The sequence below is a fragment of the Ambystoma mexicanum genome, chromosome 3q (genome assembly GCF_040938575.1).
Source record: "Ambystoma mexicanum isolate Mex_15411 chromosome 3q, UKY_AmexF1_1, whole genome shotgun sequence".
In the NCBI taxonomy this organism is placed as follows: domain Eukaryota; kingdom Metazoa; phylum Chordata; class Amphibia; order Caudata; family Ambystomatidae; genus Ambystoma; species Ambystoma mexicanum.
Genome location: NC_090926.1, coordinates 1,212,750,433 through 1,212,822,521, shown reverse-complemented (window position 1 = coordinate 1,212,822,521; position 72,089 = coordinate 1,212,750,433).

Sequence of the window (72,089 nt, the reverse complement as noted above, 5' to 3'; positions counted from 1 at the left end):
TCTGTTGCGCCCTCAGCATGTGACCCAGATCCCGTGCCATGTTTTGGACCTGGCGCTCAAGTTGGGAAACACGCTCAGGCTGATACGGGGTTCTGTGTTCTCCCCTGGGCTGATCCCGGGAAGGGTAGCTATCCGTTCTCTGGTAATACCCTGAGTTGGGAAGATTTGGGTACCCCTCCACCCTTGGCCTCCCCTCTCCCGGATTAGGTTGTCTGGGCTCAGGGAATTGGGGAAAGAAGGATGGATGGTTTTGGGGTTGGAAATTGGGTGGATACCTGGGAAAAAAGTTCTGCCCAGTGTTTGGGGAATTTCTGCCCTTCTGTGGGAAGTTAGGAGGGAAGTTCCCTAGGTCAGGTGCTTGGCTGGATCCCCACCCTTGGGCTGGAGGAGTCCACACATAACCCAGGATTGGTCTGTTTCCCTTGTAGCGGGGACTTACATAGTCAGAGGAGCGGGGGACCCCATTTGCGGGACTACCTCCTCGACTCTCTGTCTGTGACTGGCCCGAGGGCCTTCTGGGCTGTGAATTCTTTGGTGCAGGCAGGTTTTTAGGCCCCCCCATCTCCAAATCTAAAACGGGGGCAACCTTTACCTCTGCCACCTTGGCAACAGCAGGGGTGCTGTTGGTTATGTTTTTTTTTGGCTGATTCTTGTTTTCCACCGGTTTCTGCACCTCATAGATGCGGGTGGCTTGCTCAATGACCCAGTCTAAAGATCTTTTCTCGTGAAAATCTCTCACGAGCTGGGTCAATATGTATTTGGGGAGAGCATGGAAAAATGTGTTGATGAATACTCTGCTGTCCGTGCGCACCCTTCTGGTGGTCTGCGCAAAGGCACGCTTCGATTCTTGCACAAATTCTTGTGGGGCCTGATCCTCCCCACATTGCAAATTGTAGCCTGTCTTGCGAGCCTCTTGGGGATTTCTATGCACAGAAAAGTGTTTCAAGATGGCCGCCCTATATGTGGACCATCTTGAATGGTTTTGGTCCTCCAGCCCTGCAAAGAAACTGGAGTATTCTGGGGAGAATGTCCATTTGACGTACTGGATGCAGCTACTGCTGTCCTTCAAATGGAAGGTCTCCATCGTTTGCTCAAAGAGCTCCAAGTGTTCCCACACATAATACTTCGAGTCCTTGTGATAAGGCATGATGACACTCCTGATTGCCTTAATCTGTTTTAAGGGGTCCTTAAGCAAGGCCCTTTTTGCCTTATTGGCCTTTTTGGTTCGGGTAACCTGGTCCATTCATCCTCTGACTCAGAAGCACTGCTCCCAGAGGTGCCCGTCTGATCTTCCAGGTTTTCCCGGATTCTGCAAGCCTGGGAATGGCTGGCAGAATGTGGGGACCTGGTCTCCTGTGTCCTGGGCCACTCAGAGGAGTCTTCAGATCCCTCGTTGCTGCCAGGATTTGATGGGTACCCCCCCCACTGACCTAACTGGGTGGAGGTTTTCAGGATGCCCTTAGTGGGCCTACTCTCCTGGGGTTCCCCACTAAATTGCACTGTGCTTGGGTGCCCATACCCGGATGCCCGCCCATCCATTCCTGGGTGGTACTGGCCTATGTGCCCCATCCTTTTGGCTGGATAGTAATCTGCCATCCCTGTGGCCCTGTGCTCATGTGCGCCAGGGGACATGAGGGTGGCAGAGTCCAGGGACTGGGAGAGATGAAGGCCTCTGGTACTAGGGCTCCTGAGGTTATGCTCAGGTGTTTCCCTTTCCCAGCGAACTTCATCTCTATCAGCCCCTGCTCCTGGTTGCAATGCAAGAGCCTGGGCTTTCAGTTCCTCAACCAAGGCCTTACTAGACTCTATCAGTCTCTCCTGCATGGCTACCTGTTGCTGGAGCCTATCATTGTGCTGACAGAGAGCCTCATTCTCTCTCTGTGCATCCTGATTGGTTCTGGAGTACTGGGCCAGTCTTTGCTGCAGGAGGGTTACCTCCTGAGTCCCATCCCTACTGGCCTGCTCCTTTCTTGCCAGAGCATCTTCCACCCTCCTGGTGTGCTCTAACAAGTTCTGATGCTCTTTTTCGAGGTCACCCAGCCCCTGGAGGGCCAGGTGATTTCCTTCAATTTTTTCTTTTAATTGGCAGACTTCCTGGCCTAAGGTGTCCCTTTCCTGACTAAGAGCCTGCATCTGTGCAGCCAGGTCGTCCCTCTGCCTTTGAAAGGCACCAGATTTCTGGCGTTCTTGATCAAACTCTGCCTGGGTATTCAGGTCTTTCAAAATCAATTTATTGCTTTCCTCTTTCTCTCTGTCTAGTCGGATTTGCAGGGTGGCTACCTGCTCTGTGCATGCCCTGTTAAAGTTTAATTGTTGTTCCAGCTTTTTCTGGCTCTGCAGTAGGGAGTCCAAACCTTCTTGGTACTCCTTCTGCAAGGCCAGAAATCTGGTATCCTGGTCAGCCTTTTCCTGTTGCAGGATATCCATATCTTCCTTTATTTTACTAATGTACTGCCTACTATCATCTTCTGACTCCTGGCTCCTCTGCAGCCTCTGCTCAGAAGAGACCAGGTCAGATTGGGCCTTTTCTAATGCCATCTGTTGCCTATTTGCCAGATCTTGGCCTTCGGCACATTTGTCCTGCATGGCTCCCATATATAGATACAAATATGCCGCTATCCTGGCAATCTTATTGTGTTCATCTTTGGCCTTAGGAGCCATATATAGTTCACTCAGGGCCACGTGTAAGGGACCCTGATCTCTCCAGTATCTGACCCAGTTGTAGTGACCTCTTGTGTGATCGCCTGCAACATCGGGTGACGTCCGCCTTCGGAGGAGGTCCTCGGGAACGGCGCATCGACGCAGGACGCAGATGCGACATTTTGGTCCTGTTCAGACCATGCACCTCTCACAAACAGTTTATGTAAGAGATGCTCTCTAGCTATCTTCATATCTACCAAGGTCGTCATTCTGGAACTTGATTTCCTTCCTGACTTAAAGAAGTTTGTATTTTATTTAGCAAAACAGACCGTTTCCTTAGAGCGTTCCTTTGAGGAGTGCTTTACAGCGTAACACAGCGTGGTGATCTAACCGGATATGTATCCTGTCAGCTGGCACACTGTATTAATCTGCACAAGTGATAGATCTAATCCAGAGCCCCCGGCTACGAGCCCCCACTTTGTTAATGGCTCCAATCAAGCAGTCCCACTAAGTCAGTGCCTTGTCTGGGATTACTCAAATGAAGCACTTATTTATATATTTGTATGTCCAGTTCGTGTACTCTGGATGACCACCCTTATATAACACCCCTCTCTTAGATTCCCCCTGACCCCACTGAGCCAAGAAGTAAGTTTGTTTTGCAAATTTAAAAGGTTTATTTGAGAATTAAACAATATATATATATATCACACTTTTATATTAAATTAATAATTGATATCACACTTGTGAATATGAGCAGTAATCAGCAATAGGTAATCCTACAATAGCACAGTTCTGGTGACTTATGACTAGGAACAGGGGAATAAGGTATCAGATAATGCTTTATGGTTTCAAGGAGATGCAAAGATGAATAAAAGCAACACAGGAATAAACTTGATATGAATTCAGCAAAACATAATATAATCACTTTTCCCCCTTTGGCAATTCACCCCCCCCCTCTATGCAATGTAAGGAGGTGGAAGTAACACACACAGTCTTCAGGAATACAATCACAGTACAATCCAAATTCAGTTCCCCCCTAGCAAGCTTAGATCACAAGGCTGATTTTAAACACAGGCAAAGTACTTTAAAGGTGGTATGCAATGAAGTGAAAAATATACAAAAATGATTTTTATTCCCTCTATCACAGCCTTGCAAGCTGTCCATGACCCTCGTGGGCATGCTTGCAACCCCCTACCCCAAACCTTGCTCCAGCTTGTCAAGTTATTGGCAAAAATTCAAACAGCTCGTCCGGCTGTTGAATAGTTTGCAAATGATTTGGAGGCCTGCTGAAAAAGGATTCAGCTTGTGGATTCAGGCCTCTCTGGAGTTAATTTCTGGTCTCTGGAGATTGATGGATTTGAAGTCTGAAGTCTGGATGTGAAGTTGTCTGTCAAAATGCTCCGCAGAAAGTGAAAAAGAAAGTCCTATCTGGCTTCCAGTGGCTCTTTTTATGTGTTTTGAAAGTGGGTTTTCCATAGCCTGGTTGTCTCCAGCAGTTGGAAGGCTGGGCAGATTCATGGTTGGTGGTAGGTTGGACACAAACAACATATTCCAAGTTAAAAAAAACAACCAAATTTATCAACAAAAATGTCAGGATGAAGAAAAGCCTAACTTGCCCTACGCTAAGGTGGGATTTCCCTACCTAAATAAATCTAATGAAAGTCTGAGTTAAAGTGTCCAAACGCTATAATTGCCCTCACAACTATAGCTATACAATGTGTAGGAATGTCAGCAATCAGAAAGAAAACCGTGCTTAATACATAGTTCTGAGCTTCTTCCATCTCATAGCTTACTTTCAGCTCCCTTCCCAAGGTGCAAAACAATTCAACCCAATACAAGTCTCAGAATGTCTTTTTAGGATGAAATAGTCATATTCAATTCCCAGGGGTTTCCTTCCCCCAAGTTAGGATTCCCTTCCCCAAGTTCCAAGTCACATAATTCACAGAATCTTGAAAATAAATGTTCTTGGTTGAGACTCAGGATTCCCTTGCTCAGGTTCCAAAATATACAGTTCAGACAACCTTGAAGAAGAAGCTCCTGGTCAGAACTCAGGGTTCCCTTACTCAAGTTCCAAGTGACATAATTCATAGAAAAAGAAACACAAAATGTTCATGTCCCGCAGTTCAAGTGAAGGTTATTTTTAAATATTATTTCAGACAAAGTGTAACTTTCATACAAGTGGAAACATGGCACTGTAAATCAGGCTTCAGTATCCTTTGTTTGCCTGTTCTTTTAAATCCTTATTAAGTTTAGCATACTGTAGTCTGTTCAAATGTATATTCATTGCAACACTTTCATATTACATGATATGCCTGGATTTAAACTTCTTTTCCTCTATTTCTTTTTTAGGGTGACGTTTGATTTCTTAGAGAAAGTTGACCAGTCTTAGTCTTGATTTTAGGTACAGGCAATGACAATGGTGCAGCTTTTCCATTAATGATTTATTGCCTTTTTGCATGTTTAAGTGTGTTGTGTATAGTGATAACAATGGTAATGTAATGTGCTCTAGCACCTTGAAGCGTCTTCTATGTGCTAGATGGAATTACCAATAATTATCTCAGACCAAATCACTGGACAGACCAAAGGAAGATGGTAAAATACTGCTTTCATCTCAATGGAAGAAAGCCGGGCGATATGACGGCTATCAAAGCAGATGCTCAATATTCACACATCATTTTGCTTGTACAGAGTTTATATACTTTCACATACGTCATTTATGATGTCATCCTACGTGGCATTTCATAAAACCTATTGCCGGGAGGGATTGGAGTAGGGGCACATATCTACTTATACGATTGTATAAGGGTTAATATCTCATTGGCTGCCCTGAGCTACTTCTACATACGTCACATACTGATTATAGCAGAACATATGGCAGCGGACTAAAAATTGCACCATTGTGTATTAAAGGACGTTGTAGGACTTTTGATTGGTTGGCAACCCGTTTTCTCAAATAGTCCATTGCATTTCAGCGACCTGATCCTTAGCCAAGGTCTACCGCGTGTAGTTGACCTCGTAGTCTGCTCAATGTTCTGGGACATTGGAGGGAGTGTGAACACATCACTATCCTAACGCAAGCTCTAATTAATAGTCTTTGTTTTGAGTTCTTCATCATGTTTGTTGCCTGTAAACAGCCCTGAGATAATATGACTGATGTTTTGTATTTTTAATGGTTTAATAATCATCTCAAAGGGAACTAGGATGGGTACACCACGCAAGGATGACACAATGATAGAGAATGTAACAATGATAAATAATAAATAAATAAAAGGATCTCAGAAATGATGCAGTAGGACTCGTCCCCCATGTTATAAACGAAGGATCTTTCCAGGGCAAGTCATTCATCTCACAAAGAGCCGCTGATGGTCTCTTCATTGTCAAACAATGCATCCAGCTTTCAACTTGTGTGTTTTCAAAGCTTACTTTCCAATATTGTTCACCAAAACATGACCCTTTTACCAACTTACTGGGTCACGCTTAAACGTTATTTGCGGCTAAATTAGTAAACACATTACTACTACCTGCAGAATGTAATTCCCAGCGCTGCTAGAATTGTGAATTGTTTTTCAATGTGTCCCCTTATGCGGGTCTGTAGATGAGGCGACTGTCGCAGGCCTGGCCGCTATGCACACCCCCTCTGCACCCAGTGGAGTTTGAACTGAAGAGTCTCTCGTGTTACAATGCGAAGCCCCAACTATAGCCTAAATTATTGCATCAGAGTACAGATGGGCAGAAATGGCAATTTCAGGAGGGACACAGAGTCTTTAGGTGTTGTTTGGTTATTTGCCCACCAATTAATTGCCCATTGCCATACTAATCCCTATGGTCCTTTGCACCCAGTTCTTGGCACTCCCTGCCCAAAACACCTCCTCTTGGGAACTCTTTGAGCTCATATTAATCAAGCCTTACAATCAAACTTTAGACTCCAGTACCTGCCAATGTTTTTTCATAGCAGTCTTCTGAGAGTTTATGACTTAATTGGAGTTGTAAACCCTCTACTGGTGTAATAAAAATGTCTTATCCAGGTTTCCCTCAGCCGTTCAGTTTATAAGCACTCTGCATGTTCTTCACCAAAGTCCTGTTAAAAGCAAGCACTGGCAAAGCCAACAGGTTTGATTTGTTTGTAAGTATTAGGCATTTGCCAGGCACTGCTAGTAGATTCCCAGGCACTCGCACCATTTTAACCCTACTACCATCGATGGCCAGTTAATACCACTACGGCTGTGCCTGGCAAGTGCGTTCCCATGCCTACACAAAAGCCCAAACTGTTGGCATTGAAAATGCTTGTTTTTATTTTGCAATCGCCATTAGATGAATAAGCCTGCGGAAGACTGCAGTAATCGCCTAATGGTTGACATTTTAGCAGTGGAAAGAAGCAACGTCAGGGACCAGGCACACGTGGTGTGGATATTAAGATCCAATATCAAATATGTAAGAACAAGATCAATCTCTCAAACAGGCAGGGAACCATGTAGGAGATATAGAAGGGTGTGCCTGATTCAATAAGCTGGTGAGATAGCTCTGCGGGTTGAGCGCTCGCTGCTGTGATCTGCAGGTTGCAGGTTCGAATGTCCGGCAAGGCCCAAATCAGCCTTTTATCCTTCGGAGGTCGATAAGTGAGTACCAACCTCGGTTGGCATGATGTATGTAAATATGTTCTATGTACAGTGCTCAGGCGCAAGCTCTATATAAAGAAACAAATCCTCATCCTCATGTGCAAGGTCCTTTACCGCTTGGGACCTGTGCTCTTGAGCTGCCGCTCAACCTTCTAAGTATATCTGGTTTCTTGCAGCTCATCTCACAGAGTCTCAATGTAATCACACTGCCATAAAATGTCAGGTTCACCCCAAAACTGAACTGGGCATTGTTTTAGAGCTCTCTGCACCCTCCCTCACAGGTCTCTACCCCTGTGCTACTCACTCATTAGCTTATTCGCTCACCCTCCACCGCGCCTTTCATAGACTTCGAGTAGGGCAAATGTCCAGCACGCCAGGATCATTGCTCAAAAATGAGTTGCTCTCATTTGACTCCGATGGGGCCATCCCCCAAAGGCGCCTGACGTCACTCATCTCTGCGATTCATCAGGACCAGCAGGATTTACCAGGAGCCTGACCAGGGGATGGCCCACCCTCCCACAGCGCCGAAGCCACCCCCTGAGGCCTGCTTGAATCTGCTTAGCTTATGGGTAGCAAGGTTCACGGACTTTCTTACTCAGTTGTTAATTTGAACCCCTGGTCTGTTGGGGTTTCTCAAGGACCAGACTTGGTGATCCCTGGCAAAGTCCCACCCAGCTAGCCACTCTGTTGGACAAGAGTGTGGGAGTCCCACTACTGAGAACGAACATGGTTCAGATAACCTGTGCTATGGAATCTCTTCTGCCGGGCTACTGATATTCTCACGCTCTATGCTCCATGTCCCACCTGATTTCTCTCCGTTCTGCTCTTCACCTCCTGGGCTTATCTCTCCCTTCTCCTGTCCCTGCTCTCTAGATCCCGCCTGATCTTATCCACTTACCTCCAGCTCCCCCGGCCTCCCCAATGCAGGCTATGCTGGATCTGTATAGCCCTCCCTGTCCAGGCTAGACAGTTCTCTATGTTTCCATTGTCCCCCCGAGCCAGCTGCTTCCCATGCCAAATGTCTGTCTAACCCATTTCAAACCCCTCCATTTCCTCCACTTGTGGGCTTGATTTTCCCTAGGAAGTCTTCATAAGGGCCTTTAGCCCCAAACCCTTTCCTTCCCCCGAACTATGCGGTCCCTGTGGTTGTTTGTTCTCTGGTTCTCTCCCCTATAGACTAAGTTAATGTTCACAAATGCTTTGCTGGTTCCAATCCTGCTGCTGCTGTTCCCGAGTGGCATGCCTGGGCAGTCTGTGGTGGTTGTTTAGTCTCCCATTCAGCTCCTGGATGAGAAGGCCCAATCCATTACCATTTCGGTAACCAGCCAGTACCTCCTGTTCCAGGCTGTGCCTTGTCTGTTTAGCCCAGGTGCTTTGTGGTACTTATAGTTTTTCCCTGTTCAACACGGCTTTCCAGCAACCATTATTCCTCCCAGGGATCTGCAGTGGATGGTCTATTCTGGTAGCTGTAGTGTTTCGGGAGCCACCTGAAAGAGAAGAGAAAGAGACCTGGCGGGTAACCAATGTATAGGCATGGCTCCAGACATACCAAGGAGCCAAGCACACAGGGGTTCCCCTCAACTCCCCCACACCACCTCTGGGATAAGCTTAGCTCTGGTGCTGCCCTGGAAGGCTGCTTGCCAAAAGTGTGGAGTGAACCTTGACTCCCCTTGGCAGGGTCAAACCAATTAACCTGTCACAATTCACAAATACAGAATATGCAAGCATTTTCAGAATCCCAGTCAAATCGCAAGCCACCCAACTACAAAGGTGTCTGGCCACCAAAATCATCTTATCCCACTGTAACACAGCTGCAAAGGCACAAAATACAAACTGCTTAGTGTATCTGGGGTGATACCCTTGAAATGATGGACTGCAGAGACAGATCACAAAGGTTTCTCCTTCGGCCACAGCGTCGAAGGCATGACCCCAGATTTACAAAGTAAAGTTTGTTGAATTGAAAGACAACTTCTGATACAGTAGATCACAGGCCTCTGCTCCACTGCCTCCCTAAAGGAGCCGGCGCGTTCGACCACTCCTCCCTTGCGAGGCTCCTTTTCTTCTTGGCCACGCCCTAACCACATCTCGAACTGGGACTCTTCATCCAACACCGGCATTGGTCACTCATGGATCCCCCAAAAGAACCCCCTGTCTCCTATTCTCGCCAGCATCCATCCCTGTCGCCATTCAAGGTCATTGGTACCCTCCACATTCTCAACTAAACCAATGTTGCTGACACCACCAGCTGTCTGTCCTCTACCGAGACATGGGTGGCCACAAACCTCCTTCAATGGCTCCAAAACAGACTGATGTCCCTCAGATCCAAACACTCCCCTAGTGCTACCCTTTCTGCATCACCAGCCTATGACATGCTATCACTCCAACTCATAAACCAAGAGCAAGGGGCTGGGTTCATTGTGGGTGTCCTCGAGAGCCCCAGCCACAAACCTCCTCCAATGGCTCCAAAACAGACTGATGTCCCTCAGATCCAAACACTCCCCTAGTGCTACCCTTTCTGCATCACCAGCCTATGACATGCTATCACTCCAACTCATAAACCAAAAGGAAGGGGCTGGGTTCATTGTGGGTGTCCTCGAGAGCCCCAGCCTCACTGTTTTGTCTTGATAACTATTATGTAAATTACACAAATTTAGATACAATGTGCTCAAATGTATTTTGTGTGGATAGCCTGAAGTGGGTTTGGACTTTAAGGATCAGCCTTGTAGCCCACGGAGCAGGTGATAAGCTCTACGTAACAACCAATGACCAGATTGGATGAGTGGTCAGCACCGCCCACCATCCCTTCCATCTTCACCCAGAAGATAAAGTAGTAACATGGGCCACTATAGATCTCTGACTTAAGTACGCAAACTCCTTCTGCCCTGGCCCGCGGACCATCCCAGAAGGCTGAAGCAGGCCTCATAGTTCAGAAGGTCCTACCACCTTCCCAGGCAGTTTCCAAACTTTATATACTGAGCTCCTCCACCCCTGGGTAACAGTCAGTTGCTCTCAAATTATGAATCTGCTAATCGCTTTCAACGCCACTATGAGTAATGTGGGCAAGCTAACAAATTGCGGCTTTGGGAGAAAACCTCCTAAGGGGCTTAGAGTGAATCCGGAGTACAAAACCTTATAGCAATGGAATTATACTAAAATGTCACCCATATCACTGCGACTCGACCGTTACTGCGACTTTGTGTAGTCCCAAAACTGCGACGCAGACTAAGGTGAGCATGGATTGTGGGGGTGTCCCCCGCTCGGCTTGGTCGGCATAATGGTGATCAGGGATTGCGGGGGACAATAAAGAAAAAACAAAGTTTAAAAAAAGAAAAAAGGACCCTGTGGAGTCAGTTCGGACTCACGTTAGTGGGAGAGAACTGACGCTGCAGGGATAGAGTAGAGACGGCGGCACACTTCTCTGTGTGTGGCAATTAAGGCAAGTGGGTAGGGGGAGGCGGGTAGGGGGATGCCGGGCATAGTGATCTATGCGATCCCTGCGCCGCGCCGTCATGCTAGGCAGCTTTTTGAAAGTCGACATTATGGGCAGCATAGTGATCACATAGATCCATAGCCATCAGAGTGCCCTTTGGATTTGCCAGGGAGCTGGAGTGCATTCCCTGAAGGACATTTTGACAAAGAGATTTAGTGGTTATGCCTATATAGGAAAATAAAAATAAAGCAAGCAGAACGTTTCTCCAGGGGCTGAGGAGGGGAAAGGGCCAGCATGACGGTTTTAACAACAAGGTTTCAAGCATTACCTTTTAATTTCTCAGAAAGAAATGTCAACAACTCAAGCTACTGTCATGGAATATAGCAGGGGTAGCAAAACATCTGGAAGATCCACTCTGGATCCATTTTGTGAGAGGCTGTCATGTAGTATTGCTCCAGGAAACCTGGGCTAAGGAAGCAGTTGTGTTTCCGGGCTATCGATCTTTCCAGATCCCAGTGAACAGAGGCCCCAAGGGCAGGCAAAGTGGGGGGAATTTAGCACTGGTGGACATTTCCCCGGATCAGCAAATTGTCTCCAGTCCGATGCACCTGGATGAACTCCAACTACTGGTCACACAAACACATCTGTTTAACCTAAAACAGGCCTCTTCTCCCACTTGGATTAACCGCACTGGCGTAACGGGGGCCCCCGATGCCCCATAGAGCGGGGCGCCCCATGCTGCCCATGCCCAGCAGGGGAGGAGGGGCCCAGTGCTGGTGGGGGCCCCATCAGCAGGGCTTGCAGGGGGCCCCCACATTTTGTGTTACGCCACTGGTTAACGTCCATTCAAAGAATTCAAGACCTTATAATGACTGGGGAACTCTTGGAGCAATCGAATACCCACGTATTGCTGGCGGAGGACTTTAATTTACAGCTGGAACTGATCAGCAAATTAGAAGAGATGTCAGAAGAGCAAGATGTGGTTTGACATATTCCACTCTTGCTGGCTAATAGACCCAGGAGGACATACCGTATTGCCATTGACACAACATGTATTCTATATATCCTAGAACTAAGAGCATTTAATGTCCGTTTTCCCTGTGATTAACCCAAAGGGATAAAGTTCAAGAGAGTAAATGGAACCTCGACCATTGAATATATTATGGTACTAGCTACAGATTGGGGCACAATTGGTCATTTTGAGGTCACGCCAAATTTAGCCAGTGATTACCACCCACTTGCCATCAGCCTCAAAATTGATGCAGACTCTTGCCCACAATATGAATCAGGTGCCAGAGTTGTTGTAATCGCTGGGATTGCACGGAAAACCCTTAGATGGCCCAGGACTTTGGAAAAAAACAAGAAACCCCAAATCTATGGGGCCACTCTGGGTAGCTTGGAGACGATAGGTAATGTGGGAACATCAGATGAGGGCAGCTCGAGTATGAGACCCTGATGGGTAACCTCTCACCTGATGGGCAACCTCTCACCATATTTAACGAGCAAATTGAAAGGGTGCTTTAAAAAAGGCCGGTTGGTATGACTCATCATACCGGAAAGCAATAAAGATCCGCTTGTGTGTGGGGGGGGGGGATACTAATGTGGATAAGCAGACTGTCTGTCAATGCAGACCAAAACACAAAAAACTTATCAGCGGAAAGAAGTTGATATGCCTTATCAAGAAGGGGAGATGGTAGCCTACTGGACGTTGGTTGTGGGTAAGGAAGCAATAGGTGAAGCTTCCATTGATTGGTGTATACCCGGGAGCAGGGGCGTTGCTAGGGGGGGGCTAAGGGGGCTATAGCCCCTGATCTTTTGGTTGTAGCCCCGGATAGAATCTCAGGAGCTACAGCCAAAAGACTATAGCTAGCCCCCAGTCCCGACAGTTCCGACATCAGCGTAGCCCCGGGTCTTTTCCAGACCTAGCAACTCCCCTGCCCGGGAGCTCCCATAGAGAGCACCTCTAAAGCCTACATGATGATATCAGCCAGGGGTTATGGGGGCTGCTGGGCCCTCCAGAGGTTATAACTACCAAAGGGATTGTAGCACCACCTGGGGGGCGGGGTGAATTAAAGTGACTGTGCTTGATGTACACAATGCAATTTGTTTACAGAAATGTGGTATGGCCATGAACCATGTATCTGGGGACCGATCTTGTGTAGGTTCAGGGGTCAAGTCCTAAAAATTACAGTGGGGGGACTCATCAACAAACGCAACGGGAAATGACGCTGCCAGACATTTGCATATAAAGGAGAAATATGCACATTTTATTAAATTGGCTTTGCATAACCACCCAAATTGAACAGGACGAATGGCATTTGCCTTGCATAAAGTCAACTCAAACACAAACCAAGACAGGATATTTGTGTCTAATAGTGTTTTTGAAAACGTTAAAAGTTGTGCATGTTTTAAGCTCCAACAACAAATACAAATGTTTTCCCTGGAACTTGCAGTACCAAAATGAGAGATTTCAGCTTTAGTTGTTTGTTATTTTTAATCAGGTTATATAGTGCAGTGGAGAAGTGTCTGGCATCCAAACCTGATGACTGCGGTCCCAAGGTCGGCTTTAATTTAAAAAGGACATCCAATGTTTCTCTTTTAGCTGAGGGGACTCAGTCCCCCCTCTAAATAAAGTGGGTGGACTCCGTCCCCCTGCGTGTACCCTCGACTTGAGCCCTGTGTAGGTTGTTTAATGCACTAATACATCTTCACAAGGCCCCACCCTCTTGGCAATGTGCATTAAGAATATGAATATACAAAAAAGTGGGCAGAGACTACCCCGGTTAACTATAGGCTGATCTCACATTTAGAAAGCACAGGAAACATCTTTGCAAAGGTGATTCTGTCTCACCTTCAATCCTGGACAGGGGAGAATAACACCATCAGCTGTCTGCGCTGCATGTTATCTAGCCATTGTAGCTTCATGTTGTGTGACGGACTACGCGGTCGGGCGGCAGCAGTTGTCGGCTCTGTGTCCGTGCATACGGCTGCAGGTGTGGGTGCAGCTTGGCCTGCACTGCTCTGGGTGGATGCAGGTTTTGCATGGTGGTCTGTACGCAGAGGCGATGATCGTATGCCCCTTCGTGGGATGGTGGTGGCTGACCTTGGGGGCCTTGTAGAGCCACTTGATGATGGGCCTGCAACGTCCTGCTCCTCCAAGGCCTCTGGTGATGTGTGAATGCCTGTAGGGGATATAGGAAGTGGAATCAGGTATGGTTCACCCACGTGTGTTGTCATGCAAGACACAATTGAAAAGGTAGAGAGTGTGACCCCACACTTATGGGCAGATGGGCATGGTTGGCCTTGGGAGGATGCATGTAGGACCACTGTCATGGGGTTGCCTTTGGTGATTCGTGTGAGACCCATGGCCCCATGGGTGGGATGTGGGCCTTCACAGCCCCACATCCCACCCCTGTGTGGAAGTGACATGGTGGGGGTGGAGAGCTGGCTTATTCCATGGCACTCATGGCTCCATGGGGCAGTGCTGCACTGCTGGCATGGCTGTACTGTGGTGCACAGTTATTGGCAGGCTGTGCACATGTCTTTGTGTGGGACATGTCATTCCGTGTGGCTTGTCTGACATGCATTCATGGGGCGGGCCTACTCGGACAGCTTCTTGCTGCGGTGACTGCTGCACAGTGTCATGGTTATTTACGATGGCTGAAGAAGACAATGGCTGAAGAAGACAATGGCTGAAGAAGACGATGGAATGGTATTAGCAGTGCGAGCATACTCTCTCTAACTTGTTTCATGTCGCCTTTCTTTTTGTATATTCGATTGTTTTAATGTTCTACTGTGATTATGGGCCTCATTACAAGGTGGGCGGTAAGGGATTACCGGCACTGGTAAGGGCACCGGTGCCAGTAATCCCTTACCGCCCTACTACGAGGTCCCTTTGCGGGTCCTTCCATAACGCCACCAGGCGTTAAGGAAGGACCCGCAAAGGGATACCAGGGTCAATAACGGTACCGCAATTTGCGGTACCATTATTGCCGCCTTCCCCCATCCTATTGGGCCCTATGGGGGCCCAAATGGGAATGGGGAATGGCTCTGGTGAATGGGGAATTACCGGTCCCGCCGACCTCGGAATGGACCGGTAATTGCTCCATCCACCAGACCGGAGTCGGAACGATTTTGGAGGCAGCCATGGCGCTAATAGCGCCATGGCTACCTCCAACCTCGTAATGACCTCCTATGTCTTCAATTTGCAACAACGTATCTGTCTTTATTTAAATTTTGTATGATTGTACGAAAGGGGTGTTGCTAGGTTTGGAAAAGATCTGGGGCTATGCTAATGCCGGGACTGTTGGGACTGGGGGCTAGCTAGCCTTTTGGTTGCAGTACCTGAGCTTCTATCCGGGGCTACAACCAAAAGACCCGGGGCAATAGCCCCCTTATTTCCCCCTAGCAAAGCCTTGGTTGTACGATGAAGTTTGATGGATTTTTATTGCCGAATAAAGTTTGATTGAATTGAAGTGAAATGTAATTTCAAACTCTACCAGTGAGCTTGAGAAGTGAGCAAAAAGTTTTTCACAACGTTTTTCAGTGCACCTTTTTAAAGCACCTTTTTTTAAAGTACTTTGTGAAAACACTTTGCCATGGTGTCACTTTAAGATAACCAGAAGCCCCAGTTTTGTTGGGACAGTCCCATGGAGTCAATTTGCAAAGGCTTCTAAATCCTGCCCTTATTAAGTGAGGGAACATAGTATTAATGCTTCTGTAAGCAGGGCTTGGGAAAAATCGGCCCCCTCACCACCAAGCAGAATGGGATTCCAATCTGCTCCCACAGCAATCCTGCTTAGTGGTGAGGAAGGCGCGCTCAGGCTCAAAGCCTCGCTCATTGAGCAACTTTCTGTGCCCAGAATGTTTGAAATATTGTCTGTTCGAACCAATCAGATGATCAGAATTCTTTGGCCTCTCTGATTGTCTGGAATGCATTCCAGCCGGTATTACCCACATTTGTAGTTTCCAATTGACCGTATGGTACATCTGGCCGAATTCGGCCAGTACCATTTGATCGTTTGGAAACTACCAATTTGGGTAATCATACCAAACATGGGGAGCTGGGGTTACGGCGATGTCACTCATTCCCCATATTTGGTAGTTATGGCCTTTGGGGGTAGCAGGGATGTCGCCCGCTTCCGAAGGTCTGGAGTCGGGGGACGAAATAAAGAAAAGCGGACCCAGCATCGTCGGATCTGACCCACGTAGGAGGGACGGATCCGACGCTGCAGGGTCAGAACATGCGCGGACGGCGAAAAGGAAAGTGGGCAGTGGGAGGGGGGTGTTTGTAGGGGTGGGTCAGGGGTATTAATTAGGGTGGATTTGGCCGCAGCAAAATTGTGCCACGGCCAAAACGTATACAACCTTCCAGCCAATCACAACTCATCTCTGCCTGCAATAGCTTGCGAATAATGAAAGCAAATCCATAGACTTCTTATGTGATGATGGTGAGGGATCAGGCAATTCTATTCTATGCCGCATTATTGCAAAATATCAGTAAAATGGACGCAGTAATGCAAACAATGCCACGAGAGAGGCTTGAAGTACTCCAAATCTCGCTGAAATGGCGGCAAACTTACGAATAGCCTTTCGTTTTGTGATATTAATTTGTATTTCAAAAGTTAAACATCAGATATAATTCATCCATAGTAAAAACAAGCTATAGCTAAAAGTATCTGTCTTCACAGGCATGGCGTTCATTAAAAGAACATGCAAACATGCATACAGCTTGATCATAAGAAATTGTCATGGTAAGAGATATTTTGTATTTATTCTTGAATCATACAATTAATGTGACTTATAAGTATCATTAATAATAACAAAAAATCTCTTCCTCTCCTCCTTTTCTTGTCTCTTTTTTCTCTTCTTCCTTTGCTTCATTGATAAGTACATTTTAGCAAGTTCATATTTAGTTGCCAAGTTTCTTTGTTCATCTGGAATCCTGTTCTGATTATTCAAATTTACTGTTGTCATGTATCATCTGTTTATGATGTATAAAATAAAAAACGGACTATTCAAGATTGCTTCTTCTACGTCGTCGTGACTCAAAACATTTGTGTGGACAGAAAAGCTTCCCCGGTATCCTCAGGTTAATTGAACCAACCCACCCCCTCAACCCCGAAATAGAGTGCACGCCAATATCCAAGTCCCTTAGTGGACACAGATAACAACCAAATAATATTGCCTGTGAGGAAATCCCCCTCCACTCTCTGGGACAAAAAATGGAGTTAAAAAAATAAATAATTTTGAATGTAATAAAAATATAATAATTTACATGTAAGTGATCCCCGCTTCACAGCAGGGGAAATCGCCAAAATACTGCACATGGGTTAGGGTTGTCAAGAAGTACCACATTCCACCTTCATACAATCTGCTAACAGAAATAAACCATAGAATACAGAATAATGTTGCTCGTTCAAATAGACATCCATCCATCAATGATGATCAGTGACTGAATAAAGAACAGGCAAAAGGCTTTTTTTTCATTTTCCACACGTCAGCTGGGTATGCGATCTCGGTAGTCTTTCCGGCTCGCGATGCACCGTTGCTTTCACGCAATCCTGTGTCATACATGGAGTATAGGAAACTCATTTGGCTTCCACATGTGCTCTGTCTTTGGGTTGCCGAGGCACATCTGAGTCCAGATGATATTGTTCCATGATTCACACCAGACATGCTTTCATCATAGTATGCCTTATCAACACATTTGAATCCCTCTTATATGTAGAAAGGGGGCCACGTTGGGCCCGAATAGAGGGCAGCCCACAAAATATCTTACTGTTGGACTCTGCTCGACCACCATCCAATTTGTGTGGATTCACTCACCTACTCCCAACCAGCTGGAATCACCTATCCTTGGGTGTTCCTTTGAAATCTTTTGTAAAGCTGCAGATCGACTCCTTTATGCATAAAGGGTCCTTCAAAAGAAATTGTTTTTGGGTCCTGAAGAAGGCTTTGGTCATTAAAGTTTTAGACACCAGCCGAAACGTCATTCCAGACAATGAAGAAGTTGCCCAATAGCCACATTGGTGGACCAATACATGTGTTTAATAATATGATACTGTATTAGGATTTATTTTACTTCTAGTATTGTCTCTAGCATAGGCCCTATTGACGGACGACGGACGTAGACCCGCAGTTAGATTTACATGTACATTGGCCTGACAAATAGTGGTCCTTTGTCCCACTCTTTGGCACAGCTTGGCACAGCTTGCACAGTTTCAACTTTTTTTGACATAGGGTTCCTCAATCATGCAATTTATATATAGATATTTCACAACCATTTAATGCTTATGTGTCCATATGACTGTGTTTCTCTGTTTGTTTGATTTATCTTTTGAACATGCATGTTATGTTTATTTTTACTTTTCTTTTTACCTTTTTTTGTGTACATTCTGGTTCTCAGTATTCAAAACTGATTTCATGTATTAATGTATGTATAATGATTTACTACTGATAACAGTTGCATGTATGCAAAATATATATGGATTAAATACGAATATTGTTGTTTTTGAAAAAATTGCAATAGTAAGGACTGATTATTTACTCACTATTATTTCGTGTCAGCCACTTAATGGTCCAGACCATTGATATGTCTATGAAAATGTTGTTATGTGACCCAATTTAAACACTGGTCCATAGTCTGTCCTGTTCTTTTTTGAAGGTTGTGGATGGGTAAAATTGTCCACCTCAACATCTATTTTTTGGCTTGATTTTGAAACATTTTTGCTGCAAGTTGCAGCTATATGTTGGGAACTTTCTTTTGGTACATGAAAGGCTTTAATGAGTCAGGAAAGTCGCGATGATATAGAAGATCAGAAGATGAAACATGAGCACGCCAGCACTTTTGCTGGGAGGGGGCAGTGCAGGGGGCAGTGCAGTACATGGGATCAACAGAATGAATACATAGAATGAATCGAAACAATAAATAAGAAGTGCGTCCAGCTGGTGGCAAGTGCAGGGGTAAGTGCAGAAAGACTGGAGCCGCTGGTTCTTTTGGGTCCCTGTTCCTTAGCAAAGTTTACCCTCCAATGTTCTGAGTACCAGAAAACCCTGATCTAATTTGGGACATGAATTACTACTGCAGGGCAAGAGTATATCTGTGAGGACCATGGAACACGGTAACCCACTGGCCCAGAAAGAACCTTGCTTCTGTAAAGTGCACGTAAATGAAATTATTTCTTTTATCTTGGGAATGAAAGGCCATCCGCTTCCTAATATTTAATTTCTAATGTATCTATAAGAACACAAAAGAGGCATTCGTTCACTTACTTTTTCAGATGTGGAATGTAATTGTTTTTGGGAGGAATCAGAATCAGAATTAGGTATTAGTCTCTCAGGGCCCTAATGTTGGTGATGTCGCCCTTTGTTCTAAATGGAGCTGGAAAACACTGCGCACACAGTTATTCTGATTTCCCTTCTCAGCCCTTGGGTCTGGAGAGCTTTGCATCCCAATTGATCTGTTCCCTTTCTGGGCCTGAGGGCAAATCCTCCTGTGATCTGGAATGAAATGTAAATAAATAAATAAATAAATAAATACATGCCTCACCTCACTATCTAGACATGTGTCTGATTTAAATAGATTAGTTTCCTCTTTTATTTTTTCCTTCTTGGTAATGCACTGGGATTCAAACTGCCAATTTCCCTAATCTACACGGTTCACATATGCAATTCTGAAACATGCTTATTAAACATAACAGCGTTAACATGGGACCAACAGCATCCCATATAACAGTTATGATGAACGCAGATCATTTAGTGAAACTACATCCATGAACAAGAAAGGGATAAGCACTAACACCCTCATTTTACACTAGAACACTGCTAACTTAATAACATCAGTCTCAATCCATGTTTCCACCCAACGTATAAATACATCACCCAGTACTCAATGAGCTGCCGTTTCCTGAAATGAATTAACTGCAAAGATTAAAGCCAACATACTAAGACATCCTGCTTTCCATATATGTGTCCTGCATCTGCAGAAGCCCGCAATGCTGCCGGGGGTAACATTCACAATGGAAGGCTAGCCTCTTGGAGTATACATGCAGTGCATAAGAAAATAGAGACATCTTCAGTTCTAACTGCACTGCCGAGACAAAGGGAGGAATGAAGGATGAGAGGAAAGAGAGAGACAGAAAAGCAAGAACCGGCTCAAATGAAAAGAAGAGATAAGTCAAGAAGGAGAAGAAGAGAAAGAAACAATCTGTCATCTTCTCATAGCAAGACATCCTCCACGGGTTGAGCCAATGGGCAAAATCACGGGCAAGCAAGTATAGAGCACGTAGAATGCCCCATAAAGATCTGTCCACTTGCCACACAATCTTCCTGGCAAGCATCCTTCAGACCAAGCACATCTGAGACCAGCCCAGCCCAGGAGATAGAGGCCAGTGTACAAAAAGAACAGCACAGGAATGGATCTCCTGAACCTAAATATCAGCAGCAAAAGACGGTCTGGTCAGGAATACTAAGCTTAAAGGAACTAAGAAGAAGGTCTAAGGCAGGGAGGGGGGGGGGAGAGGTTCACGCCGTGTACTGTCTGCTCTTCGGAACGCTATTGCCATGGGCTCTATGAGATAGACAGCCAATCACTGGCTCCCAAACATGCAGCCATTTCTGCTGATCAGCTGGAGTATTGAAGCTAAACATGGGATTCCGCCATTTCCTGTCTGTAAGTCATTTCAAATCTTTCCAGGGCAACATGATGCACTTAAGTGAGATGGTGATGTCCATGAGGAACAACCCCTACTTTTCTCCTCCCGACCTGACAGGCCCGTGAGTAGCACTCCTCGCAACACGGATGCAAGTGTGGGGGGAGAACACGCGACCAGCACCTGGGCTACTGTATAATAGCTCTTTCTCCAGAATGCCAGAAAGTATTGGCAACCAAACAGCAGACAGCTCAAGAACCACAGGGTCTTCCCACAGGACCAGTGGGCATCAAATGAGGTACAACTCCACTTAAATAGTTTTGTTTTTCAGAGGTGATATGGACCATGTGACAAATAAAGACTATGCAATCCTGGCTGAGCATCAAGTCCTGTAGGTTATCCCAGGCACCCTTCTAGGCCTCTCATTCCCTTCAGTCATCCTCCCAGCATCTCTTTGTGCTTTACATTGTGCAAGACCAACAGATCTTTCGGCCATTTTAAAGAGAAACTATTTTCTCTGCCATCCCCCAGAAGAGTACATCATTGGAGCGTTGGCGGCTGCGAGAGAATGGCCCTTTTATAGGAAGGCATCATTTACTAAAGCAGGGGATCTCCCTGACCTGCAGATCAGAGTCCCATTGTCCACTGTGAAGGGAAACAGCCCATTCCTGTCCCGTACTCCATGTACTCATGGAATCCCGCTTGTGTCCCACCGTCCCAGTAGGTGGGGCGGACCCTAGTAAGAACTTTTCCACCATACAAGAGATACAATATCTTTTATGCTGAGACTCTGGAAATCCTCCCCAAAATGAGGAAGTTGATCCTCACAAAATAAATGTGCTGCTGATGAAGAAATATTTAGAACCAAGGTGTTACCGGAATCCTGGCAATAGGCAGTTCTCAATCACGTTTCCACCATCATCCACCCGAGGGTCCTGTTTATTATAGCAGTCCAGTGCCTGACCAAGGGGAAAGGCCTCCCTGAACCTCATAAAGTCAGCGGAGCACACATCCCTCCTCTTGGGTTCTTTACCTTTTGAATTGTAATTCTCAGATTTCCTCTAATGTGTTAAAGTGCCCCGCTGGCTAGGATACGGAGAACGCTGCAATATGAGAAAGGGGTTTGGGGGGGGGGGTTACCTTGATTATAGTTTTGTCCAGACATCCCCACAGCAGGAAAAGAGGGGAACACACCGATAGGAGGGCAGAAACCCTTTCCAGGACATATGAGGCCATAAGGGAAATTGTGTCTTCTGGTGTCAGGCTTTTCTGGAAGGAGCAGCCTCCATATAGTCAGACGGGGTCAAGCCATCGACCGAACTAGTGAAAACGCACTGTGCACTGATGAAGTTAGGGACTGTACTAAACTTCCTCTTCACTGCTCTATATTCTCATTAAAGTCACCACATAATGGTGATCCCCTGGCTGAATCTGAAACTGCACTGGTTACTGGCTGCCCGCAGTTCTTGGGTCCAGGTGCCCTCCCTGCCAGTTGCACACCTGCACTGTCCCTCTGGCAACCCTTGCACTCAGGGACTGTCTCTGTGTCCCTTCAGTCCCTCTACCAGCACTTGACACCTGATGTCTGCACTTACCCTTGCACTGGCCACCAGCTGGCCGCACTTTGATTTATTTATGGTCTATATTTATTTTCTATATTTACTTACTGTTATCCTATGTGCTGCGCTTCCCCCTCCCCGTTACCCCCCTGCACTTCTCCCCTTCCCCCCTCCCCTGCACTTGCGCGATCTCAATGTCACCTGGCCTAGTAGGATCGCTGTCTCTGTCTTCCCTCGGTTTCCCCTTCCCTTCCCTCACCGTGCCTTGAAACACTTGTGTATAGGCGCGTTATAAATGCCATATCATATCATTACCAGAATCCACCAAAAAGTGCACCAGTTTATGGGCAGGCCAAAATATTTTGCCCATTTGACTGGGGTCATATACCTTGAAGAATGCGAGGGGAAGCCTGTGAGTTCTGGAGTGAACTAGAACCAACTTCCTGCTGAACATGATCCATTCACCTGGGATGCAAGTCTTGTATTTGTTTTTTAGTTGATTTGGTCAAATCGAATTGGCCGTGGGAGAATTGGCCGTGGGAGAATTGGTCGTGGGAGAATTGGCCGTGGGAGAATTGGTCGAATTTCTTTATTTTTACAGGTACATTTTGCCACATATATATGCAGGGGAGACCCGCCGCAGTCCCCCTTTACCCTCCTACATTGATTACATCCCTAAACCCACCCCCCACATATATGTGTCAGTATGCGCCAAAACAGTTGCCACCAATTCTCCTGCGACCAACTCAGCTGCACAGTAATCAACCAATCCCTTGTATCAGGAGCTTGTGGAAAAGAATGGCTATGCCTCCCCTCCTATCCCTGTGCAGTGCAAAGGTCACCGGACACACCAACTACCTCTTAGGTTTCTGGGATCTTGCAGAATTCCTGTAGAAAGGCCACTGCTCTTCTAAACTTCATAATATGCAAGAGAACTCTTTAGCACCTAATGGGATGAGATTCCAGGATGGAAGAGAGTGAAATGACATCAATGAAATCTGGGTCGGTGTAGGCTATGCATGGGTTTCCAGCACAGTCACACTCAGTGCTAATACTCCAGCACCAACCTTGTCTCAGGAAGATAATGTGAAATGAGTCCATCAACACCCACCATCAGTGTTGATCAAAAAAGAGAAGTCAAGGTACATCAGAGGGCAAAAAGTGATGCAAAGAGAAGTAAGAAGAAGAGAGACATTGAATCAACCATTGGTTCAAGACCAATTGGTCTTCTCGCTGGAAAACCATATTTGGGGCCCAAGAGATAAAACCTCATGCTAGTTACCATATCTTCCAGCATTGACACTCAAATCACCCCACAGCACATCTATCAAAGTGAACCATACTTCAGATATAGAATAGTTAGAAATCATTGGATCAGATCACAATATTGCACCTTCCGGGAAATGCACTGGGCCAATCCCTAGCCGATAGCCCTCCTTCTGTACATTATCAAAATATAATTACTATAATTCTAACCCTCGCCAGACCCAGCCAATTCCTGAAGCACGCAGACTCGTATCTGTGCCAATTCCTTTATGGTTATTGCATAAAATAATAACCATTTCATTAAACATTTCCGTAACTAGAATGAACCAACTACATGCACTCCTCACCCGCAGATGAGCACAGCTTCCCAAAGCCTAAAATAACATCCTTGTGCCTCACACAATATCTAGTGAAAATCAAAAGAGTACCCATTTGCCATTCTGGAAAGTGTCCCTTAGGAGCTTGATCCACGGGAACAAGTCGCTACAGGTGCATCACTGAAGGAGCATTGGTAAATGTGTCAGGTGCTCAAGGCAGGTGGGGAGTTTCTCTTCCCCATAAGATTAACATAATGCATTTCTGCTCCTCAAGTATGACTGCTCTTGTAGTAAGTCCGGGAATGATACAGATGTGCTGGAAGCAAATTCATTCATTCCCTGAGACTGCATCTGAGATAAACTTCATCAAAAAAACAATGGGAAACAGCACCCCCTACAGCCAACCCATCATAGGCCTGATAACCACGGCTAAATAATCAGAAGACCACTCGGAATCCCTCCTTTCAACATCCTCTGGGTTGCCGTCTCATTGGCCTTCTTTAGGTTCTTCCGGATCATCATAGGATCCCGCCTGGCCATAACCCATCGCCTTAAAAAGACAAGAGTAAAATAAGTCCATGCTTGACATTAAGCTGCTTGAGGGAGGTTGGAGGGTCAGAAAATGGTTCCCTCTAGCAGCCGTCTCTTGCCAAAATATGACAAGTAGTGCCTGTTACCTTTCTGCGTGATCTGTCCTTGGTTCTTGGCTTCTTTCATCACTGCCTGATGAGAATGCTCTATACAGACCATTGTTTTGCCTCTGAGCTCAGCCAATGAGGATCCTAGACACACCGCTGCTCTCAACTTGTGACCTGTCTGGAGGCGGAGCTAGCGTAAGTTGCAGAAGCTTTGTAATAAATGATGAGAGAAAAGTGGCCATGCCAGATTGTTTCTTCTGTTTCTATTTTCAGTGTATTTGTTTCAACTTCTCATTTCAGCCCATTTTTCTTCTAGCTTGGTGACTCTGGGGAGGAGATCCTGGATGGCATTAACTTTCTGCTCTGCCAATTCTAGGTGCCTTGCTGTATCACCCCGCTTTCCCTCCAACCTCTCCCTCTTGATCTTCTGGAGAGGCCGACTGCCTCCACCTTTTTTGAAAATCCTTTCCATTTAAAGGTCAGGCAGACACTTGGTGGGGGAAGGCGGGTCATTTTCAGCCCCCTTCAGTGCCGCGGTCCGAGAACCTGGGGAAATATCAAATTACAGGGAGAGGGTTTAGGGATACAGATGGCATCAGTGTTGATGCCCTGACCCACCTGCACCAGAGCTTATCTCCATTTGCTGCACTCATCAGGGGTCTCTTTCGCCGCCCCGCTCACTGCTTCTTTGGTTCCTCTGTCTGCCCCTTCTCCTCCCCAGACCCTGCCTTCCCCTTCCCGGATTGGACTCTTGTGCCAGGAGGTACTCCTGCATAGCTCGCTACATGGAGAGCTTTTCTTCATTTGTCGGGCTCATCTACACAAGAAGAGCCCTGTTCCCCTGTAAGGTCCATGGCATTGCCAGAAATATTCTTGGCCTGCTCACCTGTTTGGCTTCACCACCATCAACAGTCCATTTTGCCTTCCCTCTCCCGGCTGCTTTGGTTCCTTCCCCTGCCCCCTTCTCCTCCCCAACTCCTTCCACCTCTCCCAGATTAGTCCTTGAGCCGGGAAGCTCTCCTAGCCGAGAACCCCAGGGCAGTTTTGCCTGGGCAGCCAGCTATGGGCTAACAGCAAATGGCACCTCCCTAGGGCACATTCACCGCCTGTTTGTCCTGTGCGCCCCCAGCTAAGCGTCTAAAGCTGCCTGCAGCATCTCCAGCTACTAACTCATCTACAAACCTCCCTGCTATAACAGCAACTTCGCTAATGCTCTAAGCAACTCCCAAGCGGCCATCCTGGCCGCCCACCCCCATCGCCGTGCTAGGAAATCTAAATGTATGGCTTGATGCCCTGCACAAACCTGTGATGCGCCCACTCCTGGACAACCTGGAAGCCCTCAACATGAGTCAAGTGATATCAGGTGCCACGCACACTGATGGACATACTATAGATGCAAAATTCAATTCCTCCAACCATATCTTCATGCTCCCCCGACCACTTATATGGACGGACCATGCAGCCATCATCTAGCTTTTGACTCCTAGCCCTCCTCCTCGCTTGACTAATAACGGACCGCCCACCCACTGCTCGCTGTGGAACAAGGTCATAGTAACTCCGGACTTGGCCTATTCTCTGGTTTCCTCCCTTTCCAATCTTCCAGTCTGCCCTCGGTCTGCCTTTTTGAACCTATGACTCTCCAACGCCAACTCACTCACCCATTCCAGATCTACCTCACACAGACAAGGCCCTTACCTCAGATATTTCACCCCTTCTCTCAAAACACTCAAAACACTCACCCAAATCCTGGAATGCAGATGGCGGGCCATTCCATCTCCCCAAATAAAAGTATGTACGCCAATCAGGTGAAAACATACAAGGCACAAATCTGAAAGGCCAAAAAATCCTTGTACTAGAACATAATCTCGAACACCCGCAACAGCAGCAAGGAGCTCCACAAGATCATTGCAGAATTCAAGGCCCCTCACTCCACCCTCCCCCCTCAACTCCCAAACACTCTGTGATGCCCTCTTGGACCAGTTCTCCAACATTTCTATGGAAAGAAACCGCACCATCTGTGCTGCACTTGCAGCGCTCCCTCCCTGTTCACCTGCTGTAGCTTCTTGCCGGCAGCAGCATGTCTGGATCCCTGGGAGATCCATGCCCTCCCCAAAGATATCCTTTCTTCCACCTGTGCAGGCGACAGTTCAAGATCTATCCTTAACTCCTCCCTCACCTCAGGCATATTCCCAGCAGCCTTCAAGACATCACACAATCAAACCCCTCCTGAAAAAGCTCTCCCTTGACCCCCTCCTGTCAGTCAACTACAGACCTATTTCTAACAACCGCTTCTTAGCCAAACTTATTGACCGAATGATCGATTCCTAGTTTTGCCTCTTTGCTGAACCCACCCTCCTCGACCACGCAGGACCACCTTCAGACCCCTGCGAGGAACTGAATCATCCCTGGTCACCATCTGGGATGACCACAAAAGCACAGAAGACCCAGAAGGCTGTGCTGCCCTAATCCTCCTCGACCTCCGGCAGCCTTTGACTCCATCGACCGCAGCATCCTCACGGCCAGATTTCCTCATTCTTTGCTAACAGATCACAAATCACCCTCCTTCCACCCTTCTCCTCGGCCCCCCGCCCTGTCACCAATGGGGTTCCACAGGGCGCCTCCCTATCTCTCCTGCTCGTAAATCTCTACCTGAGTTTCCTTATTCTCTCACATGACCTAACCTGCCACAACTATGCAGACGACATGCAGATCAACTTCAAGATTCTTACGTCCTCCCTCCCCCATCCCTACCTCACCTCATGCCTCAAAGAATTGAACCACTGGATGACGGCTAACCACCGCCTCCTCAACCCCGGAAAAAATGAAATCATGATCTGTCGGAAGACGGCACTCTTCCCCCAACCCACCCCATGGGTGACCTCTCTAGGCCTTCCTCCTGCCTCATCCAGTGCAGTAAAGTACCTGGGATGCACCACAAACGCTGATCTAACACTTTGACACTACATCAACTTGCGGTCCAACTCCTGCTACCCACACCTCAGCCTTCTCAAACGCATCTTCCCGTACATCTCCTACCATCACAGAGGCACAGCGATGACGACTATCATCCTCTCCCACCTAGACTACGCCAATTCACTTTACCTGGGCAAGAGACCAGCCAGGACACATGGGTACATATCGCAATCCCTGCTTATGGAAGGTAGACGATGGATGGCATGGCCACCCACCCGCACACATCTACCATCACATACCAGTTAAGACACATCGCACAACAATTCTGCCATCAGAATCCAGCTATCTCCCACGACACAAATTCGGTCTAGCTGGACACATATCGAGTATACTGCACTCGCATACTCCCCAGACTCCCTCACAGTGCCCATCCACATGCCAGCTCCACATGGGTAGCTTACAGGGACTTGGCCTCCCTTTGTATTCGCCAAAATGCACACATGCATTCTAAACTCCAATCCCCTGCTTCCACATGAATAGACTGATGCCTGCCAGAGTCGAAAAGGCCCACAGTGGTTGTGTCCCGGGTTCTGCGGTGCCCAGGGCCACCCAAAGCATTAGCTGCCTTTGCCCAGCCCCTGAGGCACACAGCTGATGCAATCGCAGCGCTCTTGAATAACTCGCCTGTGGGTGAGATGAGACGGACAAATTACTGCCACTTAATGTCATTATGTAGCTCGCAGGAACACCGTGTGCATGGTGTGGTGACTCACGCTGATTATGTGCTAGCTGACAGCCCCGGGTGCAGCACAGCGCCACCCTCCTCTCATAGCAACTCAGGGAAACATGGCGCTATCTACCAGGGGGCGACACATAATAGGTCTGCTTCTGGCATCAGATGGGCTGCCCCCGTGGGTGTTTCTGGGCCTTAATTAGTGGCAGACACACTCAGTGATTCAAGTAGGTCCATTATCCACTCTGCTGTAGCACTCACCCGCTGCACCCAATACAGTGGTAGAAGTGTACCAATAAAGTAGTGGGACTGCGACTCCGCGGTGGACAAAGTAGGAACGAAGGGGCGCAACGTGCAACCCATTTTTCAAGGGGTGCAGTCACGCTGATTGACACCCAGTTGACTTGAAACAGATTTCACTTTAGCTGCAACCAGTGGTAAAGTGGAGACTTGTGCTTTAACGCCACAAAGAACAGTACCGGAATGGGGAACATGGTTGCAGAAATGAGTGGAGCTGTTAAGAGTAAAATATAAAAGTAGTGGAATACCGTTCCCGCTCAGTTCGACCACTGACCCGATGTCATAAAATGGCAACCGACCACCGCGCATCTTGTGGAGGAACGGACCTTAGAATTTCCAGCCTCTGCAGTGCCGTTGATTGAACCCCAATGGTCCACTGGAGCTGGACCTCCATCACCTCAGCTTTTTCTGCTGGGAGAGACCAGTAATAAAAGATGCTGACTGTGGTCAGCCACTCTTACCGGCGATTATGATTACCTCCCTCCTTGAGCGCTTTGAAACACTTCTCTGTGTATAGGCTCTATACAAATGAACAATACATAAAATAAATGATGAGATAGCTGTGGGCCCACAGCGACACCTCTGTCAAGACACATCTGTTCCCAGAGAACCACAACTAAATGCGGAAAAGAGCAAATCTGCAACCCAGGCGACACAACGTAGGTTCACAGATTCCTTGCAGTGGGTTTGCTGGTTTAAACCAGTGTCTCAGAGGCGGTTCACAGATTCCTTGCAGTGGGTTTCAAGGTTTAGGCCACGGTCTCAGAGGCGGTTCACAGATTCCTTGCAGTGGGTTTCAAGGTTTAGGCCAGGGTCTCAGAGGCGGTTCACAGATTCCTTGCAGCGGGTTTCAAGGTTTAGGCCAGGGTCTCAGAGGTGGTTCACAGATTCCTTGCAGCGGGTTTCAAGGTTTAGGCCATGGTCTCAGAGGCGGTTCACAGATTCCTTGCAGCGGGTTTCAAGGTTTAGGCCAGGGTCTCAGAGGCGGTTCACAGATTCCTTGCACTGGGTTTCAAGGTTTAGGCCAGAGTCTCAGAGGCGGTTCACAGATTACTTGCACTGGGTTTCATGGTTTAGGCCAGGGTCTCAGAGGCGGTTCACAGATTCCTTTCAGCGGGTTTCAAGGTTTAGACCAGGGTCTCAGAGGCGGTTCACAGATTCCTTGCACTGGGTTTCAAGGTTTAGGCCAGAGTCTCAGAGGCGGTTCACAGATTCCTTGCAGCGGGTTTCAAGGTTTAGGCCACGGTCTCAGAGGCGTTCACAGATTCCTTGCAGCGGGTTTCAAGGTTTAGGCCACGGTCTCAGAGGCGGTTCACAGATTCCTTGCAGCGGGTTTCAAGGTTTAGGCCACAGTCTCAGAGGCGTTTCACCTCAGGAGATAGGGAGCAGAGCTGTAGGAGGGCGTTCACCTTTGAAGTGGCCTGCAATCACCCACTCTTATGGCCTAAAGGAAGTGAGGCCAGAGGTCATGAAGACTCAGAATGGCAATGACGTGACCTTCCAGTATGTAAGGGCATCCTTGTTCCCCTGACATACATTCACATCATTAGTAGTAAAACATGTTTTCTCTTCTGTCATACAGTTATCATGTGTTTGGAAAGTAACTGTGGAGGAGGGGACATGCTGATTTCCAATAACCCTCGTAACATTGACAAACTACTGCCAACGTTCTTCACCTAACATCGCTTAAGGATCATTTATACATGTCTTTTATCTCACATCCTTTCGAATTCTTGTTATGTACTTGTAGTGATAGATTCCATTTTTAGTTTTGGCTATAGGGTGGTGCTGAAGTGCCACCCATAACCCAAAGGTATTGCCTTAGAGTACAGCTGCGAGAGAGAGGGCATGCCAGGAGGGACACACATCTTGTGGGTGTTGTTTGGTTATTTACCCAACCATTGGTTGCCCATGGCTTTGCTGATCCCGTTGGCCAATCCCATCCCCTACCTGCTCTGTCCACCCAAAGCACATCATCCTGGGATGTCATTGAGCTGGCCCTGTCAAGCTCTAGGACATCTGCTGAGGGCGAATGGCTTCACTGCAGCTGTAAATGTGCTACTGGTGTAATGATAAAGGTGTTAATCAAGTGTGACTTCAGGCACTTGATTATATCTTTTCTTAAAATGTTTTCATTAGTATTTGGTTTATTACAAACCTCTTACATACATTCCATAAGAAAGTTTAACATTCTACAATTCATTTCCACGCAGGTCTCAAATACATCAAAGTACATAAAATCAGCCAAATGATTTCCATTAGATTGTTTGTTTGTTTGTTTATTTGTTTATTGCATTTATTTGTTTATTTGTTTATTGCATTTATAAGGCGCACCAGACCCAGGAGCAGCAGGGCGCAGACGGATATGCGAAGATTAAAACATTAAGGGCCTGATTCATGTAATCTTTGCCCGGGACAAAGTGAATTTGCACTGCTGAAAAGAGTATTTTTGTAGTGCAAACTCTGGGCAAAGTCAGATCATAGTCATTTTTGCAGTACAAAATTACTTTGCCCGGACTTTGCGCTGCAAAAATACACTTTGCACGGTTCCATGAATCAGGGTTTGTGTCGGCAGTGCAAATTCATTTTGAACCGGGCAAATATTCTGGGCCCTCAGTGTCTAGAAGGAAGAGGAAAGGTAGACATCATGACAGTGAGAATAATCAAGGAACTATTTCCTTCCACAATGTCATCATCGTGAAGATCATGTAGTTCAGTTCCCCCGTTGATAACAGATTCCATCACTCATCCACCTCCAACGTAGACGACGTTCCAAATACTTATTTCTTTTAACAGATAAGGTGCCACATTCAATCAGGTGTTTTGATGATTCAATCGATCCAGGCTCCTCACAAAATCTACAAGTCGGCTGCCGAGGTCGAGCTGTCTTTGATGGTATTGTACAAAATTACCTACTCCCAAAAGGTCGACCCCCAAAAGTTCAACCTCCAGTGTTCCACATATATATATATATATGTGGGGGGTAAAGTGAATAAAAAATGTATAGGGGTAAGGTGGGGGGGCTGTGGTGGGTCACATATATATTTGCGAAAAATTGAAAACAAGAAAAAAAAACACAGACTTTTGGGAGTCGAACTTTTCGGTTCGGTAAAATCACGTAGATCCGTCTTTGATGCACTAAAACCTCCATTGTAGGGAGTAGTTTTAATGTTAGGCACATAAACAAATCTCTACACCTGGGACACAGGCATTTCAACACATAGCGAGGCAGCTGATTTATCGATCGCCTCTCGTGGGACAAATTGATAGATCAACTATACAGATTTCTCTTACTTGGGTCTCAATCCAGTCATTTTTCAATATTTTCTTTTTTTACTTTGCCAGGATTATTTTTTAGAATTTCTATCGTCAGATCACGAGAATTTAACCAGCTATTGCCTTTGGCTTTCCACATTTCTAACCGGCCATTATGACTCTCAATCTGCTTTGTTGTTTGTTTTGTATTGTTTATTTATTTGGAGAGCTCACCGGGCCGTTAGGCAACTGGGCGCTTGTGACAATCTTAGGTTACAGTTAAATAAAAATCTTACATTTCTTATGTTAGGAAGTCTTAGGTTACATTAACATAAATATCTTATATTTCTTATGTTACAGTTTCATAGAAATCTTACATTTACATACAGGGAATCACTTACAATTGAGGTTATGTTAATATTAACAAGGTGGAGCATCTATAGACAACGTTTAGCAGTGGAGACCGGTCCAGTGGGGACCGGTCGTTCAAGGGGTGAGACACCAGCAGGCTTTTCTGATAGGACGTTCCGATGTATGCTTGATGAATTTCTCTGTGAGGTATGCAGGTGCTTTATTGTTGAGACAGTTGTGTGTAATGTTCAGAGTTTTAAGTTTGATACGGTCGTTGATGGCCAACCAGTTGGCGGTTCTTCTTTGGTCAGATATGTGTTGTCCTTTAGGAATACCTAGTGCTGCTCTAAGGGCATTGTTTTGCAAGGTTTGTAGTTTATTGGTGTTGTATTAACTGGTGCCTAGATAAAGTGCGTTGCAGCAGTCTAGTTTCGATCGGATAAGGGCTCGAGAAATGGTGATGCAGCTGTCCGTGGGGAGAAATGGTTTCATGCATGAATAAGTTTACAGGTATAACTGGTTGCTGACGCTGTGGCATTTACTTGCTTGTCTATGTTAAGAGCTGAGTCTAAGTAGAATCCTAGGGTTTTGACTTTCATGGCTACCTTAATTGTGATACCGTCAATAGTGATGTATTTGTACATATGGTAGAGTTTGTTTAGTTTACTAGAGGAACCAATGATTAAAAGCTCGGTTTTATCGCCATTAAGACATAGGCCGTGTGTGGCCATCCATGTTTGAATGATTTGATAGATTTTGTTTATGAGGATAGTGTCCTTGTCGTAGTCTTCTTGGATTGGGATGAGGATCTTGGTGTCGTCCGCATAATTAGTATATGAGACACCCAGTTCGTCCAAGATATCGAAGAGTGGCTTTGTAAAAATATTATTTTACAAAATAAATATTATACAAAGTCGGGGAGACACATGACCCCTGAGGAACACCACAGGTGATGGGCACTGGGTTAGCAGCTGAGGTAGGTGAGAATACTCTTATGGTTCTGTTGATCAAGAAGGAGTTTATCCAGGCGGTCGCCTTGGTGGAGAAGTTGGCAGACGATTTGAGGTGGTTACATAGAACTTTGTGATCTACCAAGTCAAATGCGGCTGATAGATCTCGGGGTAGAAGAATGGAGGAGTCTCTATCTTTACGCTCAACTAGTTGGTTTTTGAGAATAAGGAGAGCCGTCTCGGTTCTGTGTCTCGGTCTGAATCCAGATTGTCTTGTGCCCAGTAAGTTATTAATCTCCAAGTACGCTTGAATCTGTAGATAGGCAGCTTTAGCTAAGATTTTAAGGAGGAAGGGAACTGTAGTTATGGGCCTGTAGTTCGTTGGGACATTAAGGTCTAGGATGGCTTTTTCTTAGGAGGGGTAGAATCCAGGCATCTTTAAGGTTGGTAGGCACACAACATGATTGAAAGGATGAGTTGATAAAGGAGGTGATGAAAGGGGCTAGCTCTTGTGCAGCTTCCTTGATAATAGGTGCTGGACAGGTGTCGCCAAGGCAACGTGAAGGTTTAAGGGAAGTTATGATGTTCTTAGCTTCTGCAATGGAGATAGCTCTAGCATTGAAGTGGTTAAGTGGTTTAGTTTAGGTATCGGCAAGTTCTTGTAGGATGGCATGGTGATTTTATTGCATAGGGTGTTTTGAATGTTGGTGCACCAGACTCTATCTTTAGTACATGAGTCTGCAGGTGCAATGGGTGATTCTAATTCTCTAAGGATGGAAAAGATTTCCCTGGTGTTAGAGTTTGCTTTTTTGATTCTGTCGTTAAAGGTCTCTTTATTTGCTTGAATGATTTCATTCTTGTAGTAATTAGTGAGGGCAGTAAGGAGATTTTTGTTCTGCTTAGAAGGTTTTTTTTTCCAGCAGGCTTCTGCTTGTCTTTTTTCTTTGCGTAGGGCTTTTGGGCCAGGGGTGAACCAGGTGTTAAAATGGGCAGGAGGTTAAGTTTTGGTAAGTTTCAGCGGCGCAATGGCGTCTATAGCTGAGTTGATGGTGTTGTTGTACAAGTCCACCAGGTCATTCGGGTTAGTAATCAAGTTGGAGTGATTAGTGATGGGCTGAATCAGTGGGAGGAGGTTAGTGACTGCAATATTTTTTTTACAACGGGTGAGGTCTGGAGGTGCCAGTGGTAAGGTTGTTTTAGATTGAGGTAGGTCTGAGATGGTTAACGAGATCAGGTAATGATCGGTCCAAATACACGGTTCGAAAGCCGTTATGAGGGTAACGCAGTTGATGTCTGCTACCCAATCCAATGAGCGGCCTTTAGCAAGCGTGGGGCCGTTATTACAGATGGTGAGGCCTGCTTCCAATATTGTGTTGGCTAGGATAGAAGCATTAGTGTCTTTAGGGTCATTATAGCCTAAGTTGAAGTCGCAAAGTAGGATGATTTGTGGTCCCGGTTTGGCATTAATATTTAGAAGGGTGGTAATGTCTTCTTCAAAGGCACCTAGTGGGCCAGGGGGACTATAGATAAGGTGCGCCGTTATAGTACGTGAGGCGGAGAATCCTAATTTTAGGGAGAGTAGTTCTGCTGAAGGCATAGTCATATGATCTATTTCTTTGATGGTGAGGTCGGCTCTACAGATGAATGCTATACCGCCTCCTTTGGAGGGTTCTCTATCTTTTCTAAAGATAGTGAAGTTTAAGGGTATGGCTAGCATTAGGGCAGGGCCAGCAGCTTTGTGTAACCATGTTTCAGTCACTGCTAGGAAGTCAAGCTGGTTGCAGGTAATGATATCGGCAATTTCAGAAGCATGGGCTATCAACGATCTGGCGTTGATGAGGCCACCCTTGAGGTTGATTGTGTTACTTTCATGGAATCACTAGTGTGGTCATTGTTGATCAATGTTTCAGATGGTTTAGTACAAGGTTTCTGAATATGGATAGGTTTAGTTTTTAATATGTCTAAGGGTGACAGAGTATCATCTATTACTGATTTACGAAATAGGTCAGATGACTTCCAGAAACCCTAGACTGGAGTGATTGAAGTGATAATTCATATCTTATCATTGTCACTGGAAAGGTAGTGGGCAAGTACAATACTCTACGCCAAAAGGTGGCTTCCAAAAAGTCCCTGATCTCCCATGTTAAATTCAGAGCCGTTTCGGCACTGTAAGTTAGAATGGGACCCACCTTCTGTTTATGTAAAGTAGCCACCGGGTATACTGAAAATTTGCTGTATTTCTTGTTTAATATCAACCATTGCCGGCCCAACATTTTGACCCTTGATCTTAATGCCATCTCCCATTCATATTCTCTAATACTGGAGTTAACCAGGACTCCAAGGTGTTTTATAGAATGTATTTGGTCCTGTGTGTTTGTCCCCAGGTATAGGTTGAATTTACCTTTGTGTTTTCCCTGTTGGGCACAGATGGTCATTATGATTGTTTTTTTAACATTGTTTTAAGAGTTATTTCTTCAATATGCAATTCAATACATTTGAGTCTCCTCTGAAGACCCATAGGGGTCTTATCGAGGAGAACAAGTCGTCAACATACATGACACATGAGACCAATTGGGTATTCAAAATCGGCGGGTAAGCATTTCCCTCTGGCTATTGCCCAAGTCCGACATATAAAGATAAGAGTATCAGAGCTAGAGGGCAACCCTGCTTAAGGCCACTAAAGGTTTACATTTTTTTTTGACAGCGCTCCCTCACCAGATAGTCTAACTTGCATCGTTGTTGCTGAGTATAAAGACTTGATAGCGTCGACTAAGTCAAGTGGGCAATCCCACATTTGCAGTTTTTGCCACAGCTTCACTCTATCGACGCTATCAAAGACTTGCTCTAGGTCTATAAATACCAGATATATTTTAGTTCTGACCTTTAGAACTTCCTGCTTTATCAAGTTCAGCAGATTAATATTGGTGCCTACGCCCTTAACAAAACCTGTCTGCCTAGTGTCCATCCTATTATTTTCTGTCATCCATGTAATTAAGCGCCGCAACAATATTAAGGCAAAGTGTTTTCCCAGGGGATCGAGAAGAGCTATTGGACGATAGTTTATTGGCTGGCACCTGTGTCACTTTTTAAAGATTGGAACTACCACTTTCAAGATGTTAGTGAACAAAAGTAGACAAAATGTCGGCCCATGCCTCTGGGTTTGATCTAAGGATGTAATTACTTAGGCTATCTGATCCCGGGGCTCCTGTTGTTTTCAGTTTTCTGATCAGCATCAAAATTTCATCTCTATCGAATTCAATCTGCCATTTCTAAAAAGGCTCGATATAGGTCTCGTCCCGACCTCTCTCCCTCTATGCGAAGAGTGCTGAAAAGTGGGACACCCAAGCCTGCTCTGATACAGTGGTTGTCAATAGATGAGTCTGCCGAGTTTGCCCATTGAGAAGGGCCCACAAATGACTTGTGTTCTGTCCACACATAGACTTCAGCAGGGTTTCTGCATCTAATTGCAGGCGTTGGGATCGTGATTTTAGTAGCCGATTTCTATACTGTTGTTTCCTTTTTATTGTTAATGGGATCCTTTCTCCCAATGGGAGATGTTTCTGCTTTTTTATGTCTGCTCGATAAATCTTTCTCATGGCCACTACGATAAATCTTTCCCATGGCCGTGCTATATGTATGATCAATCTTCTTGGAATTAATCTAAGGCCCTTTCCATCTTTTGTCTCAAAGGGTAGTAATACACAATCATATTTCAGCATTGGATTCCCACTTTCAGCCCTTGCTGCAAAGTTAGAGGTTATTCCCGGTATGTCCTTACAGTATATTCAGAGTCTATCTTTCCTGTTTGATACATGTAGTTGCTGTATCCTAGCTGTTTTTAGACCTATTTGCTTATCTTTCAATGTCAGGGTGATTAGTTGATGGTCGCTACTCTCGGTAGAAACTACTGAAAGAGAGATGAAAGACAGAATCATATTAATTGAGGCAAAAATGTAATCTAAAGGTGCCATTGAGATTCCCCTTCGCCAAGTCAGGGTGGCCAGGGTGTCCCCTGTCGTTTGGCCATTCAGTAAGTAGATTGAATGAATCTGCGGTTCTTTAAGCCATATTGTTGCTTTCTTGGTTAATAAACTATCTGGGAGCCGGAGTCCCATATCGTCAAAGTGATGCACATTTAAATCACCTCACCAGGAATATACCAGGACTATTGAACTGGGAAAAAAATATCCACCCACCTCAAAGTTACACCAACAAAGGAGAAATCATCAATTCCCATTGAGTTCCAATAGAGGTTGAAGATCACCAAGGTTTTAGACAGACACAAAATCATACCAGTCCAGTATAGCAATTTGCAAGAATGTGTCAGGGGGAATTCTCCCGGGGTCAGCTGGGCCATCCGCGGACCCCCGGGAAGGGAGGCCCCAACTCCTCCCGCGTATCCCAAAAATGAGTATGAGGCACACACAAGAAGCAAGGTGGTTCTGCTGTTTATTAAACAACGGCAGGGATGGGTCTAGGATCGTACGCGTCCGTCCTGACTCTCGAAATTCGTGGGGCTCGCAGGCCCTTTTTGCCTCAGTATGACGCGCTACTTGCGTCACCTGGGAAAGTTAGTAAAAAACCTATCGCCACTCTGGATTGGTTCCTCGAGTGGTAGGGTTAGTATAGCACACGTATAGAGGAGATTGTTAGTGGTTAAGGGTCAGTCAGGTGGTATACTTGGGTTGTCCCTTCTATTAGATACATGAAAATTGTTACACGAAGACCTCTGATGATTGGCTAATGTTAATGGCATCAGTGATGAGTGCCCCATGTTCTGATTGGTCCACTCGCGAGCCCCCCAGCCTGGGACCATCGTTGTTCCCAGCTCGCGGTGTACTTGTCATTTGCAACAATATGTAACTATGTGTTTGTGCAGACAATGCGTGAATTTGCTCATATGCTTGAGAGCAGACTATTCCCACCGCCGTAGGTGTCCATTGGGTCATTTCATTGTTGCAGCCTGTGTCTCAAAACGTGGGACCCAGGCGACTTCTCCTTCCTGGGTCTGGCACCCTGTCAGGTTCGGCTTGGTCACGTGAGGAGAGACCGTGGTTGAGGCAGAATTCTGCACATTTAAAATTGTATTTGCCTCTGCGTGTCTGGCTTAGTTTGCAGGTGTGACCTTGGCTTCGGCTTGTGGCATGCGAGTTGCAACATTGCCCCCTTGGCTCTCAGTTCTCGCTGGGCTCATTCTGCAGGGTCAGCAATTGTACTTGTGTTCGTTCAATGTTCGTGGAGACTCTTGTTTGCGGCCTACTTGGGCCTGGTGCATAGGTGGGGATGTTTGATGCATGGCACTTTAAGTTACGGTATCATATTGCTTCGTATCCAGTATCATGTCTTCGTTGCATTTTTCATCACAATGCATGGTTTAGGAGAAGCGTCAGCAAGCATTTTAGATGAGTGCTTTGTGCGTCTTGCGTTTCTGCATTTTGAAAACCCTATGTGAAAAATAATAAAGATGCGCGTCAGTGGGTGTGTCCGTCACCTACGTCATAGCACTGAATGTGTTCTTCGTGTGGATTGGTGTGGGAGTGTCCAGTGTGCATGGTTGCACGGGTGTTCTGACCGTTGGCTAGGTCTTCATGGCATCTCTAACGATGTGTTTATTTACTGTTGAATGGTTCAGTCGAGTTCATCCATGCCGCAGGTGTCGGCTTGGGCAGGGCAGGCTGGTGGCAGGCTGGCGGGCACATCCGTATGTTCCTGTACCAGGGTATTTGGTCGTCTGGTAGATAGGCAAATTCTTCTCGTGGCGGGTGTCTGGGCCGCGATCCTCTAGGCCAGGGGCGTGAGGGGATTGGGGGGAGTCTTTTGTCCCATTCTCCCACTTCAGTCCCCCCTCTGGTCGACTTGTCGACCACAAACATATCCTTTTCCTTATCTCCTCTTACTGTCCATATCTTAGTTACTCCTCCCAGATGTCCATAGTGGTTGACATGGTCTTCAAATGACCAATACATATACACACAGCTTCCTCCAGGTGTGCAGTATACCCATTTCCCTATGTAGCTCCTTGGGTTTCTTGGGTTTTCGAGCTGGCGGGTCCAGGTGGTTGGTGATGATCTGTTTGCGCAGTTTTTCTCTTTCTTTTATTATTGTGTCTGTGTGCTGGCATCAAGGGGTGCATACCAACCATTTCGATCATTTCGTCTGTAGTGCGTGCCTTCCGGGCCTTCCAAAACCTTATTATGATCAGTGCAGCTCCAGCCAGTATTATGCATCCAACTATAATCTTCAGTCCGTCCGACAGCCATGATGGCATCCATGACCATAACATTGAAAACCAGCTGTCATCCTTCTTCACTCCTTTACTTTCTTCCATCATTTTGGAGTGCATTTGAGCCAGTCGTGATACTGCTTCTGTCAGTGTACCATTGTCAGCATCGTTAGCAGGAATAAATCTGCAGCATGATTGTCCTATCTTTGCGCAAACTCCTCCTTCCATTGCTGTAAGGAGATCCAATACATATCTGTTCTGTAGTGCTACCATCCTTACTGCTCGCAGTTCCTCTTTTATTGCGTTGAATCCATTTACTGTAGAATTTATTGTCATCATTAGCTCCCATCGGGTTATCTGGAGCCATTTTGCGGTTGCGTAAGCTTGTAGTCCCGGATGTATTATTGACGAGAAGAACATTGCTGCTCTGCTGAATAATCTGTGTTCTGGTGGGAATGAAGTCAGTGCTGTTTCCGACCTTCCCCATAGGTAATTTCCTGTCAGAGGTTCTCCTTGTCTCTTCTTTCTATTCAGAACATTGTTGTTGTTGTTTACGTTCTCTGGCCCCTTCTGGGGTTGTACAGATCTCTTCTTCCTCTTATTTCCTTCATCCATTTTAGGGAAGTTTGCCATGTTCACATGTTTCTGGGGCACCACTAGTGATGGTACGTTAATGTGTACCATAGTGCATATACCATTCCACAGAGGGGGCAGTGTGTGGTATGCCTTATTTCCACAGGCCCAGTAATGGTCCATTAATACTGCTGTTCCTGCTCCCCCCTCAGGTAACTCTATCACGCTTGCACAGTTGGTGTTGTATCCCACGTCCACTTCTCCTCTATGCTGGTAGCATATCTTAGGTGCAGACAGCGGCAGTATGCTCATTGGGTCTTCATCCTTCTCCATCCACGTCAGCATGGGTACGTACTTGCCCCAAATTGTCCAACATTTGTTATTGTGTTCATCAATAGTTGTAATATTTTCTCTTGTTACCATGTTGCTGCCAATCACTCCTATGTCCCATTTGTTGTCCATGTACACCTTCCCTGTTATTGTTACCAGTGGTCTTTCCCAACATCCTTGTGTACCAGGAACTTCAGTGGCGTACCAGTCACATGGTAGGTATTGTATTGTAGTGTTACTTTCTTTGTTTCTCCCTTTTCAGGACCACTTGTCATGTATCTGAATGCTTCAGCATGCAAACTGCTCTTGTGGTAACTCAAATAAGTCTTGAGGAAGTTGTTTTCGTATGGATATGTGTCTTGCGTTTTCCCCACCAGTCTCACCACCGTCCCTTGAAATCTCCCTCTCGTTTGGAATAGTGCCAGGTATATTATACATCGTGCTGTCTTTTCATCTATTTCCGTGGCAACGAATGTTCGAGAAGCGCTCAGGGCGTATGGGATCAATGAGCAGACGTAGCAGCTGTCTTCTGTTGTCTGCTTACCTATTTGGGTCATGTGTTGGTACCACATGTTGTTCGAGACGTGTGCTGAATCTGTTATGTAATTATCAATACCTTTATTATCTGAGTATGTGCTGCGTTTAACTCTATTTCCCTTATGTGGAGGCTTGCTAGTACCACCTGACGTAACACCTGTTGCAGCCGTGGGTGGGGGTACATTAGGTTTGGGTACAGCCAAAATATGGATAGCATAACTTTTCTGCCATACAGAGGCAGCCAAAAACCCAGTGATCATTAAAATCCCTATCATCTTTATTACAGAAGCTAGTCTCACCGGCATTTTGCTCTTACCTTGCAGCAGTCCGGCAGCTTATTCTTGCGACGTTAAAGTTGCCTGCCTGAAAATACTCAATAAGCTTGTTATTAGTGTTAGTTGTTGTTTTCAAGCTCTCCCTATCAAGTAGTCGTTCAGTGCCCAGGCGAAGAGCTGTTCCCACGCCAATCTAAGCGATATGTCTCTTAGGGCAGGCAAGTGTTGGTGAAGATGGGGCATTGATTGTTCTATGGCCAAGATAAATGCTGTGTAGTAGACACGTACCCTTCTTCTTTTTAGGTACTTTGGCCTTTTTATGTGATAGACAAATTGGTGTGATAGGGCTTCAGGGTAATTATCGTCTGAGGGTACTCCTGGGCAATGGACGCTGTTAGTTATCTGTTTTCTCAGCAATACAATAATACGCGGTACCTGCATGTGCGAGAAAGAAAAAGAGAGCATACAAGTGTTTACATGTATATATATGTCCTTCAATTGGGTGGTGACTGTAGTGGGTAGGAGGTCGGTGGGCAGGGGGTTTGGGGCTCAACTGGCGGAAGTCTCTTTACTCTTTGATCGTGTGACCATGGGGTGGGCGGTATGGGAATTACCAGTTTCTATTTCAGTAGTTGTCTCTGGGGAATCTGGGGGTAGCAGGGTATGGAGACACTTAGGTCGTCTGCTGTTCTAGAAGTCTCTTTCTCCGTGGGTGACGCTGTCGCTGTTCTTCCAATGGCCCTGTCGGTGACGCTAGGGCGGGTCTGGAGTTTGCTGATCTTCACGTCGTGTAGGTGATTCCAAGCACGCTTATCCTGCAACTTTACTGCTCTCGTAGATACCTCCTCTACAAGGTGGGGACCAGTGAAGCATGGGCTGTTCCACTTTCTATTGAAATTGCGGAGTAGCACGTGGTCACCTTTAGCAATTTTGCACAGTTTTTCCTTTTCCAATCCTTTGTCCTCGTCTTCTTGCTGATAACTCTTAGACCCACCCCGCGTGCGCTCGAGCTGTTGAGACACAAACACTACACTAGTAATCAAAGAAGACACATATTGGTACATTTCATCACCAAGAACAGTTGCAGTGTTTTCATAGTCTGTGAATGCCCTTGATGTTGGGGTTAGAGGAAGGCGCATTTGACGTCCGGTCACCACCTCGTGAGGAGTGAGGTGGTGGTCGGAGCCTGGTCTATTCCTTAGTTCAAATAGAGCTAGCGGAAGGCAATACAGCCAACTCTTCTTTGTTGTATGCTGTATCTTTGCAATTGCCTCCTTCAGTAGGCCATTCAGGCGTTCGCATATACCGTTGGCCTGCGGGTGATATGCACATGCAAATTTATGCTTGATGTTCAGTAAGGATGTGATGTGCTGGAACATTTCATTAGCGAAATGCGGGCCGTTATCCGACCGCAGTACCTCGCACACTCCCCACCTGGGGAAAACCTCCCTCACTAGAAATTTAGCTGCTCTGAAAGCATCTGGATGTGAGCAGGGTCCTGCCTCAATCCACCTGGAAAATGGGCATACCACTACAATCATATACCTATCAACGTAATCAATATAGACGTGCAGGAATGGTCCCTCTGGCCGGGGTATAGTACCTTTTATCACTTGCAGCGTGTGCCCGGCCGTAAACTGTTGACATGTGAGACAGTTGCTGATAAAATTTGTCACATGGGAATTTAACTCGGGGCAGAACCAATCTTCCCTAATTCGTGCTGCAATAACTTCCTTGCCTGTATGAGCTGGGTGGTGGTGCTGGCTCAGGGCGGTGTTCAATAGTGACAATGGCATTACCAGTGTTACCCTGAGGCCATAGTGCGTCAGTTGGCGACATTGTACATCCTCTTTTTACCCATATTTCTTTTTCTGCCATTGGTGCAGCCGCTTGTAACTCCATTATCTGTGTAGCTGGGAGATGGGTGTACCCTTCTCTCATCAACATCTCTTTAGCTATCCCCCTCCCTCTCCCTCTCTCTGACTCTGGGGGGGTTCCATATCTCACCAAAATATGCGGCATACTTCGCATGTGCGTCTGCTGCTGCATTTCCTTTTGAGATATGATCTTCTCCGTTAATGTGTGCGAGACATTTGACCAAAGCTAGTTGTTGGGGATCATTTATTACTTCAATTAACTCAGCTAACAAGAGAGCATGTTGCACTGGGGTGCCGTCAGCTCTCCTAAACCCTCTTCTCCTCCATTTGGACAATCCTGAGTGGACAGTAGACGTGACATATGCGCTGTCAGAATATATAGTTACTCTTTTGTCAAAGCTTTCCTTCAACGCCAAGATCAGTGCAACCAATTCTGCTGCTTGAGCAGAGTAATGTTGTGGTAATTGTACGCATTTCACCGCCACACACACAAATTCCTCTGTCATTTCTACCACTGCTGCCCCAGTTCTCCTTATCCCATCACTCTGGTCTATTGTTGATGACCCATCAATGAACAAGAGCTCTCCTCCATTTAGCACGTTCTCTTCAACTTTTCTAGTACATGAGTACATTTCGGTAGTCTGCGTACAATCATGTGCATAGTCGCCTTCCTCAATAACTTCCGCTATAAACCTTGCAGGATTAACTGTGCTGCATCTAACAATTGATAATTCTGGTCTAGATAAGATGATCTCATAACCTGACGCCCTCTGCGTGGTTAGTGTGGACTTAGGCTTGTTCAATATTGCAAATAGTGCATGTTCCACAAATAGTGTGGTTGGGCACCCCATTGTAATTGATGATGCTTTCTCTACCGCGAAGGCAGCTGCGGTGAGACCTTGTTCGCAAGGGAAATGTCCTAACATTACAGGATCCAAGTGACCGCTGTAAAATGCTACTGGTTTGTATCCCATGCTTGTTTTTTGAGCCAACACTGCTTTCATTACTGCTGAGTCGCAATGTGAAAATATAAAGAATTGTCGTTCATAATCTGGGGTGGCCAGTAACGGAGCAGTTGATATTGCGTCTTTCAGTTCATCAAAAGCCTCTTTCATTTCCATTGTCCACCCCAATTTTTTCTCCCCTTTGTTAGCTTCTCTTAATCCCTCAAGTAGGGGTCCTATGTATAAGCTGTAATCAAATACCCATGCTCTACAGTAGTTGCACAATCCCAGGAACTGCTGCAGTTCCCTCACTGTTTGTGGCAATGGCGTTTTTGATATAGCCTGTGCTCTTTGTGGTGCAATCTTTCTTCCGTGTTGGGATATCAGCTGACCAATGTATAGTACCTGTTCCTGACAGTACTGTAACTTTTCTTTGTCTACCTTGTAACCCTTTTCAGCCAATATTGTCAGCATCTTCAATGAGTCCTCTCTGCATTTTTTTTCGCTTGTGCTGCAAATTATTATATCGTCAACATACTGCAACACTGTGCTTTCCAATTCAATGTTTCCCAAGTCCATCTGTATTACTCTGTTGAAAATTGAGGGTGACTCGCAGTACCCTTGTGACAATCTAGTGTGTTTCCATTTTGTGTTTCTGTACATGAAGCTTGTTAGATCTTGTGAATCTGGATGCAGGGGTATTAAGAAAAAGGCATTTTTGAGGTCAATCACTGTAAATCGTGATGCCTCTGCTGGAATGTCACACAATATTTTGGCAGGGTTTGCTGCTATGGGGTATTCTGCTTCCACTATGTTGTTCAAGGGCCTGAGGTCCTGGATGAAACGCCAAGACCCTCCTTTAGCTTTGCGCACTGGATATACGGCTGTGTTACATGGTGATTCTGATGGTACCAATATGCCATTATTTAAAAGGGCCGTTATTGTTTCATATATGCCCTCATCTGCCTCTCTTGATAGTGGGTATTGCTTCACTCTAGGGAGTATTGCACCTTTTTTCAATTTTATTCTTACTCCCCCTATACTTTTTATGCACCCCACGTCATAGGGACTAGTAGTCCATAATGATGTTGGGACTTTTTCCATATCCTCCTCAAAGAAGGGAACTGGGGTGGATGTGGGTGCTTCAAGTGCCATTGCAATTTTCTGTGCCACTTGTTTGTATGTCACTCTTAGCCATATATCTACACTCATCATAAATACCATTTCACCTTCTTCCTTTTCTTCTGAAAAGAGCTCCTCGTCTGACACCTGGGTGAGCCTGCATCCCACTGCCCTCCATGCTCTTCCTTCCCTGTCTTGGGCATGTACTGCGATATAATCAGCAGTTGCTATAATGCTCTCCATGCTCACTGAAATCACCTTTCCTTCTGATTCATTGGCTGGTGTTTCTGGTCTAAACAAATAGGGTGTTGGCCTCCTCCAGATCTTTCCTTCTATTCCTGGCATCCATGCAAATGCCATGTCTGTTCCGTACTGGAACAGTTCGCCATCTACTGGCTCAGCCCTAATCACTGTCTGTCCACAGTATGCTTGCATAATTTGCCGTGCAGTGAGCATGTTTATTCCAGGAGTGGAACAAATTATGCCGTCCTCCGTAAAGGAGATCGTCATATTCAACCTGCTCATTATGTCTCTCCCAAGTATGTTTACTGGTGAGTCCCTTGAATATAAAAGCGGGACGGACATGTCATAATCCCCTATTGATAAGGGGATGTTATCAGTAAAGGGAACCAACCCCCTAGCCCCAGAGAATCCTTGGGTGTTCATGGCCTCACCTGACATCTTAAGTTTACCTTCCCTTATACAAGACCGGGTTGCCCCGGTGTCGACAAGGAATGATAACTTTTTGTCACCTATCGTTACCTCTATGCGTGGTTCCTCCGCACTGTTAGGTGTTACCGACAGGATGGGACACACCAAGGCCATCTGTGGGCTGTCCTATTGTGGGTATAATGATTGACCACTTCCTGTGTAAGGGTTGTGTCCCAGGACCGTCACCCTTCCCAGTTGTGTTTGCTGTAGTTGTGTATTGGTAGAGGTTATTTTATGGTCTTGAATTTGGGCAGGTTGCTGTACTTGCTGCACTTGAGGTTGTTGTGTTATCGCTACCTGTTGTTGTGGTAGTGAATATGTCTGTGGCTGTTGTTGTGTTACTAGTTGTTGCTGCACATTTCCCGGTTGGAGTGCCTGCTGTTGTTGGTTGCCCTGCTGTTCCCTTGTAGGCCCTGGTTGTCCCTGTTCTCCCCATGCTGGTGTGCCGGGTCTCATTCTACATGTGCGTCACATGTGCTCTAGTAATCCACAAATCCAACATACCGGTGGTTCCCTGGTCTGCCATGGAAAGCTCCCTGAATTGTCCTGATATACTGGTTGCCCGGTGGGGTAGAAATTTCTGAATCCTCCCCCTCATCATTCCTCCCCTTCCCCTGTTATAATTATAATATCCAGCTCCTGGTGTTGAGTATCCTCCTCCCATGTTAGTCGTGTATGGTTGGGGTGGTGGCAGCTGTTGTGCTACAATCTGTGATGATTGTATTTGGGAGGGATCTTGTGCAGCCACTACTTGTGTGGGGTTTTGGGTCATTGTTGTAGGTGTAGTTATTAGTGCACCTTCCATCGTGTATTTAGTAAGTTTTTTCTGTACCAATTTAGCCTCTTCCGCTTTTCTATCCTCTTCCTTTTGTTTCATCTTTTCTTGCCATGTCCTACAATGATGTACTATCGTCAGTTGTATTTCTGGCCATGCTTTTGCTTCCATCCCCACTACTTTCTTCAGTTGTTTCTGCACTGCTTCTGGGAGCCCTTGTATTAGTATATGATAGAATATTGCTGGTGTTTTGTCCCATTGCTCTCTAGTTTCCATACGCCACTTCTCTTGAATTTCCTGGATATAATCAACAGGATCTTCGTTCTCACGCATCTTGCGTGATGTAATCGCTCCTACGTCTGATGTGTCTGGGTACTGTACCCTCAGCGCTTGCCATAATGCATGTCTGCAGTTTGCGAATGGTGCCCCATTGTGTGATGTGTTTGTTATTGTGACTCCGGGGAAGCCTGCTCTCTTCCAGATGTCATCTGCTGCATTCCCCAATATTGATATTAGTAGGCCCTTTACATCTCCTAGTGCCAGCTTCTGACCTGCGGTGTGTTTTTCCATTTCATATATCCATTTTCCCGCACCTCCACTTAATGATGGGAGCCTGCACTTTATATTTTCCTTGTCTGCATGCTTCCAAGGGACGTATTGTGGTCTAACCCCTCCCCTCTCCAGAAGTGGCATTAGGTTATGTCCTGTTTGACCCCCTGGGTTCCCCAAAGTCGAGTCCGTGTACCCCTCCTCTTCCTCCGTGTCGTCTACATCATCTGCTGTGTCCATATTTCCCCTGCTCGTAACTGTTTCTCCTCCATCTCTTCCCCTTCTTTTATCATTTCCTTTATTTAATGTGGGCGTGTGTATTCGTTCTTCCTGCCTGCGTCCAGGGAGGTCTCTAAGCTTGCCTGCATAGGGTGTGAGTTCGTGAGGGGCGGGTGCGGGTGTAGGTGGGCATGTTGCATGGGATGAGTGTGGGGTGGTGGAGCATGTTGGACGGGATGATGAGGGTGTAGCTGCACGTGTCTGCCTTCCCGCCATTCCTTGCTCTTCCCCCTCACTTCCCCCCAGTTCTTCCTTTCTCCTGCAGGCCCATGGTGATTCCCTGTTTGTCCGGGTGATGTACAATTTATCTAGGCTTTCCCTTTCCCTATTTCTTCCTTCCTTCTCCACTCCTTCTTCTTCCTCACTACAAAAGTCATCCAGGAGCGACAACCCCCAATCTGTCTTTTTCCCCCTAATCGTTACTGTTTTTAAGTCTATTAGATCCGTTCCTCCCGTTTCTTCTTTACCAATTGCTCCCCTTTGTGCTGATGTTGTTGCTACTTCTGTGTCTCTGCGTACATATCTCCTTACTTCACTCTCCCCTCTCCTATATTCTCTTTCCCCTTCTCTTTTCTCTGCTATTTCTCTACCAATTTCCTCTCTTTTCTTTATTAATTCCTCCATTACTTCACTACTCATCTTTTCCAATATCCTTTCCTCTTCTCTCTTCCTTTCCCATCTCTCTCTTTCCCGCTCTAATATGCTCTCTATCATCCTCCCTTCTTCATATTTCTTTGTCGTTTCTGATAGTATTCTCCTCTTCCATATTTCCATTTCTTTTTCTTTCACTTCTTCCTCTCTTTTCTTGTCACGCAGTGCTGCTCTGGATACCCTTTCTGCTACTGCCTTTACCCTTTCAGTTTCTCTCTTTCGCTCCTCGGTTCGTTCCCTCATTTTTTCCAACTCATTCTTACTTTCTTTCCTTTCCCGTGCTCTCTCTCTTTCCTCTCTCTCTAGTTGCTTGATCAGTGCATTTTGCTCATCCCTTAATTCTGCTAATTGTTCCTCCAAAACCTCTTCCTTTTGTCGTGACAGCTCTTCCTCCTTCCTTTTTCCCCCTTCTCCTTTCATTTCGCTCTTCCTGTCATTATCCTCGTCCATTTTCCTTACTACCTCCTTCTCTTCTCCTGTTAATGAACCTCGTAATTTTAATAATACCTGCGCAGCTACCCACTCATCATGTCCTATTGCTGCGATTTGTTCTTCGCTAGTCCTCCCCTCCCCTGCGGGCATCTTCGTATAAGTTGATCCCGTTGTACTAGTCTGCTCCCCTCCCGTGTGGCCACCTGTAGCTGTATATGGTGGCGGGCTGTATGCCGGGTTCGAGTACCCCTCAGCCGCCCTTAATTGTTCTCTCACTATTTCTCGTAGTTCCGTTAAAGGATATAACCCCCCTTCCTCTTTTTTCACTACCTTCGCTAGGGGCATATCGTCGCTCTGTTCCTTTTTTATTTCTTTTTCGTTTATGTTGTTACTTTTTTCTCCTCCCTCTTGTCCGTTCCCCGTGTTCTGTGTGCCTTCACTCTCTTTTTCCCCATTCTCTTCTTCCTCCTTAATCTTCTTCTCTTCCGTTGTTTCCCCCATAGTGAACATTCCGTTTGGTCCTGGTCGGGACCCTTGGAACATCCTCCATAAGTTAAACACCTCCACGTGGTGTGTCAACTTCTTCCCCTTGTATGTGTTATGCAGATGGGTTAATAGTGAATGTTGGGTATATGGATCGAAACTGCCATTAGGCGGCCATGGTGTCGTCATTTTGTTGTCCGTCACCTGTGTCCATTCTATGCTGTATTTGATCAGTTTCTCCCTATGGGGTGACAGTGTTTTACATATATGCTGTAGCGGGGTAGTGAGGGTGTTCCCCCACCCTCCCGATCCTGTCCCGTATGACATAGTAGCACTTCAATTGTTATCCTACCTCTATATGGTAGCGGTTATCTTGCTAATAGTGTACGCTATACAATGTCAGATCTTTACCTGGCCCCGTAATTTTGGGGACTTGCGATTGTCCGCTAAAGCAAAATAGTAAAATATAGCATTTGCATTTGTATATTCTTTTCTTTCTTTTCTTCCTTCACCGAACACCTTTACGGCCCCCTATGGCTGAGGCGCACGTAGCCCCCTGCGGCTGCGTGCCCTGTGTGACGTTCTTATACAGCCGTCCCACTTTGTTTTACCCCTCCTCCTCTTTCTTCACTTGTCGTGGCCGGCGTTCTCCGTGCACGGCCACGTCCCTCTTTTCACCTTTCCCGATCTACTCGTTACCGTTTATCTCCGTCTCCACTCCCTTACCATTATTCTCTTCCCCACCACTCTTCAAAAAAAAATGCCTTGTGTTCGAGATATCCTATGAAAGCCCTACTGGTGACGTCACCGATCTCTTCCAAAACTACTGGTAAGTTCTTTACATGTTTTTAAAAGTTCAAAATCCGTTTGCAATCTACCCCCGTTAACCCCACAGCTGTCCTCTTGTCACGCCTGGAACAAGGTAATCAACAATATAATCAGACTGCGCACACTGCGTCGCCTCGCGTGTGATACGCCCCTCGACAGGAGGGCTTAACCAGCCAATTATCTTCCGTATTAGGCAACCAGCTAGCTACCGCCTACAGGGAAACGTCATCTATCTATCGAGTTTTCTGCTCGATCAATAGGGATCCTCATCTACTCATTGATCAATAATCACCAAATCGTAGGAAACCGCACACACACACGCCCTTACAGGTGGTCGCGACCTAGGCCAATCAGTGTCTACGAGCGGCCGCACGTGATGTTTTCATGCACCGCTCCCTCCTCTTCCGTAACGTAGCGGACTGCTCTCGCACTTGTCCAGCTATCATTCACTTCACCGTCAACACTAGTTTATCAAACCTTCGCCGCGCACCTGTGTAACACCTCCCACCTCCCGTATCCTATTCCTCCCACCTCCCTCACAATTTCACATTGCTTGTTGGGCGTGGCATACTCACCAAGTTCTCTTGATGCGGGGCCGCTCGACTGCGTGCACCCCTCCAAGCGGCTCGCCACCTCCCCTCGTCTGGACCACGTCTGGACACTCGCCAACCGCGGGCGGGATACTTCTCAACCGGCTCCCGAAGGCCAATATCCGGATTGCGCTGTCCGGTCTTCTCGCAGTTCCGCTATGGTCCTGTAGTCCTCAAAAAGGGGGCAGCGGCAGAGGGGGCCGCGCCGCCGGGCCTCCTCGCAACGAGAGCACTCGGAAAAATAAAATAAAAGCAGATGTTAAACAGATCTCAGGATCTCAGCAGTGCCTCCAACTTGTCAGGGGGAATTCTCCCAGGGTCAGCTGGGCCATCCGCGGACCCCCGGGCAGGGAGGCCCCAACTCCTCCCGCGTGTCCCAAAAATGAGTATGAGGCACACACAAGAAGCAAGGTGGTTCTGCTGTTTATTAAACAACGGCAGGGATGGGTCTAGGATCGTACGCGTCCGTTCTGACTCTCGAAATTCGTGGGGCTCGCAGGCCCTTTTTGCCTCAGTATGACGCGCTACTTGCGTCACTCTGGATTGGTTCCTCGAGTGGTAGGGTTAGTATAGCACACGTATAGAGGAGATTGTTAGTGGTTAAGGGTCAGTCAGGTGGTATACTTGGGTTGTCCCTTCTATTAGATACATGAAAATTGTTACACGAAGACCCCTGATGATTGGCTAATGTTAATGGCGTCAGTGATGAGTGCCCCATGTTCTGATTGGTCCACTCGCGAGCCCCCCAGCCTGGGACCATCGTTGTTCCCAGCTCACGGTGTACCTGTCATTTGCAACAATATGTAACTATGTGTTTGTGCAGACAATGCGTGAATTTGCTCATATGCTTGAGAGCAGACTATTCCCACCGCCGTAGGTGTCCATTGGGTCTTTTCATTGTTGCAGCCTGTGTCTCAAAACGTGGGACCCAGGCGACTTCTCCTTCCTGGGTCTGGCACCCTGTCAGGTTCGGCTTGGTCACGTGAGGAGAGACCGTGGTTGAGGCAGAATTCTGCACATTTAAAATTGTATTTGCCTCTGCGTGTCTGGCTTAGTTTGCAGGTGTGACCTTGGCTTCGGCTTGTGGCATGCGAGTTGCAACATTGCCCCCTTGGCTGTCAGTTCTCGCTGGGCTCATTCTGCAGGGTCAGCAATTGTACTCTTGTTCGTTCAATGTTCGTCGAGACTCTTGTTTGCGGCCTACTTGGGCCTGGTGCATAGGTGGGGATGTTTGATGCATGGCACTTTAAGTTACGGTATCATATTGCTTCGTATCCAGTATCATGTCTTCGTTGCATTTTTCATCACAATGCATGGTTTAGGAGAAGCGTCAGCAAGCATTTCAGATGAGTGCTTTGTGCGTCTTGCGTTTCTGCATTTTGAAAACCCTATGTGAAAAATAATAAAGATGCGCGTCAGTGGGTGTGTCCGTCACCTACGTCATAGCACTGAATGTGTTCTTCGTGTGGATTGGTATGGGAGTGTCCAGTGTGCATGGTTGCACGGGTGTTCTGACCGTTGGCTAGGTCGTCATGGCATCTCTAATGATGTGTTCATTTACTGTTGAATGGTTCAGTCGAGTTCATCCATGCCGCAGGTGTCGGCTTGGGCAGGGCAGGCTGGTGGGCAGGCTGGTGGGCACATCCGTATGTTCCTGTACCAGGGTATTTGGTCGTCTGGTAGATAGGCAAATTCTTCTCATGGCGGGTGTCTGGGCTGCGATCCTCTAGGCCAGGGGCGTGAGGGGATTGGGGGGAGTCTTTTGTCCCATTCTCCCACTTCAAATGGATTTCGATTCAGTACTTCTATCATGGCCAAACCTCGGAAAGAATTTACTAAAGTCAATAAACCAGAGAAAGGGCACCCAGGTTGGCCGGATTTAAGTATGTAATATAACCATCACATAATGGTACAGACCGGAGTCAAGACTCTTGAAACATAAGATGTTGTATTTTGATAATTCTGAGTTCCCCTCTGTGAATAAGTGTGTAAACTCTCTTGTATTCCAAGTGCACAATACCAAAGGCGCATCCCTTTGGTCTTCTTGTTGCAAATTATTTCTTGGAGGCCTCAGAGCAGTTGTCACTCATAACCCATTCTTATTTCTAGTATGTGGCATGGTTTATAGTGAAAAGACCGGAAAAAAATCGTTTTTTTTTTTCAATACGTTTTTTTTTTCGAAATGGGGGGGTTTCCCCCAACCCCCCTTTTTTCATTTTTTTTTTATTTTACCCCTTTTTTTACTTACCTGACCCCAAAAATACATATAAATAAATAAAAAGAAAATTCAATTTTTTTTTTCCAGATTTTTTTTCCAGATTTTTGTCATTCGATTTTTTTATTTCGGCCTTTTGACTGACCACCATGTGGCATGGGTTTGTTACCATAGATCTTAACCTTTCTTGGTCATTCGTTTTCGTCGGGTCGAATCTCACTGTTACCATCCCCAGTCTCAGTTAATCTTTGACTTGATGTTATGTGGATATCTCAATTTAGGTAGGAAAAGGGAGAAGGGAGAGGAGGAGAGAACAGAGAGAAAGCAGTCAGAAAGAGTGGAGAAGCAAGAGAGGAGAGCGAATCCAATTGCAGAAGTCAGTAGTAACACATAATGTTGTAAATCAGGATACAAGATGAAGACAGGAACAGCATGATTCAGGGTCACCATGAGTGCAAGATGCAAAAAGTTGAGAAAGGGTGACACACCCTGAATGGATGAAGTCCATAAAAGTCAAATCCAGCAGATTCCTGCAGAAGTAGGCTGGGGGATGAAAGGGGGAAAGGGGGAGGGGGGAGGAGGGTGGAAGAATCAAGCAAAACAGGCAACACCTGTGTGCGAGAAGGGAGTGGGGCACAAGGGAACAAGGGAACATCACAGGGGGAGCAGAGGGGGTGTAGATGGGGATGGCCTGTGGGGACAGAGGGTGTAAACACATGTTGGTGTATGATCACCTGCTGTGTGAGAAGGGGGGAGGCCCTGGGTCCTCCTGGTCCAAACAGGTCCAAACAGAAATTGCCCTTTTCTTTGTCTGCCCTTCGCTTCAGACGCCCGGACGAGAGATGCCCTTGATCTAAGAGTTAAGAGCAGGAAGGAAGAGGCAGCGCTAAGAAGGTGGGTGGTGGTTAGGCCAGGTGACCCCGATCCACTCGCACCTGCTCCTCAGCTGCAAAGGAAAAGAGGCTGGAGGGCTCCTTAAGTAGGGAAAAGAGCGGCAAGCAGGAAGGCAGCAGGTGGGCGGGGCTTAGGCCAGGTGACATAGATCCACTTGCACCTGCTCCCCAGCTGCAAAGGAAAAAAGGCTGGAGGGCTCCTTAAGTAGGGAAAAGAGCGGCAAGCAGGAAGGCACCAGGTGGGCGGGGCTTGCTTAGTGGTGAAAAAGAGCAGCAACAGATCCTTAGAAATACCTGTGCTTGAGGTGTACGAATAACCAAATTCCATCCCTCTGTAAATCTTCGTGCCTCATCAAAGCTGTAACATAACGCACAAAGAGTCTGGGATCAATTAGTCTCCCAAGCACACGTTCACACAACTCAACTTAGTGCAAACCAATTCAACTTCACCTAATTAAGCTACCACACAATGGAAACAAATACCTCCCCACTTATCCTTACCTTGTAAATATTTATCATTGTCACGACTGAATTATGGACTTCAGAGACTTCAATGAGTCCTTAAATGCCCAACAATCACATACGACCACAGAGGTGTAACTCTATATAAACACAGAGAAAAACCGAGTTACATTAATGTATGAAGCCTTACATTTGCCTACAAACACCAACTACCAAATAAAATTGTTGGGCGACCAAAATGTTAGTCCCACTTTATCTCTTCAGAGTGTAGAAAAATTCCCTTAAAGCATTGCACATCAACAGACATGCAAATGAGGCTTCTCTTGAACTTTGAACATAAAAAGGGGACTACACAGACTGTAAAGCTTTGCACTGCCTTTCATGGAAGCCATGTTGGTACATGCATTTGACCGACTAGGATACCCTTGCAAGCAAGTAACAGTGATAGATCAACACTTCCCCTAGAATTAAATTTACCATAGTCCTTGAAATAACTGCCAAATTATGATTGTAAATAGGTAAGAAACAGTAAATTAAATACATTTTATACAATAATCAGACACATCCCAGCAAATGGTCACTGGGAAAAATCACTAGTACATTGGTTTACATAAGGCTTGCATGCAAACCGACCGGTCTAATTGGTCATTCATACCCTCAAGAATTTAATTGATAAATCCATCGCTGTTCCAGTCTGGTAGAGAGGTTTCCATGGAATCTGTTACTCCTCTCATAGCTTTATCAATAAGCCACTATCATAGGTCTTCCTCTGTATGATTCATCTGACAGTAGTGAGACACCATTGGAGCCGTAACCACTCTATTACATATTCTAGACTCATGTTCCTTGATGTGCAAATGAACCATGTGCATAGTCTTGCCCGCATACAGTTTATTACAAGGACAGCTAGTAACATAAACAACACAAGTCGTTCTACAATTAGTAGAGTGTTGTAGCATCCATGTTTGATCTCTCGCCTCAAAGGAGGCAGTTTGTATTGTGCATTCACATACTGTGCAATGACTGCTCCTAAAGTGCCCTTAATCAATGGCAAACCCAATAATTCACAGGTGTCATTTCTATCCTTGTTGAACCTCACTGATGCATACACAAGTGACTGGCGCAGGTTGACAACCTTTTTGAAAGCAACCAGTGGTCTCTCAAAATCTAGTTCAGCCACTTGAAACACAGATATCAAGTACAGCGCGGACCCAAAATAAATAAAATAAATGATGGACGAATATCTCAAAAACAGGGAAGAGGAAGCAAACAATCTTTTTTCCCCAAAGGGAGCAACGCTCATGCATTTAACTCCAGCACTACCAAACGTGAAGACCTAAGATACAAATTTGTTAAACTAGAGAGGGCTTCACGCAGGGAGATTGATAAGTATTGGGAGATCATCTTGTTCAAAAACTATTTAACTAAAGAACAAATACCTAGAGGGCTACGTATTCTTATATTTCCATACTTCAGCAAAGATGAAGATAAGGACCTGGCAGAAAATTGGGAATCAAATCTAAACCAATGCTGAAAACAAATGTTAGAAATGCTGATAGAGCATGCCAAACGCGAAAACAAAAGTACAACAGAACAAATAGAGCAAATAAAAAGGAAATCGCGGACGCCAAAGCACTCGATGTAACAAAGGGAAAAAACTATATTAAAATGTATGAAATTCTTAAAGAATATCAAGACGACATTAAATTACGCAAATCGAGAAAAGTCTACCGTGATGACAGGCATTACCAAGATGACAAAGTATATACATTCCAAGAAAAATACAACAAATTTACAAAACCAATATCGAGAGAAAGCACTCCCAATACATCCTCAGCCAGTTCAGAAGCTGAAGATGAACCAGATGGAAACACAGATGCATCAAAGGCAGAAAATAAGGAAACAGGCCATGGATTTCTTAACCAAATTAGACGTTTCAAAAGAGGTAATAGAAATGCAATATCAAAACAGGTCAGTTTTCAAGTGAACAAACAACCAGACACATCACAACCTACAGTCGGAGGAGAGGAAGGAGGGGGTCAGGAAGACACAGGAAATCCAGACGCCTTAGACGAATACCGACGTTTGACAAGAGCAGGAGCACGAGAGGCAGAAAAGAAGACAAAATAAACATCTTAGTGATGAATTCATCAGACAAAATCCTAACAGCAGAAGAAACTAGTCTCCTCAATAAAGGAATATCATTTGCCCTAACATCAGTTTTTGAACCAATTGAAGTACACCTAGATCTTTTCAAATTCGTCAGGAAGCTTAAATGAAAAAAATTCTTTGAAACACAAGTGGACAAACGAAAAAGCACAACAAAACCAGTCACTATCAGTGACATAACTAATGAAGAACTAAGAAATATATATCTACTGAGATCAATACAGGAATCTGAAGATTACCCGATACATCAGACCATACAGAATTAGAGATACATCCGGCCAGCATAACATCGAAAGAACTGAAACCAAAATCAAGATTTTTACCACAGTTATCACCAGACAACATTCTAGATGCATTTTACAAGGAAGTGACGCACGATTTGAACCAAATGACAGAAAAAGGTAAACAAAGTAAAAGCTATACCCAGAATAATCTCACATTGCAAGAAAGAACAGCACTACAGAATCTAAAGAAGAACAAAGATCTTGTTATAAAAGAATCTGATAAAGGGGTAAACATCATCATAATGAATAGATCTGACTATATTCAAATGGCAAACAACCATCTTGCCACCCACAATTGTTATGAGAAACTACTTACAGATCCCACTAAACTGATTGTATAAGATTTGAAACATCTAATAGAAGGATGGCACCATCACGGGTTAATTACAGATGAGGAAAAATTATATATTTTCGTTCTCAAACCAATATTGGCCACAATTTACTTTCTTCCTAAAGTACACCAAAAATTTGAGAAAATTCCAGAAGGGAGGCCAATCGTAAGTGGCATCGATTGGGCCATGGAACCCATTGCTGAATACATTGACAACATCTTAAGACCCAAAGTGTGTAAGGTAAGAGCCTACCTCAAAGATACTAGAGCAGCAATAAACATGGTGGAACAAACACAGTGGCAAAACAATTACCTATTGGCAACTTGGGATGTGAAAGCACTCTATACTTCGATTGGATATGATCTAGCTCTTGAGACAATGGACTATGTCTTCAAAGACAAATCAGCATCACACTTTACCTATGTTTGTATGCTCAAAGAAATGTTAATGTCAACACTGGAAAACATTGTTTTCACCTTTGACAATCAATACTTTAAACAAACAAGAGGCGTTGTCATGGGCGTGAAATATGCGCCAGCCCTGGCCAATTTAGCCATGGGCATGTTTGAGGACCTTTTCATTTATCAACTTGACGCATACCAAACCAAAATAGTCACATGGACAAGGTTCATGGATGATGTTTTCCTCATATGGAATGGAACATCACAAGAATTAGAAGACTTGAACATCAGGTCAATGACAATCAATATGGATTAGAATTTACCGGAACAAGCAGTACAACTGAAATTAACTTTTTAGATCCGGCAATCAGTTAAAAACCAAAACCTACAGAAAAGAAACAGAAGTGGACTCTACACTCTTTGCCACAAGCTGTCACCATCCACTAGTTATTAGAAACATTCCAAAGGGTGAATCCACACGAGCAAGACACAATTGTGGAGGAATAGAACCTTTCAATGCAGAATGTGAATTGTTAACTACAAGATTCACTGCCAGAGGGTACCCTTAAAAATCAATCGTAACAGCCTGGAACAAGGCTCAGAGAACGAACAGACTACAAACCTTGACTCAAACAACCAAAGAAAAGAAACAAGACAGGACGGTCCAATTTATTACCACCTATTGTGCTAATAACCGTGAAATCAAAAAAGTACCAAGAAGAAACTGGTACCGGCTAAAACTTGACCCTCATATTGGAGAATATATGAAAGATCAGCCGACTATAATCTATAGAAGAGCCAAAACACATAGAAGCAGTTTAAGCCCATCACTATTACCCAAGAAAGAAGAACTAACATTAAAAACTTGGTTACACCAAACAGCTCCAGGATTCAGGAAATGTGGAATCTGCTCAATGTGTGAATATGCTGTGCCAAATACTAACGTCTTTAAGGACAGAAATGGAGTAAAAACTCAGATCAAGGAACAAATCAACTGTCGTTCTAAGTTTGTTATATATGCCATTGTATGCACTTGCAAATTAATATACATCAGAAGCACAATTCGTGAACTGAGAACACGAACCAGAGAACACATATCAGCAATTGGAAGTCAGGACAAGAATTTACCACAATCGGATCACTGGCAAAATCACCACCAATTACAAGACAAAAGAGAAATTAAATTCATTGGATTAAAATAGATCAAGATTGGCAGATGAGGAGGAAATCAAGAACTACGGCTTCGCCAAGAAGAAGCAAAACTCCTTTGCCACTTTAAGGCTGTAGAACGAGGCTTAAACTCGGACAATGAAATGGTGTCTTTCTTGTGATGTATTTTATTTTATTTTTGAATTAAAACAGCAATCTAATAGTGCTAAAATTACAATGGAATCTGTGATAAAACATAACCCCAAAATATAGAAGGTAAGACAAGGTTTATAGCATAACACTAGAATCGAACCACAACAACCATAATGCATAGTGACAAAACCGTATAAATACAAATTCCCGTTCTGAACATTGAAAGAATATGTCAATAACTAAACATTGGACCAGTCAACTATATGACAAATATTGCATAATAATTGGTACTAAAGGTTGACACAAAAGACCTGAGACATTGCAAAAAATCTTTTTTAAATAAACCAAAAGATTAGGCCTCTAAAAATCACAAGACTTATTTATCTATATTCTGTTCACAATATATGGCAAAATGCTACAAATTAGTGGACTAACGAACTAACAAAAGGACAAACTAAACTGATAAATACCAATTCAGAAATAAATTGGGATGGAAACACCCAAAACCCCACAAACACGGCAAAACTAGCCCAAATGAACACCACCGTTCATGGAATTGAACAGAAAGGAAGGTAGGACTACCAATTCTCAATGCCTGGAGCATATTAGCACAAACGTAACCACAAAGCAGCAGTCCCTCACATCCGATGCTTGCAGCAAGAATCATACTATTTTCAGGTAAGCCCTAGGGTACTTAGTAAGCCCACCTAGCAATGGGACCAATCATTTTATGTCCCGCATATCCGATGGGCCAACTAGCTCCGGCGCTCGCACAAAGCAATTAGAACACTTCTGCTGTTGTTTTCTTCAAAACTGACCATGCCAAACTAAAACTCTTAATGACAACAAGCACAATGTTGTAAACTATTGAATAGTATGTATTGTACCAGATTTGCCCAACATTAGTTATCGAATACTAGCCGCGGGTTTTCATAAAACGAAAAACATGAAATAAAACATCTGCTAATTAAAACAAACTAAATTATGAGAATTGCTCTGACAGCATGTATCGTACCAGATTTGACCAATAATAGCTACGAAATACTAGTCATTGTTAAAAAGAAAAAATAAGTAAAAGTGTCACGCTACAGACAAACTCTGGATACTATATACTCTGTTTACTTTCTTATTAGGTGGGATTCAACCCCATTTATTAAGCAACACTGCAAAAAAGCAGATTACTTTGGACCACAACAACAACGGTAAGAACCTTAAAATTTTAATGAAACAATAATGTACACGTGGTTTGAAACAGGTATGATTAACAGACAGGGACCATGAGACAAACCAATCAGGAAAAAGAGCGAATGAACAGAAATTAATTAGTGGGCTGGATGCTAAGGCCCAAAAACCATGAAAAATCAAACATAAGGTGGCTAAGAAAAAGACCTCAGAATGTAAAATTATGATGTCAATTTATGCTCAAATCGAAATTCGATCATTTATTTATTTTTATTTTCAACCCCCATTCTTCCCTTTACTCTCATAGGCCTCTTTATAACCCATACACACTACCCTTACCCCATCCCAATCTCGCTCTTTCTGTATGATTTTTGGATATTACACTTTCTGTTCTATTGTGGTCACAATCATGAATTTTTCGGATACATGTAAATCATTGTAGGTGTTACAATTGGTATACTTTATTTTGTACATTATGGACAAAGGATTTGAACAGTTTGAAATTACTTATACTTTTTCTTTTGTTACAAAACAGAAAAAGCCTGGATTGGAAAAGGGCAGAGTCTAATGCCGAAACAAGTGTTATCCAAAAGGGCAAAAAAAACACAAATAAAAAATATCCTATGCACATATTGGATTAGAATCTTTATTTACCCAAACTGGGAACACAAAATGGTGAAATAAGAAAAAAACAATTGGCGCAGAAAAAGGTGTGAGCACACACACAAATATTTCCTATTTAACTAACGGAGAAGAGGAACTCAAGGTCTCCATTGCTGCATACAACTATGCGACACACCCAAGGACAAATAATCCAAACTGAAACCTAAACAGATCTGAGAAAACCTCTGGTTGCGAAGGTACAACCTAAAGGATATCACCAAAAAGTACTTCAAGCGTAATCACTTGTAAGATATGCCAATTGCAATTGATAAGGTTACGTAAAGAATCACTCAGATGGCAATATGTCATAGTGCATACCACTATAATATTAGGGATCTTTTCTCTAGATTCCAGAAGATGTTCCCTAGGAAAAAAGCAGGGACGTTTGATTGAATGTTTCAGTAATTTCTTTGAATAGCCGCGCGCCGGTAGTCAACCACTCATAATGCTAGCCTGAACATAACATTCAGAGAGAGAAGGACAATTTCTCCAAATTCGTAGAAATTGGTTGAAAGGAATATTATTTTTCGTGCTTATAGGGTGTTGGCTGGTGTGATGTAGGATGGTATTTCTATCTGCTGGCTTTCTAAAGAGTGTCACCTCTAAATGATCGCCAGTCACCTGTATGAACAAATCCAGGAACAACATTTCTTTCTGACTTGATGTTATAGTAAACTTTAAATTAGGGTTCAGTGTACACAACCATCCATAGAAAGTATTGAAATCACTTTGCCATATCAAGAAAATGTAATTGACGTATATCTATGATAAGGTTTAACTACGTCCATGTAGGGATTGTTTGCCGATAAGACATGTATATCTTCAAAATGTTGGACAAACAAATTGGCCAAAGCTGGAGCGAAAGCCACGCCCATAGATGTCCCATGGACATGTTTGTAGATTGTATCTTTGTACAGGAAGACATTTTCTTCTAATGCTAGCTGAGCAAGTGTCACAATAAACACTGTAGGTACTTGATGAGGTAAAGGTAATTTAATCACATCACTGGATTCCTTTATATATGATGCTCCAAAAGTGGAGATGGGACCAATAAAATGGTCCACATATTTAGACAGAGTTTCCAAAATAGAACCGCAAGCCGAAACAATCGTTCTTCCCGGAGGAGAAGTTAGGGACTTATGCACTTTTGGGAGTAAATAAAACAAAGGCGTGCTTGGAATTTTTAGGATTAAAAATAGAGTACTCTTGGGAATTGATCATTCCAAGTTCAAACGCTTCATCTGTGATCCTACGTGTACATGAATCTAGTGTGTGAAGTATCACAGCATTTTAGTGAATTAATCTATCAGGTACATGGAAGCAGCCACAGCAACGACTTTCACACTGTTGTGGTGCTTGAACATTAAAGTGTCCCTCTTTAGTTTCTAATGCCTAGCACGTTCACAACTGGGTTGATAGTATATCAACGGTAGCCATGTTGGATATCATTGTTGACAGCTCGAACAGAAACTTGCAGCATAACAACCATATTAATCACATATGGTGCTAAGATGAAACTTAAAAGTGCATAGTAGAGCGCTCACTTTGACACCCGTGCAGAGCCTGTTAACGCAGGTTCGAATCCCGGCGGGGCCAAACTCAGCCTTTCATCCTTCCGAGGTCGATAAATGAGCACCACACACCGTGGGTAATAATAAGCAGCGCTCAGATACCTGAGGGTTTGTAGCGCTATATAAATGCCTAATTATTATTATTATAGTGCATACATGACAAATCACAACACTGCATAAAACCCACCAGTAGTTCCATATTAAAAATCCAATATTGAGGCAAAACTAACTGTAAAGTGCACAGTGCACATGACATCCAAAATGGCAATGGCTAAAATAACCAAAATGTTAAAAATGTACAAACATATATTTATTAAATTCCGGCACAAATCATATGGACATTGGCTTAACCATATTTATTCATAGTAAAATTACATAATAAAGCATAGTGCAGGCAATGGTGGTGAAGCAATTGTGTTATAATGGCCATAGTCAATGTGCCGATTAATAAGGTGCAGGTGGAATAAATAAAACCAGACATGAAAGACGAGGCCATTATAATGCAAGACCAGTTGAAGTGTTTTATGTTATGCCCAAATTTGCATAATTAAAACTGGGACCGTAGGCCAACCTAAGTGCAGGAGTCCCTCTGGTTCTCGCTGTTCCCCTTGTCTCTGACAACAGAGGAGGCGTATTTAACTTTAATAGTAAGGGCCCTTCAAAAGGTTGTATGCACAAGGAAAATCCCTTATAGCCATGAATAAGGACATAACCCAGGGATCAATTACAGAAACAGATATTTCTGCCACTGACAATTGAATAGATTATTCTGATCAGCAAAATCAACAAGCAAGTCAAACACAAGTCTTAAAATTACTCAACAAATTACAAAAATACAAATATTCAGACCAGAAAAGGCAGACTGCAGGAACGAACAGCATTATCTCCAATTCATGTGCCGAGAAAAGTATACAGTTCCTTGTCCATGTTATGTCCTTTAGGGACCTTGGTTTCCAAATCCAAAATCATTTTCTTCTCCAGTTGACATCATTTCAAGGTCCTGTCACTACCATGAGGATATTTGGGAGCATGAATAATGGCAAAATAAGGAAAACCATCACGGTAACCTCCCTGATGCTTATGAAAATGCTTGGCCGTGGGGCAACTGTGATCAGTATTTTTCATTGCCCAAATATGTTGGAGAATCCTAACCTTGAGCTTAAAAGTGTTACTTCCAACATGCCAGTTCTTACAGGAACAAGAAAGCTTGTAGACAACAAATTCAGTATCACACGTAATCCTGAGTAGTCAACATGGAGCCTAATACAAAAGGTATTGGCCAAAAGTACTGGCAGGTGAAGCGAATGTAAATACTTTGCACTTAAAGCATTAAAGAAAACCTTTGCTCAATTGTCTCAACCATGAGCTAGTGGTACATTCAGCTGTTTTAGGAGGTGAGAAACTGGAAACCAGTTTGTCTTTAATTGAAGGTGCTTTAAGAAAAGTGAGACACGGATTGCTGGGCAATAATGATGACAGATGTGCCTCTGCTCTTAAAACATGTTAGTGTTTTGGAATGATTTTACGTATCAAGTGTGACTCAGCACCATACGTAAGAATAAGTCTCACTTCCTCATTAGCACCATGGCGGGGGCAGCCAGCATATCAGATGGTTAGCAACACGGGCATGAACCGCTGGTGAAAGTCTGCATTCCATGCCACTTGACGGCTGGCTCCCCCACCACTATCTCCCTCCACCCTCCGTCCCCTTATTTTTGTATTTTCTCACCCTCCCATCCCCCTGCTTACCTTATTTTCGGCAGTGGTGGGTGCCGCCGCCGCATCCTCTCCTTCCCCTTGCCTTCTGCAGGCTGCCATGGAAATTGAAGAGGGGCTTTGTACGGAACCCGCCCTTCCATTTCCATGGCGGCCATCTTTGTAAAGAATTCTCCTTCGTGTAATGGGACGCTGCACGCGTTCCATTGAATAAAGGAAAATCCTTTTTTGTTTTAGCACCCCGGATTACCGGTTTGGTGGCCGGGGGTGCTAATGGCCTTAAGCCCCCGTTCCAAGGGCTCAAACGGGGGTGAGGGGTAACAGCCCGACAGGCCAAGTTAATGGCCTGAGCGAAGGACCCAAGCGACTGGCCCTCGCTTTGCTCAGGACGTTTAGTTGGTATTCCGGCGGTTACCCCCGTTCCAAGAATTGGAACGGGGGTTTAATGCCTCATTAAAATTCGAAACTTATACACTGTTGTTATTAAGCAAAGAATACCGTTTCAACTTCCTTGCATTCCAAAACGCCTATTCAATGACTCTTTTAGAGTAGCCACGTTTCAGAAAATTGTTAGCAGAATTCGAACACTCCATATCAAAAGTCAAACACTCCATATCAAAAATCAAACACTCCATATCAAAAGTCGGAATCGCTGGCTCCCCCACCACTATCTCCCTCCACAAATTCGCCATACGGAATGCTAAGGTTGCAACCCTCCGGATGGTTAGATGCAGCATGTAAGGGCAAATTCGAACTGGCGGGTTTTCTATATACCCCAGTCTGTAATCCACCATTATCAAATCACACTGCACAAAGATACTGAAAAACAGCTGCTACATCCTTTGTGTTGCTACTTCTTATGCCATGAATTCCTGTCAAGTGCTGCACTTTACAAATGTCCTCATTCATCTACTCAGAACATCATGCATAGTTGCAAAGTAGCTCCATGTTATTGTTGACACCTTCAATAAGTTCTTTCTCTACAGACAGTACGTTGCATTCTGGGACCTGCAGTTTCCTTTTTCCAATTATAAAACTGGGGCCCACAGTTTCCAGCATGTAAAGTGCTGTGTGCTAAATGCCAGGAGTGGCTCAATGCGCCACGCATGGCATGGTGCCCCTTGGCAGCTATGAGCATGCTATGACAAGTAGGAATTTCTAGTCAGATCTATATAACCTGCAAAAATTGAAGAAGGAAGGGGCGCAAATTATAACAGTGTACAGTGCATACACCCGTGTGTTGTTGCCATGACAGCTTGTTGTTAACTTATGTTTCCAGCCTGTGCTGTGTCCTTGAATTGCCTATCCTATTCTTCTGGCTGGTCAGGTTGGCCTACACAGTCAGCGCCAACAGAACTTGAACCAAAGTAGCTCACTCAGCTCTCAAAACTACCACGTGCATGGTAGCTCACTCAGCTCTTACCATGTGCATGGTACCAGGAAGTCAGAACTCTCCCCCTGGCTTACTCACTTAAATAAGAGTAAGTGATTCAGGGCAAAACACTCTACCCCCCCATGCCTCATTGGTCCTGGCCACCCAGTAGGCAAACATATTGTTATAAAGTGAGCAGGGAGAAGTGTGGCATAGTGGAAACAAAAATGACTCCATCACGGGGGTCAAGGGAAGTTCTGGGGTATGTTCCCAATTTCTTGTCTTGCATATCAATCTGACAGATTGCTTCTGGACCATTTGTCATTTTGTATCCGATATTTGGAAGTTCTTGTTAACATGCTTCTGCAGTGACCTGGTGTGTAAGGGTGAGCGCTTTGATTCATTCCTTCCTTTGATGCTAATACAACAGAGGGAAGATGTATTTTTAGAAGTTGGAGCTGAAAATTGGGTCTTCAAGTAGCATCGAGATAGCCACCATCAAGGGGGTGGATGATGCTCTCCAAATCATGGATGAGGAAGAGTTATGCCTCCTCGACCTCCTTGAGCGCTCGGCTGCATTTGACACCGTAGAACACCGCATCCTTCTCTCCCTCCTTGCTGACAGGATGGGATTCTCTGGCACTGTCCTGAATTAGTTTATCTCCTACCTCTCAGGCAGGCACCAGGCTGTCCAGATGAACTTGTTGCACTTTAACCAATTCCAGGTCTCCTGAGGAGTCCCCCAAGTCTCCATCCTCTCACCAATCCTTTTTAACCTTTACATGAAGCCTTTGGGCCCTCACCTCAAAGATCCCAATGTAGCCATCCACCAATACGCGGATACTACTCAGTGTACATGAGAGTAAATAGCGTGCAGTACATCATTCACCTCTGTGATTACCTAGCCATCACCCAGACCTCGATGTCAACCAACTACCTCAAACTAAACCCATCCATGACTGAATTTGTCCTCATTTACCCGCCCGCTAAAATACAACTTGTCCAACAATTACTCAATGATATGCACCTAGAAAGATTTGATCCACAACTCAGCCAGATACTTAGGCTTCACCATTGATAGCAGCCAGTCCTTCCAGAAACAGTTAACCAAGAAGACCCAAATAGCATGGCTCAGAATCTCTACTCTTTGAAAAAGCAAACCCTTCATCCTGACGCAAGACTTCCGGACAGTAGTGCAGGCCTTTGTAGTCTTGCTCATCGGTGGGGGAAATTCTCTCCTGACAGGGCTCCCAGCTGTTCACTTGGCTCCCCTAAAATCAGTCCACCAGACTGCAGCACTTCTTAATACGGGAGCATGGAAATTTGACTGACTCACCCCCCTCATATGCAAACTACATTGGCTTCCCCTCCAAGCCAGGAGACTGCTCAAGACTGCATGTATCATCTACAAAGCAGTCATGAGTAGCACACCAGCGTACCCGGCAGCTAAGCACACATATCTGGTGACACATGCTCCTCGTGCAGCAACTCGAACAACTGGCTTGCATCACAACTCGTCCGCAAAGAGAGGACCTGAAAACAATCTTTCTCTCGTCATGCACCCACCCTCTGGAACTCGATCCTGTTGTCTGCTTGGAATGTCCTACAATTCTTCAGTTTCACAAATCTCTCAAAACACGGATCTTTGAACAACACTTCACCAAGGACTGATTCCAATCCCGCCGAAACCAGCTGACAAAAAAAGCTCGAGGTGATGACCTGACCTCCGCGACATGCTTATGGATTAGCAAGCTCAGCTGAATGGTATCATTTTAAGAGAACAGATTGACTCTGTAGATACAAAAGTGTGAATAGATACACACACAAAAATAGACCAAAAAATATCAATCTTCACATCATCATGTATTTTTTAATAACAAGAATAAACCTTGTTTGTAATTGATAAGTCACACAGTGAGGAAGCAACAAGAATAAAAAAGATAGAATTGACTTCCGCGAGTGAGCACCCATTTTTGGATTTCAGTAAAAGTAATGAGAGAGGGTAGGGCGAGTCTCTTTTCTATCCCCTAACCTAGATAGGCGATACACCAGCACTTACTAGGGAGAGAGTTTCCACCTGAGAGATATTTAGACTCTTTGAAAAGGGATATTTAGTGAGTCATTAATGAGGAGCATAAGAACAAAAACTTTTTTTCTGGGTCCGAGGTTCATACTGAAATATCCTCCACATAAGCCTACTATTTAATTTTATTTGAAAATGATGCCCTGGATTTTGGGTTTCTCCATTATTTTGATCACTCTACTATTTGTACATTCAATGTAAAGTACAGTTTAATATATACAAAAGACCAATCTGCAATGTTTATTAGGTATACATGTAATGTAAAGCAATTTCTAATATGTAATAGCAGAGCCTGCAACTGCAATCAGTAGCTCCACTTCAATGCAGAATTTTTGTATTAGTTGGATGAGTCTCATACCAAATTTGATTATCATGGCAGCAATCACTTATTGACTGATAAAGAAAATCACACACCTTGAACCCAATAAATAAAACTGCAAAATTTAATGTTAGAGTACCAGTTATCTCTTTCAGAAATTGTCATTTATCTGCAATTGAAATGTATGGTATTATGAAATGACATTGTCATGTAATGCAATGTAAATATAAAGTATTAACTAACATGTAATTGCAGTGCTCTCTACTGCAATCAGTTGCCATAGGCATAGGTAGTTGCACATATACAAACTGCTTGCTGCATCTCTCAATCCAGCAACCCCTTTACTTGGCACACCAAATTCACTCGTCATGCCAGCAATCATTTATTCACTGACATAGAAAATCACACAGCACACTGCACTCATCACATACAACTGCTAATTGTAATGCTAAAACACTGGTTTTGCCTGGCAGAAATATTCATTTCCCTGCATTTCTCATGTAACATATCTGCATCACCAGAGTACGGTCTGCCAAAATCCCAGGCAACTTAAAGCTACTTGAAGTCCATGACAATTGCAGTTAGGTGCTATACGAATGTCACATAACATAACATAACATAACATAACATAACATAACATAACATAACATAACATAACATAACATGAAGTAGCCCAAAAGGGCTCTAACGCTAGTGTTAGAAATAAGGGGCAATGGGGATGCTCCTGCCTCAACCTACTTAAGTGCGAAGAACGTGATTTGAACACGATCAATGGGGATCTGGGACATTGCATTGCTGTTGAACAAGCTAATCACGTTCAATAAATTCGGCCCAAACCAAATTCATTATAACACGCGCCGCATAACTCCCGAGTTGACACGATCAAAAGCTTTTTCTGCATCCAAGGAGATCACTACCATGGCTGTCTCATTTCCAGACGTGGTGTGCAGCAGATCACAGAACAGCCTGGTGTGATCCGAAGCCACTGTCACTTGCCAATTAAATCCCAAGGTTTCGAGCAGGCTAGGAGGTAACCTATGGCGAAATGAAGAGGGAGGGTGAGAGCCTCTCCTTAAACAGAAAAGTGGATGAGAGAAGCCAAGTACAAGGGAAAACCTTAGAAGAGACACAGCCTCTGAACCTTTCGACCTGGCTACAAAGAACAGACATTGACGATGAGGCCTAGGAAGAGATAATGTTGGGAGTCCAGATCCCTTGATCCAGAGGGAACCCAGGGAAGCTCTGAACAAGCAGGCTGCCCAAGCCAGAGACTAGCTGGGGCCAGGCACAATTCACCAAGCTAAGGAGCCTATTTAGCTGGAGGCCCGGCAGGAGGCTGAAGGCCAGCGCCCAAGATACAATCCTTACTTAGAGGGAACTGGTGAATGAGTCACTATACCCTCCACCAACAAACCAAGGCACAGGCTGCCGCATGGCAAGAGGGCCCGGATTAAGAATATTGTCTGTCTAACAAGTACCCTGTGCCAAGGGGAGGGAGAGAAATACCTCTCATCACAAGCAGGGGGTAGGATAGGCCCAGATAGGGCCTGACACTTGCTCTGAAGAACGGTTTTATAAAATGAAGGGCAATGTTGCAAGAACCACCAGAAGGTCTGATCCTGACCAGGGGACCCTGATGTAATAGAGGATTCTGCAGAGCTGACCCCATATTCTGGGTCCCTGATACAAGGGGTGTGCAGAAGCAAGGGCTTAGTTGGCAGAGATACAAAAAGGTCTGATTGCAGACCACTAGGCCATAATACAAGGGTGAAAGCTGCACAAAGGTACGGACAGGTACCCGAGGAGAAGAAAGCGATCGTAAGAAGATATCCATACCCGAAGAGAAGAAAGAGATCGTATGAAGATACCCGTACCTGAAGAAAAGAAAGAGATTGTAAGAAGATACCCATACCTGAGGAGAAGAAAGAGATCATAAGAAGATACCCGTACCTGAAGAGAAGAAAGAGATCGTAAGATACCTGTACCTGAGGAGAAGAAAAAGATCGTAAGAAGATGCCCGTACCTGAAGAGAAGAAAGAGATCGTAAGACGATACCTGTACCTGAGGAGAAGAAAGAGATCCTAAGAAGATACCTGTACCTGAGGAGAAGAAAGAGATCGTAAGAAGATACGCGTACCTGAAGAGAAGAAAGAGATCATAAGAAGATACCCGTACCTGAAGAGAAGAAAGAGATAGTAAGAAGATACCTGTACTTGAGGAGAAGAAAGAGATCGTAAGAAGATACCCGTACCTGAAGAGAAGAAAGCGATCGTAAGAAGATACCCGTACCTGAAGTGAAGAAAGAAATCCTAAGAAGATACCTGTACCTGAAGAGAAGAAAGAGATCGTAAGAAGATACCCGTACCTGAAAAGAAGAAAGAGATCCTAAGAAGATACCCGTACCTGAAGTGAAGAAAGAAATCCTAAGAAGACATCCTTAGACCCACTGCGAGGTCAGAGAGAGAAGATATTTAATTTAGGGAGGCCAATGAGCCTCGCCCTAATCAAAAACAAGGAAGAGAATCGGAAACTTGGAAGGGTCCACAGAGCCAAATCACAGCAAAAATTTGGAAAGAGCAGAGCTGAGACTTGAAAGCTCCGGCAAGTGGCCTAAAACTGTGAGTACGGCTCTAAGAGCCTTTCTGCAGGAGCCTTGGGAACTGAGTTAATAAGGGGAGAATTTGCCCAGGACTGCTTAAGAGAAGGGTATTACTTCTGTTGACCACCTTTTTGGACTCTTTTGTTTAGAGTGGGGGGGTCACAGCCTGAGACCAGGACTGCATAAAGTAAGGAGGCTCCTGAGACCGGAGAGTGAGAGAAACCCAGCTGGCATTTATTCGTTAACCTTCTGATTCAGGATTTTGTGTTATTAGAATGAGTAGGCATTTTCCCAACCCTACACCGATCACTGTGTTTCTAATAAAGATTTTGTTGCATTTGAATTCCCAGCCTGTTGTGTTTCACAATCAGCCTATCACACTTGCTTGTTTTTGATGATTTGGAAGGACAACCCTGGAGCGATGTGCAAGGTGGGAATTGAGGGGTTATTTTGTGTTGTGGGATTCTGGTAATGTCATTGCCTTCCCAAGGGCTGCGTAAACTGTTTCTCGCACCTTCATCCTCACCTCAAGATTAGCACACGAAAGTCATTGTTGACCATTGTTGACCTCCTCGCAGCCAATCAGAATACTGGGAATGCAATCAATAGCGATTAATATTGACTGCTTTCCAAACATTCTCACATTATAAAAGGACAAAAAAAAATTCAACAAACAGCATTGCAATTTCCCGGCATGCAAAGCACAGCCTCTCTTCGAGTCTCTTTTTTTCACTGCACCTTCATTGTGACAGGCAACATCCAATTTAATGCACCAAAGTGAAAGCTAAAACTTGGGTCAATGCTTTCACTTCTGTATAGAAAAAACATTCCCTTCTACTTTCGTGCTCATGCTAAAAGTGCACCAGTTGAATCAACTTACCAATTTAAATAGGGCAACCGTTCTATATAAATATTATAAAATAAAATTACGAAAAGGATTTGTTTATTTATTTTACTTAATTACAATTGAGACCTTTTACTTCACAACAATAGCCACAAAGACCTAGCGAGACGTCATTGTCGTTTATGATAATGTCCTTAACCCCAGTTAAGGCCTGGGACGAATTATGCCATTATCGCAAAATAATGACCCTTTCCTTGAACAATTAATGGTTGTATTAATTTAGCAGCAAGTAAAAAGAAACTATACATCCCAGGTGCATAGCGTGGCTCCTCCTGTTGCCCAACTCCAGGCCTCGATGGCTGGAATCCTAATGGGTTTTCAGGATATCCGTCCATTAATCTTCATGAGAAAATGTGCCAACAGTTAAAATCATTGTATGCAAATGGATCTTATATGACTGTTAATGAGGGGTATCCTGAAAATCAGACATGTTTCTAGCCCTCACGGCCTGGAGTTGGACAACTAGTACAATTAGTTCCTAGAAAACCCACCCCACCCCACCCCACCCCATCCCATCCCAATTTAGTCACATTAAGGAGCATGACATTTAACCCTCCATCACACTGCCCACTACTGCGCATATTGTACATATTGTCTAAAACTGTTGCTTTATGTTTTAATAATTTGCTCATCTGTATAACATAAGTCTGCAATGTCTACTCATATTTTGTATTATAATGCACAGCAATGTAACCTAAGCTGAACACACCTTTTTCCTTCTTCTGCGCCCTAATACCCTCGGGTCTGGTACGCATTATAAATAAATAAACAAACAAACAAACAGCCTCTGCAGGCCTCCAAAAACTTGCATGACAGATTGATATTGATATGATAGGCTATTTATAATGCACTTAATACCCAGAGGTTTCTAAGCGCAGACACAGGGATCGAACCTGTGGTGCTCTGTGTCGTATTGCTTCCAAGGCGAGCATGTTGTCCCTGAGCTATCCTCCCGATGCAATGTGCACCTTCATTCTATTTTATCGTTTTTGTGTATGTGTATTTCCAAAGAAAGATGAACTGATGCATTTTGCCGGAATCTCCCATTTTTACAAACCCAGTTGCACTCCAACTGAGTTTGCCTATTGCACAATCTGTAAAGTTGATTTAAAACCATATTTATTTATTTATTTGTATGCAGGAGGAACAATAGATAAGAAATCAGATTTGAGGGGAAGCAGTGAGCTTCTTACAATGGGGTGAGTTTTTCTGGGGCATTAATCACTGACCTGGTTGTGCAAGGGATTAAATGGAACAGTCACCGGGGACCAGCTTTGGATCTCAGCTCGCTCTCCTGCGCCCCTGTCTGCTTCCTCTTCCTTTGCTATACTGTCTACGATATTGTGGCTTCTCTGGGGAGGGCTGGAGAAGTTGGTAAGTCCCTCTTTGGTTTTTATTGGAGAAGTCTAAAGAAAAGCTAGACTGCTGCATCATGATCCTGTTTGTGATCATCATTGCCCACACCTCTTCCTCATCCCAGTCCTTGTCCATAATGGTCTATGAGAGTAGTCTGTATTCCTCCTCGTCTCCGTACTAATGAGAGGGGTAGACTGACAAACATGCCTAGGGGTAAATGAAAAGGAGCTAGGGTCTACGGGAGGATTATTAAGGTTTGAGTGAGGGCCAAAATACTGCATTCTCCCGCTGATTCTGCCCTGTATCCCAGAAGGGGAATCCCTCCCCATGAGATCCTCCCACTGACTATTGGGTAGCGGCCTCAAGTACCTGGCCTCATGGGAAGGGTCTCACCCTCGCGGAGAAGCGACGAAACCGCAGGATTCGTCACACTGGTCTCCCCACCACAAAGCAGTTGGATTCATAG